We start from the raw sequence: 72089 nt of genomic DNA, 5'->3' as shown, positions 1-72089 counted from the left end.
CATTTGCGTTAAGTCTCATTTTGTATAGGATTTTGAGTTTCCAAAACGTCCCGCTTGGCGCGCTCTTTCTAAATCCAATACAAAATGAGACTAAACGCAAACGCGTACGTCACGTTTCGAAATCGAATTTATTTACACTAGGGGTACTGGTCACGTGTTCGTCTTACGAATTTTCAATCTGTCGAATCTGTCGGTCTCGTGACCTGTCGTGAGTTTAACATTTTTTCCCCATCACAAAAAGTGCACAGCGCCGCTAAAGAAGTTTTCACTTCAAAAAACTTCTTTATTAATGATTACACGGATAAATTTTATAGAAAATACTCGGCTGAAAATAAACTCGCCCATCGCAACTCGCTGATCTCCGCCGGTCTGACACGTGCTAAACTCTTCAATCCAATTGCCGCAAACGTCACGTAGGGTGAATATTTCCATCATCCGCATTCCGTGTGCGCAGGGTCATAATTAACTAGATCCACGCTAAGCCAATCAGCGCTGACTAACTAACTAGGTACCGCGCAGAATATCATCATTAAAATTAGCTATATGATTTCGGATTGCGATGCAGCGTCAGTGTGCGGCGGTGTGATTCCTAACGAATCAACGGCGGTAGCATTATCTGATTTTTATCGCCTCTCACTATACCTGTCACGTTCTAACAAGTACGAAAGTGCGAAAATGACAGGCATAGTGATAGGCGGTAAAAATGCAACCATGCTGCCACCGCGCGCTGGGCTATATCAAACCAAAGAGAATTTGAAATGGAGGTCAAAGAAAATTTGTAGCGACGTAAAGGACAATGGGTACTTTTGTATGGGGAGTGTCCCATGGATGTATACTGTTGAAACATATGTAGTTTTAAAGCTCTTAGTCGTAGTATTATTTCATTGTATGACACGAACCTTAGACAACTTGCAGGGACCGAGCTATACAAAAAAAGAAGTTGCGCATATAAGCAGTTATATTTCCTTATACGCGAGATATAAAAAGTTTTAGCGTATTTTATTCGAAAGAATATAAAAAATGCTGTATGTTTTTTGTATCAACACCAATGATAAAGTATTTAAAGGGACATAATGTGCAGTTTAAAAAAATTATATTATTCCCTTTATTTATTTTTGGTCTTAGGCTAGGTCATTTATAATATGAATATAAAAGTAAAATATAAAAACACTTACAAAACAATACAAAATATATATAAACACATTATAAAAAACCTAACCTAGGGTGCCGCCAGCAGCGGGGCAGGGCCCAAGCTGCCGGTGGTCAGGGCCGCAGAGAGAGGAACCGGCGGACTATCCGCGCCGTGTCCAAGATCACCGCCTTCTGCATATTAAGTTTATTATTAAGTTATTCTAAAAATTTAAACTGCACATAATTAAAACTTTTAGAACGCCATTTAAATTTGATCCTTATTCTTTCACTGATATGTGTTCAATTTGCTAAATATCAAAAAGTGGCGCCATCTTACTGGGCACTACCTAAAGGTTATGGCGCCATCGCTCGAAACGATGCTGCTTTACCTTTTATTTGGCCTTTGATATATTAGATGGTGCCAGTTTTTGATCAAAGTCAAATAGCGTTCTAAAAGTTTTAATTATGTGTCGAAATATGACAGTGAATTTATGTCGCTACAAAGTTTTCTTTGACAATACACCTCTATTTTTCATTCCATTCAGTCCGTCAAATTACTTTGTGTTTGTGTGTCTTTAAAAATGTCATGTTTTCATATAAATTGGATATTAATAATGACATTACCACATTTTATCATTGTACATTACCTTAGGTATATCACTCGATAGGCAAGAACGAGGCGATAGATAGATAGAGAGGCCGATAGGTACAAGATTTTTGTATTTAGATTTTTTTGGAAGTTCCCTAAGTAAGTGTTGACTTTCAAAGTTCTCTTAATACCACCGACTGGCAAGTAGGTACTTACTTATATTAGGTAGTAAGTACCTTTATAACGCATTGTCAAAAATAATTCGGAAAACTATAAATAATTATTTATTATTTAATCCGCTAAGTTATTTTTGTTTACAGTACATATGGTGCTACTTTTCCGCACTAGTGCTCAAGTTAGCACATTATGTAACTAGGTATGTCGAAAATTAAAAGGGTCATGTACGTTGTACGATACATGTGCGAATAGGTAATTCGCAACTCGTGTCGATTTAAAACACTCCCTTCGGTCGTGTTTTAATTCATTGTCACTCGTTGCGATTTTCCTATTTTTCGCACTCGTATCGTAAATCACTATTATTTTAAAACTTTTTGTTTTACCTAGCACATTATTCTCCAGTTTTATTAAACGCCTTTTTATCTGCACACATTCACATCCTACGTTCAACCTAGTTCTGTTCATTTACTCTAATTAAAAAAGAATAACGACCTAAGATACCAGGGATAAGTAAAAAAGAAGGACTGTCATCTCCGCACCATTCTAAGTACCGCTACCAGCACTTATGATATTGACATATTCGCACACTTCTACGTAATTTACTTTTTATGCTTCTCGCTCGTACGTACTCGCATAATATTAGTGCAAGCGAGACGTATAGAAGGTAATTTACGTAGACGTGAGTGAATATGTCAAAGTTGGTGATATCCGTAAAGTTCATTATTACTGTAAGTGGTAACACAATTTCGTATATTTTGTATACCGCCGCATGTTGGTTTGATCACATTAGTAACCATATATGGCAATTATAATATTCAACTCTATTGACAGCTATTAAGAGGCTGTCAACACCCAATGTCCTTGAAATTGATGTTACTTAAACAGTTTTTTAAGAAAGACTATTTGTTTTAGTCAAGTAAGAAAAATATATGTTCATATTAATTATATTTCAAAGACCGTGGTCGTACTCGATACACGATTGAACGAAATCGGCTCGATAGAAAATAATTGCAAAGATTGGTCTTAAAATCATAATTAAACGGTTTTATGTCTTTATTGTTTTGACTTATGGGTCTGCAATGAAAATCACAAATTCAAAACATTTATATCTAAACCTTGGTCGAGTTAAATATTACACTAATAATCCACTTTTTTTATTTAAATATTTTTCTTATTATTCCCTTGCCCAGGCCCAGTAGCATGCGACAGTGCTATCTCATTTACTCCGATACAAATAGGCAGTGTGCGCGCTTTAGGTATTGACAGCCTCTTAAAGTTCACTGAATGTTCACAGGGGTTAGAAGGTCACAGAATTTAGCCAATTATATTTTGTTTTTTAGTTAGGTTAGAGAACGTGCTTAGAAGAATTACTTCATATATCGATTTTTAGAAAAATGTACACGCTACACGCCGCTAATTGCTATCTATGTTAAATACTAATGACTAGGGCTTAAAAAACTTAAACAACCCACAAGACAAGCCACAGACAAAAACAATATTTCCCTAACAAACATTTTTTATTTTGTCAGAAAATATTTTATTGAAGTCATAGTTTTTAGGAAAAATAAAATGTTTTTAAAATGTTTGTGAGGGCTTATAAATTCTTCCACCTACTAAATAGGTATATAGATTTAGCGCGTTGTGAAGGATAAATTGGTAAGTATTTTATATGGATAATTATACCTATAATTATAGTTTTTATTATTAACAAGTCCCTGCCTCACACGTAACATGCAAGAGAACGTGACTAACGTATTTAGTGACATCACACTCTGGCTTCTCTCATTATTCCTACTCGCCCCGCTCTAACTCGATTACGTAGTCGGGTTCATGTAGATTACGTCCCGTAGATTCCACATTTTCAAAGAGTACACGATAGGCGGCGAACATAAAGTCTACAAGATATTTTAGTTTCTATTTACAATAACAGTATACGTTATGGATATATACAGTCGTGTTATTATAAGTAGCTTAAATCTAAAATAGACCCTTGAGGCACTGTACTAAGGATGCTGGCGGTATTTTCTCCTTGTATCGCAATGCTGATACGTTGTGCGAGGAAGCGGCCAGCTCTTGCAGCAGCAAAACAATTGTGCGAGCTGGGACAAAGTTCCATATTCTTGTGATTTGATTTATTTAGATGAGACTACACTACTCTACACATATCGCTAGAGACAGAAATGCGAGCGAGAGATTCAGTTTACTTAAGGACTCAACCTACAGTCTGCACGTTTATTTTGGCCCTACAAAATAATACCGTCTCACCATCGTCCATCAAATAATGTCCTCACAAAACCCAAAATTGTGAGATTGCGATCTCAGAAACCTCCAGCATCGGATACGCAAAAGGACCTACTCAATATTACTCCTTCTCCAAAATTGTCGGTAATTATCGAAGGAAACTCAACCCCACCATCACGTACAAGTGCATCGCACGCTGTATAGATATTATACATCATTTATATTTTTTATACCTATTTATTTTATTATAAGTATAATTCTTTTGTTCTTTAGTTGTCATATATCTTTACTGGAAGCCGGTTTGTCGTTGTTCTCCTCAGTTATCCCTAAATAATGTCCACAATTGCCGGACACATGCCTCGGTTGTATTGTCTACAATATACCAAATATATTGTAAACAGTGACAAATCTAATCTGAGTAAGTAGTTGCATTTATACTTTATTCGAAGGAGAACGCTTATGTATATTGTTCCATCTATAAGGGAAGTAATCTGTGGGCTTTAGTCTCATGTTAGCACAAAGTCTGAATAATGTACTAGAATACTAACGCTATTTTACTTCTTCATTAGACTAAATTAGATTCATTTCTCTTTCTTTGACAAGTTAAATTAAGTAACTAAATAGGTTTATAAAATGCGTCCCATAGTATAGTAAAAATAGTTGCACAATTTTATTTAAATAACAGTTGTGCACAGAAAAAGTAACGCAGCGGCTTACGTGGGCGATGAAGGTGACAGTCCATTTCCAACTGCAGCTGCACTACCGTTGAAACGTTTCGAACTATTCCACAGGTTGTACTATTTTTTTAGCTACTCCATGTTGATATTAACAATGTAGTTTTTTTTAATAAATAATTATTTATTGACAATAACAATATACATAATGGATATATACAGAGGATTACTATAACTAGCTTAAATCTAAAATAGGCCCTAGAGGCATTGTACCAAGGATGCTGGTGGCATTTCCTCGTTGTATCCCAATACTGATACGTTATGCGATGAAGCCGTTAGGTCTTTGGTCACTGGTTACGTCAACCAGACGCTTCGCGTTTTCTGCGAAAAACTAAATTAGAATGTTGTTACCATAATATCCTGGATCTACAAACCACGTGTCAACCCTAAGGACTCTTCAAAGATACTTTAATAACCCTCCGAATCTTAAAGAAGAGCGAATCCTGGAACGAATTAATTAGGGCTCTCACTCAACGCAATATGATTGTGAATTGATTTCCTGGATTGACAATTCCGGGGTGAAGTGCACAAGCTTGTTGATGTGAATTATAGATCGTGTCATTCACGAAGACGCGTGCCTTGACTCTTAATGTCATGTTATTAAAGGTTATATTTGACAAATCGGCGCGTCATCGTGGATGACACGGACTATACTTATTACTCTTATTAGTAATTAATATTATTCGTGTAACATTTAACAGTACCCCCTAGTGTAAATTTAATCGACATCATAACGTGACGAACGCGTTTGCGTTAAGTCTCATTTTGTATAGGATTTTGAGTTTCCAAAACGTCCCGCTTGGCGCGCTCTTTCTAAATCACATACAAATGAGACTAAACGCAAACGCGTACGTCACGTTTCGAAATCGAATTTATTTACACTAGGGGTACAGATCCAAAAATAGCGTCAGACCATAGATAAATAAGTAAGCATAGAGTGCTCACTCCATACATCAGTTTTTTGTACCAAAACACTTATTGTTTTCGTAGTCGACATCAAGACGTCAAATAGCGGGTTTATCAGTATATTTACTAAAATAAATTTCTTTTTTGTATTTTATTCCAGTCATAAATAATAATAAAAATCGACCAAGAGCATGTCGGGCCATGCTTAACGTAGGGTTCCGTAGTTACCATTCTGTCAGAATAGGGTAAACGGGGGCTATTAGTAAGTATCATTGTACATTACAAGCATAAGGGTATGGAAGGTGGAGATAAGGAACGAAATCTCCATGTATAAAAAGTGTCATCAAAAAACTTTAAATAGGTGGCGCTACAATACCTAGAGTACTTGAACAAAAAAATCAAATCATAGACATCGCAATTCACTCCGTCAATAACGCCTAGGTTCTTAGCTACTCTAGCGCTACTCTGGAGAGATTTGGAACTATTATTTATAGCTGACAGCTGGACACATTTGCAACAGTTCTACCATAAGAGATGCCACTCCTCTTAATTCCACACTCCATACATAAGGGAGTACCTTAGCAGCGCTTTGAACACATAGGTTACATTTTCAACGAAATGATGTCACCTGCATGCGTGTTACTACGCTGTAGTTTACGATTTATCGTACAATAAGGCCATTTTCACTTAAAAGTGTACCTTTCATTTACTTATTTCCAAAAACAATCAGTTAATCCCGAGGACTATCGATTTAAAAAAGACAGTTGTGTGACGCAATTGCACATATATTTTGTATGGGCCGTCACAAAACGGACACCCAAAATTTGTATGAAAAATTGGGGCACTTTTTTTTCAATCAATAGTCCTCGTTATTCTGAGTCGACAAAAGGGATTAATTATTCAAAAAAAGTTAATCGTACCTTTTTTTCTGAAAACTCTCGTAAACGTTTTTTTGAGTTTTAGGGTTCCATAGTTATATAGGTGACATTTGGATAACCTTAGACTGTTCTTCCGTCCGTCCGCGGGTTAGACCCGTTGGGGTTGAGATAGATATCAAGAACTGTGTTAGGTAGGTTGTTGAAATTCTCTGTGTTTTATCTACAATTTTAGAACATCATCAGTACAGTCAGCATCAAAAGTAGCGGATCAAATAACGCTTCATAAGTATCTACCATACTGTAACAGCTTAACAAAAAGTGATGTCTTTAATATAGAACAACAAAGACTGTAAAAGATATACTTTGGAACGCGAATTCTAGAAATTTATCTATATTTGGAAAAGTTATCCCGAATATCAGATACTTTTGGCGCGTTGTTTCATCCGCTACTTTTGATGCTGACTGTACATGTTGGTGTTGATGATAACATTGATAACCCGAGGCGCCACCAGTAGGAAAGCTTACGCGTCATTCCAGTAGATCATTTATAAACAACCGTGAAAGGGATGATAAGCCGCCAAATTGAAATAAAATTGGTAGGCCAAAATTTCAAGTTGGCGTATAGTGATCCCATTTAGACCTTTAAAACAAGTATGTTATCTTCCAAGTTAAACTACGTTATGTTTGGCATTTTTTTTTTTTCATCAAAAAATAACAAGTTTAACACAGACATATTTTAATTTTTTTAAATTCATGTTCATTAAAATATCACAAAAATGTGGATTGTTGTGACAAAACAAATGGTTATGCCCATTTTTTTCATTTCTTATGTTTGCAGCACTGTACAATATTATGAAGTTCATTCACGGAAAAATCCGAGAATATTGTTCTCGAGTGGACATCAGGGGCTTTATGCGTACGTGAGTGGCAAACAGAGGTAACGTTCAGGTACGGATTAGTGTATCTACGTGCTTTATTAAAAAATATAATTGGCAGTGACATGTTGACAACGTGCTCGACACGTGACATCCGTCTCGGGGCTACCTATAGTTCGTATTAAGGAGTGTGGAATTAAAAGGAGTAAAATCTCTTATGGTAGAACTGTTGCAAAAGTGTCCAGCTGTCAGCTATAAATAATAGTTCCAAATCTCTCCAGATTAGTGCTAGAGTAGCTAAGAATCGATGCGTTATTGACGGAGTGAAGTACGCTGTCTATGATTTAATTTTTTTTCAAGTATTCTAGGTATTGTAGCGCCACCTATTTAAAGGTTTTTTGATGATCTTTGGTACATGGAGATTTAATTCCTTACCTCCTTCCATAGTTCGTGTCATCCACGATGATGCGTCATTTGTCAAATATAACCTACAAATGACAATTCGCTATGTGCACGACTGTCACGCAACCTAGCAGCCACAAATCTAGGGGAAAACGTCAATTCACTACATCTCATAAAACGACTCCAAAACTAAAAACTACCAAACGGATTTTCATACGACTTTCATCAATCAATAGAGTGATTCTTGAGGAAGGTTTAAGTATATAAGTTGTTCAGGTTTTGTAATTGGTTGAAATATAACGATGTCGTCGGAAAAAATCACACTGGCTAGGAGCTTTAATCTAAAACGCTGCCTAATCCGTTTGAGCTATAACAACACAATGTATGGTGAGGTTGTCTCTCTTTCATGGGTCTACAAAAAAGTCCGTGTCGTTAAATGTCTATATTTTAAGTACCTATAACTTACTATAGTAAACACCTATATAATGGAACAGGCACCAGTAATGGGATGGTATGGACAAATCCTGTAAAATAAGTATTTACCATCAGTTTGTAAACGCTGACAACATATTACCATAAACAAGAGCCAAAGAGCTGCTTAAGTTTAATTTTTCATTTATATTTGTTAGTATGAAAATAAATGACACCATACATCCCATAACAGTCGTTTAAAAGAATTCATAGTTCCGACGCTTACAATAATAGGAAGCCGGATTATTTATAAAACCTATTCTTTTATTCCTAAACAAAAGAAAAAGACAGTCGCCACAAAGCTGGCCTGAATACTATCATTTATTCAATACAAGCTTTCAGCTTTTTCTCTCCATGAGCTTTCCTCGAGCTACGTCCACAAAAAGCTCAGTTATTTAAAAGCTCAAACCATAATCCGGATTCTAGCAAGATCTGTGCTGTACCTAGGAAAGTCGTGATATAATATTATAAAGAAAACAAGTTGGACTCACCTTTCGATTTAACAAAATGTCGTTTTGTTATCATTCGCCCGTGTGTCTGGCATGCGCCAATAGGTACAATATGTGCCAATGATAACAAACGATATAATTTTAATATGGACATGTAATTTCGAATTGGCCTCAAAGAAATAACTTTCTATAAAATTAAGTTGTTTATAAAGCGGTCCACGCTCTGATACAGTCGTATTCCGCGGTGAGCGAAGTAACGATAGATTTATCAATGTATGAAAGTATATAGTAAACATCCCTATGGAACAGGCACCAGTAATGGGATGGTATAGACAAATCCTGTAAAACAAGTATTTACCGTCAGTTTTTAATCGCTGGTAACATTTTACCATAAATAAGAGCCAAAGAGCTGCTTAAGTTGAATTTTTCATTGATATTTGTTAGTTCGAAAATGAATGGCGCCATACATCCCATGACTGGAAAAAAAAAACACAGTTTTAATTTGTTAATTATATTGAAACCAAATGCAGTAGCTTTCACTAAATATATAGAAAACATAAAGGACGATTGGACATTCAAGTTTTAATTTTAAAGCGTAAAGCGATAGAAATTTTACAGGTGTCGGTGAAATATCAAAAAAAAACCTCAAAATTTTCTCTTAAATGTTCCATGATTGGTGCCGTTAACATATCAGTCAGTTGATTGAAACACGTCCTACTACTGAGGTCGATTTGAATGTCGCGCGGAGCGTTTTGAATGTACCGCCCTCCGCAGCAGATCGTGTTGTTAGTGTGTGTATTCACACACTTACACGCCTTAGGAACCTTAACTTGAAAGATTTGATTTTTTTATATAAAAATTGTCATTCTTCAATAGCTACTTTTCAAAATAAACTCACTGACTGCATAGCATTGACATTAACATAACGCTCTCCGTAAGTTTAGTTTAAATACTAGGAAATAGGTGAAACTAAGTAGAGACCTATTTGTTAAAATAAACATTTGGGCCTCTATTGTATGCCATATAAAATTATTTGTTTAAATTTGAACTTTAATAGCTGTCAATAGAGTTGCATTTTATAACTGTCATTATGGCTTGCAACGAAAGTATTCAATTTGTATGGACATTTTAGCAAGTGCATGTATTTGCTGATCTTGTTATAAACCCAAAATTTAAAGTAATAAACATTTTAGAGCAAACTTGTCCATTTTATACAGAAATTAATCATGCTCGTATTAGCTATAAGTCGTCCCGTTACATTACAAGCCAATTTAATAACAGACGAAAAGACAACAGTCAGGAAAAATTAAATAAATGCTTTTGGAAATACAAACTAAATCTGAGCACACGTAGACAATAAATAATACCACAGCGGCGTAACTAAATGTATTGTATCCAAATTCAGAACACGACTGAGTGATTCTTTAGTAACATATCGCTGAAATGGCAGGGGCAAGCATGAAGAGTTAGAAAGGGTAACAACGTCATTTGTGTAACAGTCTGTCGACGTTGAGACGGCGGGAATATCAATCAGGCTTCCAACTAGGTGACCACAGGTAAGAAACTAAAACCAGTATATTAAGTTAGCACTAAGACAAGATTAAATATTATTATAAGTAGGGACATCCTTAGACAATTTACTAAGAATTGGCTAAGTCCCACAGTAAGCCAAGAAGGCTTGTGTTGTAGGTACTTATACTTAAATACATAGAAAACAACCATGACTGAGGAACAAATATCCGTGTTCATCACACAAATAAATGCCCTTACCGGGAGTCGAACCCAGGACCATCGGCTTCATAGGCAGGGTCACTACCCACTAGGCCAGACCGGTCGTCAAAGATTAATTATAGAAGACTGACGTCATCATTGTTGTAGTTGCAATTAAAAGTCACAAGATCCCGCCGCCAAAAAGCTAAATAGATAAAAGCTAAATTACGGCCATTAAACATGCTGATATTACATAAAGTTGGCATAAACATCAAAGTAACATATTTGTATCTGTGTTTCAATAGTTTTGTGTGTTAATAGAGTTTTGTATATAAAACTTCTTTTTTTTCTAAGCTTGAGTGTTCCACTGCCGGTAGTGGGCAAAGGCCTCTTCCCTGGTTCTCCATAATTCCCGATTTTGTGCTTCCTCTGGCCAACTGGCCAGACGAACGAGACGACTTTGACACCTTCCTTTACAACTGTAAAGGAAGGTGTCAAAGTCGTCTCGTTACTAGGACCTGGACCTGCCCCGTCCACGCCTCTACCGGCATTCACTTGGTGGCTATGTTAGTCCACCTATCCGGATGCATGCGATAGACGTGGCCGGCCCAGTCCCATTTGAGACTGGCGGTTTTTTTTTGCCAAAGTCCGCAATTCGGCTTGATAAAACTTCTACTCGATTTATTTTTTTTGTAATAAAAATATATTAGATAATGCATGCCCGGATTTTATCGTATTGTTATATTATTTTATCATAGGCTTATAGGCGAGTGCCATACAAAATAATTCATCATTTTCAAGATAACGAAATAGAGCAAGTGAACAAAGAGATATAATACTGTGTCTATATCATTAACATTGCCTTGGAACGCGTTCAGAAATCGATCTTGCAGATGGAAGTAATGCATCAGTCTTGCGTCGAAAACTGTAATGCAGTGGTAAATTGCTTCCAAGATTTAGTGCTGTTTGTGGTTAAACTGTGTGTTTTCATTTGCCAAGTAGTAAAGGCAGAAAAAAATCACCTAATTTGAAATGGTTTTATATTTGATACCTGTTTTTTCCATTGCCTTTTTTTAGAAAAAACCTAGCTTAAGTATATGTACAATTTGCGTAAAATGTCAAAATTTTCAAAGATTGGTTGGTATTAAAAATAATATAACAGCTATTATGGGTCAAAAACATAACTAGGTCTATGCTCCGCGTAGCCATGGATAAGATATTAAAGTCCCAGTAGCAGCATTGAAACCTTCCGAAATCATATTTGAATGCGTATGAATTTCATATTCAAATTAAGTGCATGCAATCAGATTGAAGTATAAAAGAGATTACGGTGCTTTTTATTATGACGATGGCAAAGTGACTAATTGTGCAGCGATAGGCTTCCACTGAATTTGTTCGACCATATTCTCTCGCTTGATGCAGAGATCGATATTCGTATCATTGGCAAAGCAGCGACCATGTTCGGGAGGCTACGTTCAAGGGTGGGCAAGGGTTCACTGTTAGAACCAAGATGATAGTACACCAGACTTGCGTTCTAAGTATACTCTTGTACGGAGCAGAAACCTGGACGACGTATGCAAAACAGGAGCGACGGCTCAACACTTTTCACATGCGCTGTCTACGCAACATTTTAGACATAACTTGGCAGGACAAAGTGACAAATCAAAGGGTTCTTGAAAAAGCGCAGCTGCCCAGTCTTGCCGCTCTTCTCAAACAGAGACGCTTGCGGTGGCTGGGGCATGTGCACTAGATGGAATCCGCTAGAATACCTCGACGTGTCTTGCTTGGTGCACTTGCGTATGCTAAAAGGAACGTTGGAAGACCGATGCTGCGCTTTAAAGACTGTGTTAAGCGAGACATGTCAGCATTTGAAATTGACCACCATGCCTGGGAAACTTTAGCTGAAGACCGTGATGGATGGCGCAAGCGTGTTGTGGAGGGGAGAAAGCTATGCGACCAAGCCTGGTTTACTACGTTAGATAGCAGAAGGTGTCGCAGAAAGCAAATCGGGACTGGAACCTCAGGTGGCATGAGCTTTCTCTGCCAAAAATGTGGGAGGTCGTGTCGCTCACGCATCGGCCTCCACAGTCACCAAACCCGTTGTCTAAACAGCAATGCTTAAATCGTCTGCAATAGACGCAAAGGCCTGCGATGATTCTGCAAGATGAATATAAGGATGACTTTCGCTAGATCGGCCCGGGACCGGCCCGAGTAAAACATTATGTTGTCGGACATAATATTTTTTTACAATACTTTTTTTCAATTTTAAATATCTTGTAGCTATCTGTTCAATAAATTACTTTTATGCAAGAACATTAACAGAAGAGTGCTAGTTTTAATGCGAATATTAAAGTAGCAGGTATGTTTACAGTTCTGCCCGCCTGGAGCGTAAAACGCAAACTATGTTCCGAGCAAAACAGTCTAGCAGAATATAATTATACAGTATACACTCTCCCTAGGGAACATATCCAGCTAGCTTTTACGTTTTACTAACAACATGGTGCATTGTATTTTTATATACTGCTTGTGATCTTGCTCGTTAAGTACTTAATCAGGTCATAAGTTCCGTCACAAAGGTTTTGAAGGTTAATAAAAATACGCTAGTCAGAAACTGCCCTTAAACTCGCGTTTGAAAATGTACTCCTTAAAAATGGATGATTAATTTAACTCAGTTTACGGTACTTAAGACTCTGAATTCAATCTATCTACTTTAAATCTTTTAATTGATCTGAAGAGTTTTACCTTATAAAATAGTCTCGTGAGTTCAATTTTAATCCAGTTTACAGTCAGAAATCTATTTTAACAACTAAGTTAATAACTACCAAGTGTTTAATTAGCTCAATCAGGTCATAAGTTCCGTCACAAAGGTTTTGAAGGTTAATAAAAATACGCTAGTCAGAAACTGCCCTTAAACTCGCGTTTGAAAATGTACTCCTTAAAAATGGATGATTAATGTTACTCAGTTTACGGTACTTAAGACTCTGAATTCAATCTATCTACTTAAAATCTTTTAATTGATCTGAAGAGTTTTACCTTATAAAATAGTCTCGTGAGTTCAATTTTAATCCAGTTTACAGTCAGAAATCTATTTTAACAACTAAGTTAATAACTACCAAGTGTTTAATTAGCTCATCGACCAGTGGTTCGCTTTAGGGACCAATTTTATTACAACTACGAAGAAGCATCTTGATTCTGGAATACCCGTTTCGTTCCGAGGAAATGCAATTTGCTAATTTAAAACTGAAATCTATAGATGGTGGAGGAGAACGACCATCATGGGCTCAGCTGCCAGAGATGCGCCGGTCGTTTCCCCAGGCACTATTCTCTAATAGAAATCGTTCGTCGAGCGATGCTCTTGGTAGGTGTTCCGTGCCTCCTGGACCCACCAGGGCTGTCTCGAACTGACGGCAAACGACCCGACGGGCTGACGCTGGTTCCCTGGCAGAGAGGGCGGTATCTTATATGGGATGCAACCTGTGTGAGTACATTTGCTGCATCTCATGTAAGACACACTGCTAAGTCGGCAGGCTCAGCGGCAGAGACTGCCGCCAAAAGCAAGCGCCTGAAATACTCTGCCTTGGAAGCCACCTACGACTTCGTGCCCGTCGCCGTCGAGACAGCTGGGCCCTGGGGGCGGTAGGCGCGTGAGCTCTTCCGAGAGCTTGGAAAGCGACTCAGGGTGAAAGAAAATGACCCCCGTTCTGAGTCATGGCTTGCACAACACATCTCCATCGCCGTACAGCGGGGTAACGCTGCTAGTGTGATGGGGACCTTTAGATACGGCATGGCTCAAAACGGGTTTTAATATTTTAAGGTAATTATTATTTATTTTTGTGAAACTAATTATTTATTGCACACAACTGTACATGTTGAAGGTTAGAAGTATAGGTTTGAAATGGCGTTAAAATAATACAAGATTTTAAATAAATTACATACCTAATCGTATAAGACCGGAGAAGAAGTTTAAGTAGGAAATGCGCTTAATGTAGAATTATAGAAAGATGCAAGTTACATACCATTTCACTTTGAACATGTCTGTTTAGTCTATCTAAAATTTAGGTCTAAAATTTGCAATTCCCGCAAGTGTCATTGAGCACGTTAAAATATAAATATCTTCAAACCTCTTAACATGCCGTAAAATGCCATTCCACTTAGAAAGCCTAATATAAAATAATACAAATATATCATTTAATACCTACTAGGTTAAAATGTTTTTAAACTAACTTTATTCTAAAGTTTTAGTAAAAGCTTTGGTTAAATGAGAAATAACTTGAGAGGTTTTATAAACACTTTAATCTACACACAATACACACATATCATAAATCCTCTATGATGCCTTCAAAATCCGTAAATAATGACCAACATAACGATTAACTGTTTTGTTACAATAAATTTCTTATCTGTGATAATGTTGTAATTGCTTCATAACTACTCGTACATCAAAATTGATTTGGTTATGACATCCAAATTTGGAACATCTCTGAAAAAAAGCAATTCGATTTGACCTCTATTCGAATATCAGTCGAGATGCCTTTTTGTTCGAAATGAAATGTCAATTTCAAACAATTTTGACTTATCTCGCATGTTAGTTTGTATCGAATGATACGGAAAAAGAAGTGTAAAATGAATATGTGTTGTTGTTTTTAAACGTTGTTGCGATAAAAATATTTCGGTGACGCCACCACATATCCACGGGTTCCGCCAAGAGAGCAACGATGTCCCAACGTTGGCTGTAATTTGGGTTAGTGAATATATCATAGAAAGTTTATAATATGTGTGTAGATAAAATAGTATATGTAACTGTACATAATAAAGCATTAAAACACTCTTCGACACTTGTTTTAAACAACTACCACCATCTCGATCACATAAAAGATGACATCTCATTACCACAAGTAGCAAACTCACGTCTCAAAAAATAGCATTTTATACGTATTACACTGAAAATTAAATTGAGCGGCACTACAAACAAACTAAATCTAGCGAGCTAACGAGCAGCTGCCGCTGAATAAAACTTCATTACGCTATTAGCTCAGTAAAGTGTACTTTATCGCTGGATTGTACTAAAAGCACACTGTTTTGTTTATCTATGTTAAAGGGACATTTGTTTTTTTTTTTTTCAACGAACGTAAATCCATTGGCTATGCATTTTTCTACTTAGCCATTTGTAGATGAAATCAAACAAAATGCCGTTGGCAAATAAATGATATAATTATAAGTAATTTTCTGCTCGACTAGCTGCTGCTCGTTAATACCTACTAAATGGTTGTAAAGGCGGAAGTGCACAATGAGCCAAATACGTTGGCCCAATGTGTAACCTACAGACGCCTTAAGTCGAATTGCCTGCATTAGTAAGACATTTTTACCTTGTGGCCACAAATGGATTTTTATAAAAAAAAATATATTTCATACAATATTGTATTGTGCATTAAATACCTAAAAATTGAGGTTGTCGCTCTCTTGTAAATAATAAAAAAAATTAAACAAAAAAAAATATTTTTTTTTGGCTTTTGTAAATAAGTTAGATTTTTTTGAAAGATAGAGTTTTTTTTGAAAATGTATTGCTTTTAGTGCCATGTATAATCCGAATTTCAAAGAAATCTAACCATTAGTTTAGCTTAGAAAAATTAAAAAAGATTATATATATATATTTTTTTTATCCAAACCAAGGGGATTCCAGGCTTGAAATATTGTAATATGATATCCAGGGGTCGGACAAAAAGTGCGGATGACGTCAAACCACTTATAGGATGATTTCAAATAGTATTTTTGATTTTCATAAACAATTATCACTTATCATTTATCAACCTCTTTATTAAACGATATCGCCACTTGAAATGAGTAAGTACGTTTTTGACTGACACATTGTCAATCAGATGAACAATAAATTGACTTCGTTATTGTTTAGCTATTGTATCTTCACGATTATATTTAGCTAAAATTTATATTTACTAATGTATAAGAAAACGCACCCACAGACTTGTTCTAACTAATTTCAAATAATTATACCTTATGGTAACAAGTTTCGTGAAATTTATTTTATTCACTACATCACCCTACCACCTGTATTATTAATTCCATGGATTTATTTACGATTATTTTGTTACTTCATTAATACTGCTTTGTTACTACATGTCACAAGGAAGTTTAAATACAAACTCAAACATCATCCTGTGTGCAAGATTACGTCATTTTTACGTCATCCGCACTTTTTGTCCGACCCCTGATGATATCTTATAATAAGACCAATTAACGCTTCTAAGAAAGGTATACATTTCAGCCAGGGGCAGTTTCACTATAGGATTTGCGGCTAGACCCTTTGAGCGACCAGTAAATTATGACCAATGAGTAAAAATTACTATTTCATAATAGAACAAAGGGAGCCATGCGGAGAAGAAATTGCAATTGAAGGGCTTAAATAAATAAATAAATAAACAAAAATTGTTTATTTCGGACCATTAAAAAAAATCCATAGCGATATTAGTAAAAATCTTAATAGCTATCTTATTATATATGTTAATCAACTACAAACTAATCCATGCCTTAAATTACCACCTCACCAAGAGGCTTTACCCTACTTATCCCTCCCAATCACCACACCGACCCAGTATTTAGTGAGCGGGCAGTCGAGTCTCTCGGCCAACGTCCTCAGCATGCTGTTGTTGCTACCGCGCACACGTTTCAGCAGAGAGGCAATTCGTTTGCGCCTAATTGCAAAGAAGTCATCTGCCCTTGCCTCTGCGAACATGCCAGAGGCACTGCAGTGCTTTGGTCGCTTCAGCAGCATTCTGAGGACGTTGTTGTACTGCACACGTATCGTGTTATATGCCTTTTGTGTAAACCTCACCCACAGATGAGGTAGAGGTAGATCTTCCGTGATCATATGTCCTAGGTACTTAACCTTAACAACTGTTTTAAGGGCTACTCCCCCCAGCATGATCCTAGGCCTGTTGTTGACATTATATTTACGTGCCTTAAAAATGAGTACCTCACTTTTGGACGCATTCTATATGAGACCATGCTGTTGCGCGTAGCCCTCACACAGCTTGACAAGATGTCTTAAAGAGTCAATTGACGGTCCCAGCAAGACCATGTCGACCGCGTAACTTATGTTATTGAAACACGTATCGCCTATGTGACATCCGACATGCTGCCTGCTGAGACTGCCAATCAACTCGTCCACATACAGGTTGAACAGGATAGGGGATGACAGCCCCCCCTGTCTCACACCGCACTGAAGTTTATACTCTTCAGAGTCAACCCCTGCCCATCTCACCATGTTGACCTGGTGAAAACTCCATGAGGGTAGGTTAGGTAAGGGCTCTAAATTTTTTCATGGAGGGACTCAGATCACCAGATGCTTTCGGGAGAGCTTTGGCCTCTTTCCCGCTTCTCCCTGCGAGATGGAGTTTTTACTAGACAATAATATAGACTAGAAGCTAGATGTGACGACGAAAAAAGCGAGGAAGAGCGTGTTAGCTACATAGATGCGAAATGAGAAGTATGAACTCCTTCAACTAACTATCCAAGGAAACATCCAAGGGAAAAGATTACCCGGACGAAGATGCCACTCATGGCTCAAAAATCTTCGAACATGGTTTAAACAGAGCACACGTTCATTATTCTGTGCGGCTATGTCTAAAGTCCGTATAGCCCTCATGATAGCCGACCTCCGTAGGAGATGGCACTGGAAGAAGAAGCTACATACTAAACTGACGTTAAGACGACGCTGGCTGCCATAACTCGCAACTATGTAATACTTCAATGAGGGCTCTGATCGAATCATTTGTGAAAGTTATAAAATTTGTTGATGCAGCGTTCAATCAGGCGAGGAATGAGTTTTTAAAGTGGGGAAAGTGGATATTTTACTCTTGCCTTAACTTAAAATATTTGTTTATTTTTTTTTCATTTAAATTTATTACAGGTTTTTTATACTACGTTGGTAGCAAACAAGCATACGGCCCGCCTAATGGTAAGCAGTCTCCGTAGCTTAATTATGTACGCCTGCCAATCCAGAGGAAAGTAAAATTTTAAGAAGCCAGTTGATACATTTACCTATAACAAGACTCGTGTCTTTGCCAGTCTTCTACGGCACACCTTGAAATTTCAAAAATGGAAAACTCAATAAATTGCAAAACGGGAAGTGTTTAAAATCATGCATCACATAAACTAGTCATAAACGATAAATCCGGGGCCAGTTCTATCTGGCATCTACCAGATGGCAGCACAATGGCTCACAGTGGCAGCCTGAGACAATGGAGCCAGATAATGTTTTTCACAATGTTGCAGCCGTTGGGCGCCAGTGTTAGCGGGGTACATAAAATCAATCAGGTTATAGTTTTGGGAGATCTAAAAGCGATAAACTTAGGATTCTGGGTCACCTGGTTTGCGAAAAGCACCGATTGGAATTTTTTGACAAGTGAAAGGCCTCGATTTAAGGATGGCTCACGCTAGAACTATCCGGGTCCGGGCTAAGGACACTAAGTTTTCTATGACGGGTTATCGATCGGGTTACCTGAGGGGCTACCGCGAAAATTTAAATTTGCAAATTGCGGGGATCTTTCTCTTTTACTCCAATGAAGGCGTAATTAGAGTGACAGAGAAAGATGACCCCAATTAGCGAACTTCGATTTTGACGGTTATAGCCCTGATGCTTACAGAAAACGAAGTGTCGAACGCCTCCTCCTGGACCCGGTCCATTCTAATGTGAGTGATCCTTTACTCTTATATGAAATTGTTATTTTCCTTACTGCTTAAAAAAGTAGACAGAAACTTTTTTCAAGAAATTCCAAGTAGGTACCACCAAACCAAGTTGGTAGTTACAGTAACTACTTACTGGGATTTTTTTCCCAGTAGTTACCACCAAAATTGTGTTAGGGTTCAATACTGATAAAAACAATAGAAATAGTAAGTACAGTACCTATAAATATTATAGAGTGCGTAGTTACCAGTGATAAAAGGTGGGAATAAAATTCCCAGTAGTTACCACTAGTAAGTTGTTGTGGTGGTAACTAGGGGAAATAACCCGCATATTATTGCAAGCGAGAGTAGAAAGTAAGTACGTAGACGTGAGCGAATATGTTAATGTCAAAATTGGTGGTAGCTGTACAGTCAGCATCAAAAGTAGCGGATCAAACAACGCTTCAAAAGTTTCTACCATTCGGTAACAGCTTAACAAAAAGTGATGGTTCTATATTTAGAACCATTTAGACTGTAAAATATATGTATACTTACGGATGTGAATTTTACAGATTTACCTACATGTAGAAAAGTTATTCGGAATATCAGATAATTTTGGCGCGTTGTTGAATCCGTTGCGGTCAATTTTGATGCTGATTGTATAGTTTGAAGCTGTAATAAAAATAGCGGATACTTTTAACGCCTAGTCTGAGCCGCTACTTTTCATGCCAGTACTTTAAATTTAAGTAGTTTAACGTTTAACACGCTATCACTCGACCGAACATTTGTTTCCAGTGACTCGCGGTTTATGCAGCGACTTAACGCTATTCATCCACACAATGGAGTGGAGTTTTAAGCGACCGCTGATCGCTTAAGCTGTGTATAGACCGGTGGGCACAACCGCAGCGGCTGCTACATCGCTTACGATGGGGAATGATTTTCTAATCGATTTCAGAGTGCAGGCGTCTTGAGCGCTAAGGAAAATCGGACGCCGATTCTGATTTAAAAAATTGTTACGGTTCTGACTCGAGTAGTGTCAATAAGCACGGGAAGTGTCAAGGTCGTACAATAACAAAATTAAAACTTTCAAGATTCAAGATACAAAAACTAAAATTTTCTCAAACTTGCAATGAAATGTTGACATGACTACTTCAAATTAGGTCCGGAAATACTACGTATCCGATGCGACTAGGGAACATGATATGTATAGGAATTTCATATGGCCTTACAAGTTTTGTTTTTAAACGTCAAACTGTAACACAACGTTTTGGCATTCAACCATCAAATAGTAGTAGATTCGTAATTTGTTTTTAGCGGTGTAAACCTACGAGTAAAACAAAGTAACTGTTTTTTTTTTATTTCATTGCATTGCGAGATTTCTATGTATCTCTATGTCCACTGGGCCTGCAACCCTTCGTTTCCCGGCCTCTATAGTAATGTACTATTAATATCATCTAGTCCCCCGTCTTCTTCTTATTCGTGTAAAGGGATCAAACTTTTTATATTAAATTCTTGTCTGCCAATGCTTTGCCACTTCTAGCCCTCTGGGTGTAGCCCTCAGGAGATCTTCCTCAGTGCACATCGTTGAGCACAGGACTCCACACTCGCAGAAAATATCACCTTGTCGGCCAATACCCCATCTCAGAAGATTATCTTTTGACCGACCAACTCCCGTTCGAAGTCGGTTTAGTCCCCCGTCAAAATTTGCCAATGTGCGCTTTTGATTTGTCAAATTAAAGACTCAAAATAGAATGGGATGGGAGACCTTTTTGTAGGCCTCGGCGGCTATATGATGCAAAATATATCAAAAAATTACTAAATAACTTAAAAATCTAATATTTTGTAGGATTGATGCAACCAATAGCGAGTGTGTACGTAGCTTTAGAGCTGTCTTTGCTCGCCTTTCGTTACCTACGCCATTAAGAGACATGACAGTCATCGCAGTGATAAATATTAACTACGATTCCCTTAATTTAAATACAGTGGAGTCCATTTACTTATTGGGTTTACAAAAAACAATTTCACGTTAGGGACCCGTTTCAAATCTTGTAACATTTCGTTAAAAAGAAAGTTCAGTACCCCTAGTGTAAATATTTTCGACAGCGAAACGTTACGTACGCGTTTGCGTTAAGTGTCATTTTGTATGAGATTTTTGACTTTCCAAAACGTCCCGCTTGGCGCGCTGTTTAAAAACCCATACAAAATGAGACTTAACGCAAACGCGTACGTCACGTTTCGCTATCGACTAAATTTACACTAGGGGCACTGATTGTATACAAGTTCCAAGTTTTCATGAAACGGGCCTCAGTTTTGATTTTAAAAAGTCATAAATTACAGGATTCTAGAAAACTAAAATAAATACACAATTTATTTTAACTTATTTTCAAATTAAAATGCGTGAAAGCATCACCATACCATTAAAATATTCAAGCTATAAAAGCCATTTTAAAATGTAAAAAAATGACTAGTGACTCGTATGTAAATCTCCACTTTGCATTTCGTCCGACATGAAATCCGTCACGTCAGAAATCATTCAATAAAAATCATCCCCGTGATTTTATGAACGCGAGGCGAGTTTCACATAAATTTACATGATCGTGGCTCCGATAAATATGCGTCAGAAAACAGTAGACTAAAATATGGAGATAGATAGGGCAAGTTATCCAAGTAGGACACACAGCGGCGGTATCATGGTTCCATTTTTATCACTTATCACTATGCCCGTCACTTTCGCACTTACATACTTGTTAGAATGTGATAGGCATGGTGACAAATGATAAAGAGCCGACCATTTTAACCCTAAAGGTTATGGATAGGAACGCTAAACTAAAAGGAAATGATGTCTTTAAAGATACAGTGTTTTTTGTTGAGGGTATTTTCAATAATTAACGACAGAAATATTACGTTAATCGCAAGTAAGTCAAAGTTAGTTGAAATATTTGAAATCCAGACATTTAAAATATTTAAAAAAGACGTTTTAAATAGAAAACAGTGAGACATAATATCTAAAGCAACCTGAGTGACTGATTTATTGAATTAATCAATTACAGGGGACAACTTTTTATAATTCATCACAAAACGAACAAAATAGCAGTTTATGTGACTGCTGCATAATGGAAACTCATTTCATTCGTTTCATAAACCCACACTCGTATTTTAATGCCTAATTATGTTTTATCTGTATCAATATCGTAGGCTTTAACAAAACAAAGTAATTTTATACTTACAAACTAATAAAAAGACGTCGAGGAGCAGTAGTTATATGTAGGTACCTACCTACATCGTGCCATTTTCGAACTATGCTTAGGTATTAGGTACTTCAAAACATTACACTACAAAACATTTAGTAACACATTACTAGCCCGAGTCTCAAACCATATACATAATCGTTATATCACATAACCGTAAATAACGGTTATCGCACAGCTTATGCGTCCCGACTCCCGATTTACGGAATATGACTTCGTTTACCAAACAAATTGGATGTGGTCATGTGACAAATGACGACGATGACTGGAACGTTGAGAAATTGCGGTTCAATAATGGATCTTAAAATTAAGGAATAAGAGCTGTTGTTCCTTGAGTCTGATTGCATATATATAAGAGGTATATTTGAAATTAAGAAGGAACTTTCTGACGTAAAACGAAGGAACTGACATCAGTACAGCTTCTACCAGTTTGGCACTGACATAACGCTCTAGCGTGAACATAACTTACTTTCTATGCATCTCGCTTGTAGTGGCATATTAGTGCATAAGTGTAGTATAGAAAGAAAATTACGTAGACGTTAGCGTACGAGTATATCTCAGTGCTGAGACTGCCAGTGACTCGTAGTATGGGTACAGCTATGTGTTCTTTCACCCGAGTAAAAATTCTTCATTTCGTCTGCTGTCCATATGAGAGACCACACAGTCCAGCTGAATGAGAATCCAGAACCGTCGTATGGAAGCATGTCATGGACAAAGCCAATCACTTAATAAAGTTTTATAAGTATCTGGTCCTCGTCTATGAGAAGTGATATATTCCCAGAATATCGCGTGAGGCCATAAGATTAAGAACCACAAACGCACTAAAAGGTTCAAAGCTTCGGGGATGTATTTTATATTGAATATACCGTATTCGTTAAAATAGTTTTATTTAATTTAGATAAGTTAAAATATTCTTTAAATCTTAGCTTTGTGCACTTGTGGAAGGTTGAAGGCATCTCGCAAAGATGTTTTTTTAGAAACAAATTAAATATATTTCCTTAGAAAGAACTTTAGACACAGTAAGTAATCTACCCTCATTTACATTAAAACGCAATAAGATACCACTGCAGAAACGAATATATTATCTAAAGCTAGAGTAACCATAAAGAAGGATCTCAGGGTGGCTGTCTGCAAGTTCTTGCATTTCATTTCCGAACTTTGCAAGTTATTCAACGATAATACTGATCTGAATAATGGCGGTTGTCGGAAAACAGACATTTATATTATGAGACAGTTTCCTATAAGAGTCTGGAGCATACCTTAGTATCTAGAAATTGGATAAAGTGAACACGACTAGGGAATAAATCAAATTATATATTCTAATAAATATTTTTTGTATTAGTATGACATAATATTGCAGTTTATAAAATGAATACAAGGTATAATGAAAAGAACATAGGTATCTATTTTTATGGTTCAGGAAAAAGTGGCAGAAACAAACAAATATGTTCTCGCCTCTATATAGACCGCGGGCCAGAAGCATATATATCGTCAGTCATATGATAGTTTAGAAAAAACCGTCAGGCAGTTGTATCACGGTGGAAAGACCGTCACAATCGCAAATTTTTTACATGTTCATGCGACCAGCATGACGTTCTTTCCATAGCAATACAACCGGCTGACGATTTTTTTAATTTACAATAGCATCTTAACAATCATCTGACAAAGTATCAAACGGGATCCGGTGACTATTTTTTTTTACGTTTTTCGGTGGCTGCCAATCCTCAACCCACCAATAGAGCAGCAGCTGACGTCCACAAGGGATCATCATACATAGCAGTTTACCACTATACAGGTTATCGCTCCGGAGGCGATTGATCATAGAAATTTATTCCTGGCTCGCGTTCTAATAGGGTACCTAGTCGATAGTACGCGTTCAACTTGACAGCAAACCCACAAACACCACAAGAGCCAAACAGACATTGCACGGCCATTTTCTATTAGAGTTCTAGTTCTAAAAAAATATCGTCTAAGGAAAATATTTCGACCCAATGTTCCACCAATCCACCAATTGTTTTAGTGACTTTCGCGTCATCATTTGTAATACAAATGTAGTTTTCATTAAATAAATAAGTTTTAGGCAAATTTCGCTGACTGTACTTTTCTTTTCACAGGCAAATAATACTCATCGGGATCGTGAAGAATTAATGACTGTGAAGAACAACGCATGTGATAAAATTCAGCTCTGTGGAAGTCATATTGTGCAGAATCGCGAATAGGAAGAAACAATAATGGCATAAACATCAAATAATCCGTTAATTCTATCAACCCTAAACACTGTTAGCGTTGTTTTATCACATAGTTCCCATGGCCGCCTCCTGTCTCAATCATCAGATTAGCTCTGCGTCATCTAGGGGCACGGTAGTGCCCCCGCCAAGACGAGCCAATCAATCAAAATATGTATGAAAAATTTCAGCTCAATCGGAAATCCGGAAGTGGGTCAAACTTAGCTTCAGAAATTTGACGCACACTAACTAAGGTACATACATACTAACAGGACAAATTAAATAAAAAGACTTCCATATAAAACACCCGAGGAAGCAGAGGTCAACAACGTTCGATGTCCGTTACTGCCTAAAATTTTCTTCAGTGTTCGTTCACGTTGTATCTAAATCAAAGTTATTTACTCCACAGAAACGGTTTATAATCTGTGATTCTGTGATTTGGAGTCTAATGTTATCTGGAATGAAGTATATACCTTCACATGTTATGTGCGCTATAGCAAAGTTTTATCCCCGTTACTTTTGCCGTATCGCGCCCTTTTCCCGCATTACACGTGATGGATTGGGCTTAGTGAATATTAAGGAAGGTGTAATTGCTTTCGGGGTTCTTTAACATTAAAAATATATGACCACACGCAACTCTAAGAGGGGTAATTATTATGGTGAACTTTTGTAATAAACAATAATTTAAGAAAGACAGTATAAATTATAAACTTGTCCTAATAAGGTTCATGCTCTAGATAAATAATTATAAACATAATAATAATATAAGGAGTGGTTCTGTAAAAAAGTGGCAGTGAATTATCGGGTATATTTTTAAATTTTTTACTAATTATGAAGCAGTTTTTTTTTCAGTATACCGTAGATAATATACTATATAATATAATAACAATAAAATCATTTTGAGAAATATCAGATTGTTTGAGTTTTCTCATTTTTATTGCAATGCACTTCGTAACTTTTTGTACAACACAATTTGACAATCTTCACCTGCCGTTTTCTACAATGCCACTCTTAAATTTAAATTTTCACAAAAATATACTTTAAATTTGCTCTTAGAAATATCATCTTACGATTAAATTATACCAATAAACTGGAGTTCATCTTCGATAGTCAGGAAGTCTCTCCAATCTAACCTCTGGCAGAGGTTTTTCTATGGGAGACAAATATCTGTAAAAATCGCAAATACGCAAAAATGGAGATTTTATGTACTAAACTACCTCAAAGTGAAGTCAAATCAAAAAAGTGTAATATCGAACATAAGACAATTTAATAATGTAGGTATTAAGTAACTTATCAAACTTAAAAAAAAAAAAAACTATGGTTATGAGAAACACCTCATAAATTCTCTCAGAAGACGCTGTTCAAAAAGTCTCCAAGGCATGTAATATAAAAGACGAACACTTTAATTCGCCCTTTTATTTTAAATACGATAGTATTTCATTGTTTAGAATAGGTAGTATGTACGGATTACTACAAAAATGCGCTACTTAAAAATTATCACTAAATAAAATGAAAAATCCACATAATGTGCTGCTACTTCTTTTCTGAACCACTCCTTAATATACGATGGTTATAAAATGAAAAAATAATTACTTGAATCTTGGATCCAATGTATTAAGAACTGATAAAACGTTGACGTTTAAACCAGGCATACGTGCTCTTAGCAACGTTGGTATTGAGATCGATTTAATTTGATATGATAACTAAATTTTGTATTAAATAGATAAAACAGCGTAAAATATAGGGTATAAAAACACTGTTATTTAGTAAATGCAACACAGATTGATAATACAAAACCACTGATGCGTGGCCCGTTTAATTATTGCACATTGATTAGACTGCACGCAAACAATACAATTTAATGTTCACCACAGACAAGAAAATAGATAGAGGTAGGTTTGCGGAGAGGACACTTTTTCTGCATGAACGAGTGCCTGACAAAACAAAACATCTTTATACCAGTTATCTGTAGGCGTCTTATAAAATAAATGTTTTTGGCAAAAAAATAATTTTTGGTACAAGCTTTTATCGCTAAAAAGACCTTAACGAACTCGGCGCCGTCGACTGAACGGAAACGGTTTTGTTCAGAGAAGCATGGCGGTCTTTGGTGTCGGAGGCCAAGATCCCATTGGGGTCGCTGCACCATAGCAGTAAGTAAGTAAGTTCAGTAAAACTCATTGGTATGAGCCGACCCGTGATCACCGGACTGAAAGTCGCACGCCCTCACCGCTAAACTACCAACGCTTACATACTCTGTCTATAACTTCTGTGGTTTTTGATAACGCGCGATTTGGCACGTACGCAATAATCTGCCAGCCAATACAATTAATTAATTTCCGAATGTGTTTCATAAGCAGGTTACGAATCGGACTAATAATAACTAATCAAGTGACCATGATGCTAAATAAGCTCGTAATTACGTGTAAGCTGGAATTTGGTTTGAATTAACAATATAATAAATGAAGTAGATAGACTAGCTTAAATCTAAAATAGGCCCTCGAGGCATTGTAACAAGGGTGCTGGCGGCATTTCCTCGTTTCACCGCAATACTGCTACGTTGTGCGAGGAAGCCGCAAGCTCTTCGCTCACCAGTGACGTCAACCAGACGCCTCGCGATTTCTTTGCGCGCTGGGACCTCATGGACCTAGAGTTTTAATTCCAAATGGTACAAAATGACGGGGTTCTTATATTCATAACGTTTTAGTCATTCTTTTTAATCTCGTATATATATATATTACATTAATTAATTCATTAAATGAGACATGTGATGTAACATTCAGATGTAAACTAAAAATCTTTTTTGAATACAAAAAAAATCCAAAAATAGGATAAAAAAAATTTAACTACTTATACAACGTGTCTCTACTCTATGGCCATTGATCGAGATCCCGAGTAGGGTTCCTTCTCAGGAATGTTCTTATATAAAAATATTTTAAATTAATTCAAATAAATCATCAATAAATATGATTATACCGTATTAGTCGTTCACAGTGACGATAAGATTAAAGTGACACTAGTGACATGGCTGTTCCGAAGTATTAAATCGTAAATCATTAATTTCTCCGTTAGTACTGTGTCGTTTAGAATGAGACTTTGTACATATGTTAGAAATACCCTAATCGACACGTCCTTTTCATCTATGTCCAGAGAATAGAGACACTTATAGTTATCAAATTTTCTCATCCTCGCCAAATTTCACAACAATCGGGTGAAAATGCGACCTGTAGTGCGATGAACATGCGAACAACCGGAGTATGCGGAGACACGAATATATGGGGATATTTAGAAACCAAGCTGAAAAAAAAACTATGTTAAGTCATTATCCAAGCAAACTCACAACAGTCTTAGGTGCCATAAACCTTAGACCTACTGGTGCTTAAGTCATTTAGCCAATTTCCGTCATTTAGCCAATTTCCGCCATTTTATGCTTGACATTTCAATAAAAAAAAAAGAAATGCTGCTTCAGTTTAATTGGTAACTAATTAATCTATTTATATTATATTGTAAGTATTTCAACGATTTACAAGGATAAATTTTGCACTGCCGGTGCAATTAAGTTTTAATTGCATTGTATGAATATCTTCTATAATTAGGCTGTCTCAGTATCAAGATACAGTACTTAATAATTGTTAACTGATTAACTCATAATCAATATTGATGTACTTTAACGCTAGGTTAATTACATACCTAGTGGCGGTGCATTTATGTAATTGCAATTATCTAGAATTAAAATATCCAGGGCCAAGTTGTATGCAATCCTTCCAGCCAGATCCTTTTCCATTTAATTACATTAATATCAAATTACAAATTGCACATAGTTCGAGAGATGTAGTATTTTTTATATGTTATAAATAAAATAAAAATGATTTATTTTAAACCATTTGAGATCCATAGATCCATAGTAGTGTTAGTTAAAAAATTCAGGCTTACAAAATGAATACAGGCAGGCTTACAATAGAATGAGTACATAAACTGTAGACTTGTTCAACATTTCATAATACAGGGAAGAGTAGGCTATATTGCATAGCCGGCTGAATTATTAGGTGTCACAAGTAATTGAAATGAAATTAAGTATAAGCGATTCTATTTAAGAGACATATATATTTTTAACATGAGCAGGATCAATCAAGCGGTAGTAATAGGAGCTTCAAAAGCTATCAGGGGTCTTGATATACTGGTATGAAGCAAGCCGCAAGTTACCAGGTGGTCTTCCTTTTTAATAAGTTACCTACTAAATTTAAAACAATTTCTAACAGTAAATTTTTTTAATGCAAGACTCAAGAGTTATCTTTTAAAAAAGTCGTACTATTGTGTAACCGACTTTATAGACGATACCAAAGTGAATATATTATTATTTATTGTTGACATATCTTAGTTATTAAATTTTAAATTTCTAACATTTTTTATATTTATTTTGATTGACATTTTATTTGCTTGATTGATATTTAAATCTTATTGACATGATTCAGTTAATATTATACATATATTCTTCAATACTTTTAATTAATATCATCATCTTGGGATCACTAATTAAGCTTTAATTAAATTAATATTTTTAATTTTAAGCTATGTTCAACACAATATTTTATTGTTATGAATGAATAAAGAATAAACTTAGTTTGTGAGAAAGCTTAGTATCAAATGAATAACTGTTGTATAATAAAGGAAAATTAATCTTGCTGAATATTTGTTATCTTAATATAAAGTTTGACAAGGCTAAATGAATCCAGATCGCGAAAAACCGTCAGATAGAAAGATAAAAAAATGTTTTTCTGATATTATTTGGACGTAGTTAAAGGAAAAGGATCCAATCCACAAAAATACCAAAACATGAGTTAAGTATACCAGGCAGGCCTTTAATGTGTATATTTTCATTCAGCAAAAAAGCACTGAGCTCACATAGCGTTTTCATATTTTAATCGACATCGGATACCATCCCCCATGTATGAAAGATTAAAAATGATATTCACCAATAAGTATTCAATACTCTTGGTACCTTGTTGTAAAATTATGTTAGTGACAGGACTGGTTTATATAAATTTCAACAAGAAAAATCCAAACTGCTTGGAATCTTTTTGAGAAAATGCAATGAATACTTTTCGTCCTAAATATACAGGGTGATTCATGAGACGTGAGCAGGACTAAGCCTACACAATCAGTAAATGTTAATGAACCGTTCATCATCATATTTAAGTAAAACAATCTCGCTTTATTTCTGTTATTTAACTTTTTGGGAAGGACAAATTTGATAATCTACAATCATGGACACCCTACAACACTTAATTAAGAAAGATAAAACCTCTTTAACCGCTATGACAGCAGTTTGATTATGAAGAAAACAAAATGTCACACTTGAGTGAGATACGATTTTTCAAAAGTAACCAGTCTCCGATGACATTCAATTTGTCACTTGTTATGGATAAAACAAAGAGGGTGACCATACATGGCGTAAATAAATTATAACAATTTTTTTTAACAGTAAAAAAATAAAAGAACGTTAATCTCACAAATACTGGTACGAAACAGTTGCTTATAACTTACTGAATGCTCAAGCTTGATCCTGCTCACGTCTCCTGAATCACCCTGTATATCAACAAAACTGATCCAACCCATTTGGATCGTTTTTGAGAAACTAATTTGACGATGTGTAAATACTTTAGCTAAACAACAAAAACGATTCAGCAAACTTGGATCACATTTGTGCAATTCTTGTTATTCCAGCATTGGTGTATCAGTAAACAACAAAAACGATTCATGTTAAATATATTAACTTTAGGCTGACTTTTTAAATTTAAACAACTTTATACTTAACCTAAAAGGCAGTTTTACTGCTATGATAGGCTAATTTTGAATTTTTTACTATATATGTCGACTTGGATCGTAATTCATAAACAAACTAAATAGATGAGGAAAAATAACAGAAATCATTCAAAGTGTTTGAATCATTTTTGCAGGTTTAAATTAACTTGTTCTTATATTCAGCGTCAAACATCAAAGTCGATTTAAGTTACTTGGATCTTTTTTGATAATTTACTCCAGGTATAGTTTCATAGTGGCAAATTAATCAACGGAAAAGATCCAGTTTACATAAATACGTTATAGGGATTTTTTTAAAATTTAAAATGGCAATATAATGCTAAATTTTAATAACGATCCATGTTAATTATATTGTTCATAAAAAAAATTGCTTTTAGTATTAATTTCGTTTATACGATGCTGGTATTAGTAATGTTAGTAATTATAATTTTGAAACTTTACCTATCATTTTTGAAACTAAAAAAACTGATTTTGCTATTGCGTCATGCTGTGCATTGTCACGAAAGACAGGCCTGTGGATTTGTAACGACAAAAATGGTGAGTAAAAGCTATTTTGGTTGAGTCCATCAAAACTTCTTCCGACTTATAAGATAAATTATTAAAGTTCTGTTCTAATATGTGTATGTTATTATTTAGCTGAGAATAGCGATCCTAAATTTTTTGCAAGGAAGGCATGCTATGAAAAGAATGAAAAAAATGACGGAAATAGGCATAAAAGTAAGTGGTATGGTTATAGTTATATATCTTTTAATCTACAATTACTTTGGTATTAACTATTAAATATTCATTTTCCATTAGTTTTACAAAAGATTGATATGTGATGAATTTGGTATGTCATGGGAAATATTGTTCAAAAATGGTATTTTGATTTATGTCCTAAAATTTTTTTTATGTAAACGATTAGTGATGCGTTTCAGCGGGACTGGCGGGACCTTGCTCAGCACAGGGAGGATTGGAAAGCTAGAGGGGAGGCCTTTGCCCAGCAGTGGGACACAAATAGGCTAATGAAAAAAAAAAAAAAAACGATTAGTGATTATAAGAGGCTTTTATTATCGTTAAACAAAAGTGATCTCAATTTTGTTAATACTCAATACTTTGATAAGCTATTACATTGTTTTTTTAATAAAGTTTTTTATCTTTTCTTGGTGATTTTCTCGTTTTTTTTCCAATTTATTGGGATGGATCCTTATTGCCTATTTAAAATGAAAAAGGTTACATGGAAAAAGTATTTTCTCAAAATGGATCCAACCCCACATTTAGTTAAATATCTCAAGAAATACGACATTAAACTAAATCGTTTATGTACAGAATCTTAAAACACGTCAAAACTCATGTTTCATCCAAATAAGTATTATGGGAAAAGTGAATCAGTAATGAGGAATACCATTTCTAACTTTAAACCTCCATAACTTTTGCTCATCTCGCTGTGGATTGAATCCTTTTCCTTTAACTACGTCCATTTAAACCAATTTATAAATATTGTTAAAACCAATTTATAGGCTACCTTATACGTCAGATAAGTTGGCAATTTATAATACATCGTAAGGTACTCACTTAGTTCAGTTAGCAAAGAACTACCATTTTTAAACTCATACTTATCATGATACTCGTAGACTGCTTTTTACTAACATTAAAATTTTTGCAGGTCGAGAGTTTACAATTCGAGGTGGAATATGTACTGGATATTTTTAGTATGGCTTTTCTTCTAACAGGACTTTCGAATCCTATTCTAATTGCGGTCGAATAAGGTGGGGTACTTCCCAGTTGGGATCCGAATTCTAGCCAGACGATATTTCCCCATGTCTGAAACTTAACTAAGACAAACACCCCGATCTCTTAACGTATTACCCCATAAGTCCATATTAAATACGCAAATAATAGTCAAAGATAATGATTAAATTGCTCTGTATAATCTGTATTAAACAACCCACAGTAACGTACGAATGTTGTAGTGTGGAGTCGAGTAATCGAGCATTTCCAGGCTGCAAGTTGGCGCGAGCGCATCAGGTGCGCGGGCGCAATGGACAGAGTCACGTTCAAAGTCAACGGCGAGCCATGCTCAGGTATGGATTATATTTTAACCGACTTCAAAATGTTGTAGCAAGAAGTTCTCAATTCATCGGGTCCTTTATTTTTTAGAGTTCCGTATCACAATAGAAAAACATGAAATCCTTTATGTCTTTACGTTGATGTTATAGAAGTTTATGGCAGAATAATTTGGACAACATTTACATCTGTAGGGCTAAGATGGTCGGTTTTTTATCATCTGTCATCATGCCTGTCACGTTCTAATAAGTATGCAAGTGTAAAAGTGACGCATGATATGACAAGTAATAAAAATGCGACCATGATACCACCGCTAGTTATAATATAAACATGGACCTCTCTATTAAAAAATGCCCGCATTTTTTTTATACCACGTCGGTAGCAAACAAGCATACGGCCCGCCTGATGGTAAGCAGTCACCGTAGCCTATGGACGCCTGCAACTCCAGAGGTGTTACATGCGCGTTGCCGACCCTTTAAAAACCTGTACACTCCTTTTTTGAAGAACCCTATACTGTATACCCTCGGGAAAACCTCGGCAGTGTCATTTCACAGCCCGAGCGTCCGCGGGAGGAAATTCCTCTTAAGCCGCACAGTGCGCGACCATTTAAGCTGAGGATGAACAGCCTGTTGACGACGAGCGGTGCGGTGATAGAGAGTGGCCGTTTGCATCATGTCAAACAATTCTTCAGAGCACAGCCCATTGTAAAAGTTGTACGACATACTTTTCTGTGTTATAGGGGGAGACTGCTATTAGAAGTCTCAACTGTTTCAGATGATGAAATACATCTTGTCCTTTGGTATTAAATAGTATGAATATAATCAAATATCTTTTCAGGATTCCTTTTCAGGGATAAGTACTGAGCCTTAACCGACATGCAAAAAGAGAAAGATTAGCAATTGGCATATTTGTTTAATGCTCCATACTCTCTCTAATTCGTACGTCAGTGGTTAAGAGTTAAAAATCTCATTTGTGCAGCGATTATTATAGTTGCAATTTTAAAGAAATATCTGCCATAATATTTAAAGCCCTTAATATTTTTTGCCCCAGTGGACACAAAATAGGCTATTAAAAAAAATTAAATCATACTTGATATACACTGAAATTGTTTCAATTAACCCAATCACACATTGAATCCCAGTACGACTAGGTACTTTGAGGCTTGTGAGTTTTTCTTAGTAATACAACTTTTTTAAATCCTTGTCCCTCGATTTAATGCGTTATTAAAATGATGTAGCCCACTTATTCAAGTTCGATATTTATTCCGGTAGGTTTAACTGGCATTTAGTACTGTAAGTTGTACAAACGACGTAAGTTTTCGTTGAAAATAATAACAATATTAATTTTTTTTAGTACATTATTTAAATTTCAAGATTAGTTTTATTTATTTTATTTCATCTTTATTACTCAGAACAAATACAAACGTACAAAGGGCGAACTTAATGCCATGAGGCATTCTCTAACAGTCAACTTTTGGACAAAGCAGGTAAGTTGTAGGCGGTGCAAAATCATGATGTACTTACAAAAAATATGATTAGGTACTTTTAAGGACACAATACATACAACCATAAATAAAACACAGGAATAAACACACACGTATACAAAATATTAATATGAATATATACGAGTATAATTACATATATACATAATACATGAAATCAGATGAAATGTACAACACAGAAACACTAAGAACTTTCAGTAATGCCAGCAAAATACTCATTTAGGGATTGTTTAAACGCAAGCCTGTTCGAACATCATCTAATTTAGACAGAGACTATTCCAAAGGCCAGCTGCCTGAATAAAAAAGGAATAGGACATGTAGCAAATCCGATGGGATGATATAGACAGAGAAAGATTGCCAGAAGAGAGAAGTTGAGTTTATCATAGCATGAAACAAAAAGAAGGTACATCTGGACGATACTTTATGTACCAGATTGTATATCACATACACGCATAAGTGCTCTGCCTGTTTGACAGGCGTTTACGATTCCGCACATACTTTAACAAGTGAAAATATATATAAATATTGAAAAAATTTGTAAGACCATCTTTAAACAAAAAAACATTTATCTCCTATTCAAGAATATCTTGAAGTTGTGGATGTCAGCGAGTCCAGGCGTGGCTCGGTTGCAGATTTTTCTCCCCACCCGGAGCCCTTTGTAAACACACATATGTATTTGCCAAACTACGGAGGAACATTAGTCTGCAATATGGTATTGACTTATGTGTACCTCAATATGTGGTCCATATAACTACAAGAAGGGCGTATTGCACCACTGTAACGAGCTTGATCAGGCAAGAAGATCCGGCTGGGGAGGATCACGCAGTTATAGCTTCTCTTCTTCTTACAATCTAATCTTCAAAATGGTTTAGGTCCTCACTCACTCAGTGGCTCCTCCAAGTTTAAAATCGTAGGCGCACCTTGGTACTACAATTAGTGATCATAATTTGATGATACACAGATGATTTTATTTTATTCAGTGAGTTCGGAGGTAGACTCGGACACCTCGGTGCTCGACTATGTGCGTGACACTCTGAACTTCCATGGCACCAAGTTCATGTGCAAAGAGGGTGGCTGTGGATCATGCATCGTCAACGTCACCATTCCGGACCCCTACACTGGAGGCCGACGAACTATGGCTATCAATTCTGTGAGAATACTAACACCATTATCACATGATTTTGCTGAGCAAAATTCTCTTTTCACAAGAGGATTTAGGCTTTAGTCTCCACGCTAACTTCATGCGGATTAAAAAACTTTAAACACACCTTTGAATTTCTCAGATGTGTTTCGAAATACATGTTCCATACGTACCTAAAATTCGAATTTTTTAAATCTCCGCGAGCTTATATTCGTTTGAATGATTTTACATACAAACCATATTTATGCATGATAAAACAATTTAACTTGAGATCAGAAGAAGAAACTATTTTATTTTATTTTTTCCTAATATAATTAGATTAATAATTTTCTTAACAGTGTTTAGTATCAATAACGTCATGCCAAGACTGGGAGATCAAAACTGTAGAGGGGATCGGCGACCGCCGAAAAGGGTACCACCCCGTCCAACGTGCGCTAGCAGAACATAATGGCACACAATGCGGGTTCTGCAGCCCTGGCTGGGTTATGAGTATGTTCAGGTAAAACCTAATAAACCTTTTTAGTATATCTTGCATAACGTTCTTTGTTTTCATTCTAACCCGTTAAAATTTACTATCCCGTCATCATCTTGTCTCAATATTGACTTACTAACTAATATGGCTAAGCAAAGAGCATCTTAGCCTATAAAACGAGAGCACGCCCCTTTTCCCAATCCTGCGCCATTTCCTGCCGGATTGAATCTGATGCAGATCCGCTTCCACACAGACTCCTCAGATATATCTGGGCCAACCCACCGGGCGGCCACCAGACGGTCTTCCCAATAAGTACGCCCTTTTGGCAGCCCGATCCTCTCCCATTAATAGGTGACCGAACCAACGAAGTCTCACAGGATTTCGTTTCGCCGATTGCTTAGGTTATTATTATTCCTTTATTTAGACATCAATTAAATTATTCACAACAATGTTATATTTCAGCTTGTTGGAGTCAAACCATTACGATCTCACCCAGTTACAGATAGAACAATCATTCGGTAGTAACATATGTCGTTGCACCGGCTATCGTCCCATCCTTGACGCGTTCAAGACCTTCGCAAAAGACGCACCAAAACCTGATCATCTCGCTGATATAGAAGACCTCAAAATATGTAACAAATCTTGTGACAAACCATGCGATGGCAAAGATTGGTGTTTAGTTGACAAAGATAGTGCTGCAACTAAGGAAATGAAGAAGATTATTTTAAAAGATAAACGGTTATTTTATATAGTCCATGATCTCAAGCAAATTTTTGAGATTTTAAATAATGAAGGCGATGATTATATGTTAATTGGAGGAAACACCGGGAAAGGTAAGGGATAAATAAAAGGAAATGACAAATTTATTAGCTTTCAAATGTTACCAGATTTATTTGATTCCGTTTAATCTCACACATTTTTTTTTCTTCACCATCTTACGTTTGTATTTCATCTTCTAGGGGCCTACCCAATATTCGCATATCCACGTGTCCTCATAGACATAAGCAGAGTTCTGGAACTAAAGACGCACGTCGTGGATCAGAACTTGGTACTGGGAGCTGCGACTACCCTGAATGACACGATATCGATATTCTACGAGATCTCACATCAACGCGAGGAATTCAGTTATCTTGCTTTGCTTGCCGACCATATAACATTAGTCGCTCACATTGCTGTTAGAAATGTAAGTACCTTAACCAGTCGTTTTTATTCAATAGCGGGTCTGAACCAATTTTCTTTCATAAGTAACTCTCTGTCACCCATCTAATCATACCCACTTCTCGTCTGTAAATTTCTTCAGTCCACTTCTTTTCGCCTCAAAGCTACTACTTTGTATGAGATTAATAGTGACGCTTTTTTTATTTCAAATAGGTAGCATGTGTCGGAATGAACCTACGATAACCTTTTAGATAATCTTATAGGCTAGGTACATTTGAATGTCGTTCGATTTTTTTTCTTTAATTGGCGGTTTTTGTTTAAATTTCATCCAACATTTTTTATCCATAAGCATCCAAAGGCTACGGAGACTGCTTACCATCAAGCGAACCGTATGCTTGTTTGCCACCAACGTAGTCTAAAAAAAATGAACTGACTTGAACTTTTATGTTTTCAGATAGCCACCATAGCTGGCAACCTCATGGTTAAACACAGAGTGCCCGTGTTCTCGTCTGACTTATTCTTACTGTTGGAGACTATTGGAGCTGTTCTTGTTATCGGTATGTCAATCTTCTTTTTTCACAGTATTTACTGGATTGATATGACAGTGTTCAACCAAAGCAAAGAACTATAACTTCAGACAACTATAAAATGGTCCCCGTAGCATTCTAATTTGAGTATTTATTTTGACAAATCAAAATTTGCCATTTTCTTAGCAAGTTAGAAAATCTGGGCAGCTAGAGGATAAAAGTCATTTTTTACATGACTACAGAAAAATAAATATTATATATATTCGTTGTAATGTTTTTTTTTTCACCAAGGTGTAAAAATTACTGACGTTTCGTGTGCAAAAAACGCAAAAGAAAAAGTTTTCGTCATCAAACATTTTTTTTGCGAATTTGGCCAAAACTTTTTGTTCGTTATTACCTCAGGAATGCGTGGTTAAAATCTGTTGGGTTTAATTGAACCACATATAGTACGAGTATGTAAATACTGAAATACGATACGATACTCCTTCCTTGCCGTATCCGGCAATGGCGACTCCATCAACAATTCTTGTCCGGATTATGAAATGCCCTTATGTGGCTCGCAAAACCAAACTTTGTTTTGAAGATGCGGTCACACGATGCGCAATGGAGTTGTCCAGTCGAGTTGCGGGTGTATGTGTAGGAGGGCTTAGGTCGCGTCTTGCGGATATGACGCTTAGCATCTAGGTCTTCCAGACGCTGCTGCTCAAATTGAGCTACTTTCTTTTGAACACTAGAACGCCATTCCGATCTTTGCAATGCAATGCCCTCCCAGCAGTCAGTCGATATCCCGCAAGCGACGAGGTGGCGTTTGAGAACGTCTTTATGTCGCAGGTATTGGCCCCCCTGCTTCCGTTTTCCACAAGAGAGCTCCGAGTAGAAAATTGCTTTGGGCAGTCTCTCATTCTCCATACGCACGACATGGCCACACCACCTTAGCTGATGCTTCATGATCAGTGCTTCAATACCAGGCATCCCGACGCGACGTAAAACTTCCGTGTTCGGTACCTTGTCTTGCCACTTTATACGTAGAATTGAGCGCAGACAACGTAGGTGGAAGGTGTCCAGTTTTTTCATATCTGATTTATAGCTGCACCACGTTTCTGAGGCATAAAGCAGAGTGGGTATGATAATAGCTTTGTAAACCATAATTTTTGTGGACAACTTCAAATCGTGCGACCTCCAAACACGGTTGCTGAGCTTGCCAAATGCAACAGCTGCATTGGCTATGCAGCTTTGGCTTGGTGAAATACTGAAATACATAGAAAACAACCATGACTCAGACCGGGATTCGAACCCACGACCATCGGCAGGGACCGGTCGTCAAAATAAAAAGTTAAAAAGACTGGAAATGATTTTCAATATTAAAATAATGAGAAAGGATCTCATCTTATCTTTTGATTTTCGAGGGCCCTTAGGAATGATCCGTCAACGGCTCAAGAGCTGCCATTGCCATATGGCGGATGATGGAGCTCCAGGTTTTTAGGTTTATTTGGTTCCAGATAGCCTGCTCCAAAGTCGTGGTATAAAGGATACTATAAGGGGGAACAAAAGGGTATGAAAAATAATGTATTTACAAGAATTTTATATTCAAGCTAACATACATATTTATTGACATATGTATAGATGATGCCATCCAATTGACCTGAATTAATGTATCGAATATGTGTTTTATATGGAATCTTTATTTCTTTTTTGGTAACTAAAATTTTTATATTATTTACAAATTGTGATATCCACTATATTAATTGGTGGATAAATTGGGTTAAATTATGTTCATCTTCAATAGATATAAATAGGTGTGAAGCGCATAATTCATAAATGTTACTTTTTAATACAAAGGATATTGCTTGTTTATTGATTATTGTGACAAAAATATTGTTCTATAAAAACCGTTTGTCCTTGTGTTTAATCCTGTCTGGACTTAAGTTTAAGAATACATATTAGTGTGTGTCAAGGGAAACCCACAAAATTTGACAGTTATTAGTGAATGGTATCTCACATTCGAAAACATTCATGATTCTAAGTGCTAACATGATTCTAAGTTGGCTGCGGTTCGCAAGCGGGAGAAATATGAGGTCCTTGCGAACTATTTATTTGTCCCGCTTGCTCTAGAAACCGCCGGGTGCTGGGGTGCCGAGGCCAAGGCCTTTTTCGAGGAAGTGGGGAGACGCATGCGAGAGAGAGGGTCGGATCCTCGCTCAGGGACCTTCCTGATGCAAAGATTATCCATAGCCGTTCAACGTGGCAACGCGGCGAGTGTCATGGGTACTTTTGCGTCGGGGGGGTCGTGGGGTGAATTTCTAGTGTAGGGCGTTATTTAGGTTAGGTTAGTAGTAAGGACCTAATGTCATGAACTCTTTAGTAGTTAAATTTCTAGTTTTACTTTAGTCTCAATTGTTAGCTTAAAAATGTTTCGTTGTTAGTCTTAATTAAATTTTTCTTTAATTGTGTAATTAGTAATTATTATAATATCGTCCTGTAATCTAGTATTAAGTTTCTTATGTTTTTTTTTTGTATATTAAAAAATATATCTTTATTTTCAGTGCTAGCTGATTTAAAACAAATTTAGGCGTTCGACAAATGGGCCAAAAAGCATTATTAATTATTCGGATGACGATGCACGATACTCCGTTAGGAACTTAAAAGTATTTTTCTTTTTTCTAGTTGACAAACACGGAATGGTACATTTGGTGACCCCAGCTGAGTTCCTTCACCTGGATATGGCGGGCAAACTTATTACAGAAATCAGGATACCACCATACTCACATAATTATCGTTTTGTTTCATTTAAGGTACATTAATCTTTCACTAAAACTTAAACTATTTTTTCATGTTTTACCTTAATTAATTTTATAAATGCTATATGCGAGATTTCACTTAATCTGTTAAACTTGGTTTTAAGCATATTCTGGCTATGCTTGTAGAATATTAGACTTAACTAATCATATCCTCGGAAGACCAAGGGCAAAGGACCATGGGCAACTTTGTATGGAGCCTGGACCCAACGCCAACAGAAATGAGAGTAAGGTCATTAGATGGGTATTTCTATGCACTTCATTTTGTTCTATGGGCACCAAGCGGAATTCCATTGCAGAACTGAGATATTGGTATTTTAGCCAAAATGTCGTCACCCTTATTACCTAGGCAATAGAGTCCAAGTAAGTAAATTAATTACTGCAGGGTAGATGTTCGCGCACCGCCGGGCGAGCACACTGAATGATTTGCCGCGCTGGCCCGGCGGTGGACTATATTGCCTAGGTAATAAGGGTGACGACATTTTGACTAAAATACCAATATCTCAGTTCTGCAATGGAATTTCGCTTGGTGCCCATAGAACGAAATGAAGTACATAGAAATACCTATCTAATGACCTTACTCTCAACTCTGTTGGTATTGGGGCCATTTTGACGCATAGTCCTTTGGACTTTTGAATTAGGAACTTTTTTATTTCTATAAGAGTTCAAAACTCGAATTGAATTTGTACGTGTACTTGTACACGTAAGTAAGTACATGATATTACGTGGACATTGATCATCGTATTTTAGATTTAAGTGATGAAAGATTTACGGTACCCGCGCCCGATTCAAGCTTAAAATATAAGTTCTATATAGGGTTTGCACGACGGTTTTGAAATGTATGAGAAGATCCGTGGATCCGAATCCAGATTCAAATAATTTCATACATCTCGGATCCAGATTGCAAACCCTAATTATATACTATATTTTAAGTCGTCTTTCTCTGTCTCAGATCATGCCGCGCGGTCAGAGCGCGCATGCGCAAGTTAACGCGGCGTTTCTCTACGAGTTCCATCATGATAGCGAGACCGTGCGCTCGGCCAGGATCGTCATCGGAGGAATCTCGGCTACCTTCGTGCACGCTTCGCGCACTGAGGAGTAAGCCAATGTTTTTAGTGTAGTTTCATGGTCAAGTATTCCGAGCATATCATCAACTGAATTTAATGAATTGGCAGAATATTAAAATGATGTACTCCAGCTGAAGGCCTAAAATTATTTAAAGGATAGTGCTAGGCAGAGCTTCTAATTGAATCACCTAGATAACCTCATAGGACCTTTTTTTAAAAAAAAGGCAACCGCTGTAGAAATCGACGGTTCTGCGAATCTCCAAAAGCCGAAAATCACGCTAAGCGTTAATCATTGGGTGACTTGAAAAGCCGCAACCATAGCTCGAAAGAGATGAATGCGGCTCGCTCACCCTTGTTTGTCTTAGAGATTAACTTGAGTTCCACACTCTTATTAAAATTGCTCTTATTAAGCTTCTTCCATGTGTCCAGGTACGTGGTCGGCAAGAAAATCTTCACAGATGAGGTACTGCAAGGAGCGCTGAAGGTGTTGGAACAAGAACTGAAGCCTGAGGAAATAGCCGGAGAATTCAAACCTGAGTATAGAAAAAAGTGTGCTTTAGGACTTTTCTATAAGGTGAGCAGAAGAAATTACCACTCATGCTACGTTTTATGTACAAGGTTACTACTAGACTAGTGAATATATTGTGAAATTGGCTCACGATAATATTACTAGTCGAATCTTTTTCCGTTTCCCTGGTTCTGCGCATGGAGCTATACGGCTTCGTTAGAAAGACCGAAAATCGTCACGGTGAATGATGATACATGCCTTTGTTAGTCACAACAAACATGAGGTTTCGAAGTAGAAGAAGAAGAAGAAGACATTTCTTGGCTATGTTGTGTTGTAGATCTCATCGGACTATCAGCGCTGAATGTCGCCAGTAATATACTAAGATGATGCCATTTCGTGGTACTTTATTCTTTCCATGTTTTTGTTATATGCACCTCATTTAAGTCTCGATTTTAATTATACATTGTGTTTATTTATTTACCGTCAGCGACTGAGTACCATCTGCTTTTGTCTACCGGAGCTTACAATGAAGTTAATAAAAGGGGACTGTTGTGAAAAAAAATACATACAAGGAATTTTCCTGGGCTGATTACTTTTAATAATACTTACGTCATATGAGGAGTGAGGACTATGTTTTTGTTTCTTAAATTAAGAAGATTTTAAAATACCCATTTCCCAGATTAAGTCAACTAATTTTATTCGTTTCCAGGGTCTTCTGATTCTGATTCCTGAGAACCGACTGAACCCTCGTTATCGCTCGGGGACGCGACGCTTTCGAAGGACGAGACCTTTGTCCAAAGGATCCCAAGAATATGATACCAATCCCCTCATCTGGCCTATTACGGAACCTTCACCTAAGGTAACAGCCACCTGAAAACAGAAAGTTATACGACTTCGTATATTTAAACTAAAAAACGTGTTATACACGTTCATCTAACTACTGTATCCCTATTGTAAATTTCTTCGATAGCGTGACGTGACGTACGCGTTTGCATTAAGTGTCATTATATGTATGGGATTTTGAGTTTCCAAAACGTCCCGTTTTTTCTGAATCCCATACGAAATGAGACTTAACGCAAACGCTCACGTCACGTCACGCTATCGAATAAATATACACTAGGGGTTCTGAGTGTCTTTGATGTTGGACGTCCACGAAATAGGCAACTAAACTTTTATGAAGTATGCATACAAACCATTCATTGTGGAGCCTCGGAATTAACCTTCTTGACGCCAATGATGGATATACCCGTACCGTAGGTCCACCGCCGAAGACGGATTAATACGTCACAGACCACTGAGCAGCATAGACCAACGTGTATATGCATAAAGTTCAATTTCAGTTTTGACCCATCGGTGACGTGGCGTTCGAGTGAGATTTTGTTTTTGACACGGCGTCAAAACAGGTTACAGATTATCCTGGAACCTGTGGGACATCCAATCTGGGGTAATTGAGACTTAAATGACTAGTTACTTGGGAATTGTGACACGTTATTCTTTCCAATACTCACAATAACAATTTTTTTTCAATATCATTCCAATAAAATATTTATCGATATTTTATAAAATTTATAACAAAATATATGAAAATAATTAGAATAAAAAATATACAATTTTTAGGTTTCTCGTGAATGAAAATAACTTAGCTAGGCAGGAAAAAAATATATCTATTTGAAAAACACGTATTAATCCTATATATAATTAGCTGGACATTGGCTTGGCTTTTGACTGACATAAAAAATAAGACGAGTGTGATTTACAGGTGGAGGCATTGATTCAATGTGCAGGAGAAGTAAAATACGTGAACGACCTACCAACACAGCCTCGCGAGGTTTTCTGCGCATTCGTCACCTCAGACATATGCACCGGAGAGATCCTGGAAATTGACCCTACACCCGCGTTGGTAAGCATTTTAAAGCTTTTGTTTAGTTATTTTAGAAAGCGGTGGTGGCCGAGTGGATATGACGTCCGACTTTCAATCCGGAGGTCGTGGGTTCAAATCCTGGCTCGTACCAATGAGTTTTTCGGAACTTATGTACGAAATGTCATTTGATATTTACCACTAGCTTTTCGGTGAAGGAAAACATCGTGAGGAAACCTGCACACATCTGCGAAGAAATTCAACAAAGGTGTATGCGAAGTCCCCAATCCGCATTGGGCTAGCGTGGGGACTATAGCCCGAGCCCTCTTGCACATGCGAGGAGGCCTGTGCCCAGCAGTGGAACGTATATAGGCTGAATTATTATATATTTAGAATATGCTCCAGTATCTCTATCTGTCAGAATCTTGTATTTATTTATTTACTTCCTGATTTTCGATTCAGTTGAAATGAAGAATAGCTACATAATAATTGGTGACGATTCAATGTTATGATTCCATCAAACTAGCCTGATGAAGAAGAATGAAAGGAACTCTGTAATAAAACAACACAGCCCCAATCAGTATTTAAATCATTTTGATAACTTTATTAGGAGAAAATATAGAGATATGTGACGCTATAGTGTCTTGCTAATCAACCAAGACAACGTTTTTTTCCTATCGATGCTTCGATATCAATTCCAGAAATAAGTTCAAGCCATTGATGAAAGTTAGGTATAGAAGAGACATAACATTTTTTTTTTGTCACGAATTAGTAAATATATAAATAACTGTAACTTAGCTTAAGAAAAGACACTTTCCACAACCCGCCTGTTTTCATCTCTATTGCACATGCATAATTATATTAACAACAGGCGGGTCAGTGTACAAAATCTTTGTAGAAAGAATCTTTTCGCTAAGGGTACAGTTAAGGTTCCTGAACACCATTTTTCAACCTTGTTTTTAAGCCTACACTTAGCGTAGGTATACATACATAATGTTGTACTTTAACTTTAAGGATTGACTATGTATTTTTTTATTTTAGAAACTACCCGGTGTCGTTGCTTTTTTCTCGGCGAAAGACATACCGGGACCGAACAATTTTCTTCCACCTCGGGTACCGACACTTATAATGAGAGAAGAAATTTTTTGCGATAGACAGATAAAGTATTACGACCAACCCATCGGAGTTATAGTCGCAGAAACTGACAAACTAGCTAACCGGGCTGCTTTGCTTGTCCACGTCAAATATAAGAAAGATGCCAGAAAACCAGTTTTAACTATAGCAGAAGCTATAAAAGATCCTAATAGGTAAAGAAGAAAGTATGCCTGATACATATTTGAACATACTCAAAATTGAAAGTGTCAGCCAGTCTTTCATCAAAGATTAAGTTATGATATTCGAATTTTACAGTTAATAAATTAATAGTTTAAAAAAACACTAGAAAAACACGCTTTTATAAATGCGCTTTTGATCGTGTTCAAAATCCATTACGTGACCTTCCTCACAAGTGCAAACACGACTATGCTACGATATTCCATCATGGAATGCCAGTGCCTATCTTCCGGCTTCATCATCAGACCATGAAACCTAATCGTGGTCAAAGTTCATTACAAGACTTTTCTAACAAATCCAAACATAGCTATGATACGATGTTTCATCATGAAGTTCCAGTTCATATCTTCTGGCTCCATCATCAGATCAGTTCGACAGTGCCATATTATTGTATTGTCATCAGAACTACATACAGCTGCCAATTTTCATGACGCTATGATCCTTGGAAGATGGTTAAATTAGTTACCTTAGATTCCATTACATAGTTACATACAGGCCGACCTAATAAATAAATAAAATAATAAAATAATAAAAGCGTGTTAAAAACAGAAACAGTTACATGAAGTGTCTAACTAAAATTTATCTTATTTTTTACTTTGAATGGCAGAATATGTAAACAAAATCATGAGTATACATTATGAATTTCAGGGTATCATTATACTATGCCCTACCAGCCCGTAACGCCGGCACAAATGTGCAACGAGTTATTAAGGACTATAACAGGATATTATATCAGTACCACTTCTCAATGGAGACGCTTCACAGCGTGACCAGACCTAGTGACGATGGTCTGGACGCATACATCAGCTCGCAGTGGGCTGACGCCGTACAAACTGGCATGGCGTCCGCTCTGGACATTCAATCAAATCGGTGAGTAGTAGAGGTTATAAATAAGTGACCATTAAAAAAAGGTAAATTACATTCGGGTATTAATATATTTCTTATCCTAATGAACGACCTTCCCTTTGACTCACCTATTGTGGACTTTAAAATGTACGCAGACGACATCTGTGCCATCGTGAATGCAGAGAGTAGGGACCAACTGCTAAGAAATGTTCAGACTGGCATTCTGCGCCTCTCGGATTGGTTCACTGTTAACGGAATGATTCTAAACCTTGAAAAAACAAGCCTTACAGAATTTAACTTGAAGCGAGGCACAAATGCAGCTGCCACTTCAAACTCGGTACTCGAAGAAAATACCGCCGTCAACTTTGTTACGCGTGCTAGGTTCTTGGGTTTTACTCTGGACTCCGGTCTGCAATGGCAGGAACATATCGACAGGATATGCAGCAAACTCAACTCAGCCTACTATATAATATCTCGGCTTATGCCTATCCTGTCTAAGGAAAACTTAATAATAGCCTACCACGCACTCACCTGTCACTCTGTTTTGTCGTATGGAGTAGATTTATGGGGCTTGGCTGCAGACAGGGACAGACCATTCATCATACAAAAGAAAATTATAAGGAAAATGGCACGGGTGGCACCTGACGCTCCAGCTCGTCAGTTATTTATGGACTTCCATATTCTAACGCTACATTCATTGTTAATTCTAGAGGTAGTTAAATATGTTAGGCTAAATTTAGAAAAGTTTCCAAGGAAAATATGGAGCAGCAACCGCTTCCAGGACCAGAGGCGACATGACCTAGAATTGCCGAAACATAGATTAAGAAAATCTGCTCTCTGCGTGTAAGCAGCTGCTTACACGTATTAGGACCTAAACTTTATTATAAGATTCCGATGAATATAAAAAACGCTCACACCAACTTAGGATTTATATTGAAACTGAAGTCGTTTCTAATCCGGAAGGCCTATTATTCCGTAGCTGAATTCTTGGGTGAATAGTCTATTAATCTATTATTTTTAATTATTCTTTATAATGACATGTTTTGTATTTTTATTGTTGTATCTTCCTTTGTACTAATGTAATTATGTTTGACATCCATCTTGCACCTAATGTACCTAATAAAAATGTAACACTGACAATGTATAATTAATACAAATAAACGAATATGAATATGAATATTTAAAGCACTCAGTTGATTTACTCGGGGAAACGACAGTATTTGGAGCAAACCGTATCTTCTAGTGAACGTGATGGAGCATGACAAAACCTAAGTACGTGAAGGTTATTTACGAGTACGGACCTAAGGTATTTTAAAAAAATCATCATAGTTGGCCCTAAACGCAACCATATAACGGATAGATCACGAGCCATCGGTGAGATAAGGGCTTTTTATATAGACACTGCTAGGTGAAAGTTTAAAATGTTCACTTGATGAAGTTCAATACGTTGTTATTCAGAATAAACCTAGTGATACCTCGGTGCGGTGGTGCATACGGGTTGAAGCTAACTCGACCTGGGTGGAACGCGGCAACTTGTGCATTGGTCACTTATCTGACGAATCGACCCTGTCGCTTTACCATGGGCATCCAGCCCATGATGAGAGTTATAGGGAAGAGGCCTCCGGCAACTCTAGAATTCGAGGTTAGACCATCAGCTTTATTATAATATGATTTTTAATTTCTTTCCATAGTACAAGCTTTGTTTAGGTTTGGGCTAGGTCGGTGTAAGATGATCCCAAAATATTTATTTATTATTATTAATACCATTCAGTATTCCTTTTTACAATTCCTAATTGGCTGATATCTCTTTTATTCCATTAAATATAGTACAAAGTGTATCTAATCTTCAGCAATCGTTTCAACTTACTCAGTCAGACCCGCACTTAATGCATAGTTATAATTTCAATAATGACGGTAACCCTGCCATTCAAATGTAATACAATATTTGGTTAACAGGTGGGAGTTGATGACAGAGGTGAGATCCAGTACCTGGAATACCATTTGTACGAGGACCTAGGCTACACGTTCAGTGACCAGTTCATCATTCTAATACCATCTGCTATTAAAAACTGCTACGAGAATTCACGCTGGTCAATGAAGATTTTTAATGTATTGACAGATAAAGCTACCTCCACGTGGATGAGGTCACCAGGTACTGAATGCGATTTAATTAATCTGAATAATAAAATCAAATTATATTGCTGTAAAATGTGAATACCTGATATAGTAGACGCCAAACTTTGTTCTTAATTCCAGGCAATTTTGAAGCAATTTCACATACCGAAATGATGATGGAAGAAATTTCTTACGTACTAGACAGGGACCCCGCGGAGGTTCGTCGTGCCAATCTTAACCCTCAATATCCGGAAGTCCCGGAAATGCTCGACGAATTGTTGCAAGAGAGAGAATATTATAGAAGAAAAAGAGAAGTTGACGAATTCAACTCCAGAAACCGTTGGAAAAAAAGAGGAATACGAATTTCCGCCATGAGTTGGAGTGCCAGCATTAATTCAGGATTTCAAGTTGATATAAATGTTTTACATAGTGATGGTACTGTAATTGTAAAGCATGGTGCCATTGAGATCGGTCAAGGTGTTAATACTAAAATGATCCAGGTAGTCGCATACACTTTAAATATTTCTACAGACATGGTGAAAGTGAAACCAAGCGATTCAGCAACTGCAAATAGTTACTTAGCTGGCACGAGTAGAGCTACATCCTCGGTGTGTTTTGGAGCTATTAAATGTTGTCAGGTACTGCTTGATAGGTTATCGGCTATCAGAGATACGCTGAACAACCCTACTTGGGCATTATTGGTGCAAACCGCATTTCTAGCGGGAATCAATCTTCAAACAAGTTATTACACGACATCAAACGACTTGGTAATCTATAGAGTGGGAGGAGTTGCTATGGCTGAGGTGGAGTTAGATATACTTACAGGAGAGCATGAGATAAGGAGAGTCGATATAATTGAAGACGCTGGAACACCGGTCAATCCGGAACTTGATATTGGACAGGTAATTTATTGAATAAAAAAATATTGTATCTACACACATATCATACCCTCAATGATGCATTCAAAAACCGTAAATTTAAAACAAACTTACTATCTTTGATAATGTTATTATTTCATAATTATTAAATTTATAGTCAAACAACTCCAAAACAGTTTGATTTTTATATCAGTATCAACAGTCGACACTTTCTTAGAAATTAAAAACTCGCATGTTACTTCATATCGGACGATGTGGCAGTTATTGGGCCGACTCTAGCTTGTTTCTGAGTTTAAAAAAAGCTATGGTTGCGTGATATTTTTATTACAACAAAAAGTTTTCATTTACCATTTAAAGCAGTTTGCATCTTTTAATTACTCTTAGTTTGCAGTAAAAGTAACTTTATTACCACTTTCATAAAAAATGAGCGATCAGGATATTTCGGAGACGCCACCTAATGCCATCAACATAAAGATGCTAACATGCGTATGTTACTGTACATAATTGGGCATTAAGTCACTCTCGTGACCCTATTGTGAAACTGACTCCGTTCGTTTAAACCCACACAGAGTCCGCAGCAAGCTCGGCCGAATATCACCTTCCCATACAAACGGAGTTAAGTTCTCATTTTAAAAATCTGCGTGTTGGATTGTAATGAAACTTCACATACAATGACATTAGGTATATCTATGCTTGTATTTCGTTTATATAGCTCCAGTTTTTAAAATGTTTATTATTAGAATAATATAGTAGTATAGTAATATAGTAGTAGAATAACTTAAATAGAGCAAAAACAAATTTTGTATGAAAACCTTAAATTAGCTGTATTTTTAACTATGGTATTTCTTAACTACATAGCATACAACATGCATAGTTTAAATAATCATTACAAATTCAAAACTTAATTGTTCTTTTATTTCTAATAGTCAAAATGATTTTCTCAATTTCACTTTTTGAAAATGCACTGTTTGCAATGATTTAAGTTGATCAAATGTCTAAGAACAAAATGCAGCACGCAACCTCTAAATTTGCAAATTCCCTTAGGCTAAAGAAAATTTGAAATAGAGGTGGATTGTCAAAGAAAACTTTGTAGCCACAGTAAATTTACTGCCATCTTTCAACACATGATTAAAACTTTTAGAACGCCATTTGACTTTGATCCTTATTCTTCCACTGATATTTGTTAAATTTGTTTATTATCAAAAAATGTGGCCATCTAATAGACCATAGGCCAACGGTATAGCGGCATCGCTTCGAGTGATTTAATCATGTGTCGAAAGATGAAAGTGAATTAATTTACTATGGCTAGAAAGTTTTCTTTGACAATCCACGTCTATTTAAAATTATCTTTGCTTGGACTTATTTTATAGAGAAACTGAAGATTTAGCGATTTAACCACCTCTTCATCTCTCTCCAAACATGCATGGGGGTTAAATTAGTAGCTCTTAAGGATTCTCTTCTTGGTGGATCTCAAAGAAGGTGGAAGGTGGATCTAGCATTATTGATCCATACTGAACGCAACAATCAATCGTTTTGTAGATCGAAGGTGCATTTATCATGGGCATGGGCTACTGGACCACAGAGCACATCATATACGACGAACACACCGGAGAGCTCCTCACGGACCGCACGTGGTTCTACCATGTGCCGAGTTGGGCCGATATACCTCTCGATTTCAGGACCAAGTTGAGGAAAAATTCTTACAACCCCAGAGAAGTTTTAGGAGCTAAAGGTGAGTTCAAATAGAAACTTAAACAATTCGGAATAAAAAACAATATGTAAATTATAATCAATGATTATATGGGTGAAACTATTTTTTTCGTAAATAAGTTGAGGTCTTACTTGAGTCTTTTAGTAAATATAAAAACAAAAAGGTACATGTAGTCTTATAATTTCCTTACAGCGGTTGGAGAACCTGCCACATGCTTGTCGATATGCGTGGCGTTTGCTCTGAGAGAAGCTATAGCAGCATCGAGGCAGGAGACTGGATATCCCCGCACGGAGTGGTTCCATGTCGGTATGTACTAAAAATTCCGGTTGTCCAGAATTCCAAGATTTCATGATATGTAGATTTTGGAATCCGCTCCGACAACACGGGACTCCAGAATTACGTGTTATGGTGACCCAAAATTCCGGATATTCGGGTTCTCTGCAATTCAGAATATTTTTATGTGCATATATATATTCAAATATTTATATAATATAAATCACACTCGAAGCAGAAACGGATTTTACTCTATTGCTGCATAAATATTGTCAATCGTTTCATTTCACATAAAATATGCCTATAGATAAGAGCTGGATTTTGACTATGATATCCGCCATCCCGGACCAGGCATGCACGGCTATCCCCTAAGAGTTAATATAAAATACTCAGTGCACCTTAATGATAAGACTTAATGTAAATAGCAAGTGTAACAAGTAATTATTTTTTTTATTTTCTTGCAGATGGCCCGTTCACATTGGAAGCAAACGTGCTGTCAGCAGACGTGCGACTCGATGAATTCAAATTCAAATAACAACTGTTTAACAGCATAATGATGTTTACAAGCCTAGCCTTTTTTATAATGTAATAATATAGCAAGTAATGATTGGATTAAATTAACATACCCTGAATTCTACCCTGATTATAAAATGTATTTAGCACATATTGTATGTTATAAATACAAATTATTCATTTATTGCGGAGCCAGAGTCAGGGACTTGCCTACACGCGTTGCCATTGCCCCACTTAGGAACGTTGCTAGACAATGACACTGTGGATAAGTGTTGGAAGTAAGGTATGTGAGCCCACAGATATCCTTGTGGGGCAATGGTGGAATTTAATGAGCACCACGGTCTCAGTTGTGTGCAGTGTGTGAGACGAATACCTAGGCACCAAGCTATTAACGAGCTGCGTCGATGTGCTTTGGTCTCATTAAACATACCTTGTATTTTGGAACACCCTGGTTTAAGCCGTACAGATAGAAAGAGGCCGGGCGGTTTCAGGGCCGGATTTAGGGGAGGGCTACCGGGGCTACAGCCCCGGGGCCTCCGCAAAAGGGGGGCCCCCAGACTTCGGAAAATTTACCATTTTATTTGGAAAATAATTTGGGGCCAGGAGGCCTCCACTACTTTATTGCCCGAGGCCTCCAGACCTTTAAATCCGGCATTGGGCGGTCTAACTCCGGTGGGCAAAAGGCCGGAGCCTGCTGTGGGATGCCACATGTGGGTATACTTTTGCTCCCACTCATGTCCGCAACACAAGCAAAAAGGCAGGTGCAGCAACTGAGGCTACTAAGTTCAATCACGGCAGATACGCCAACCCTTAGACCAGTGTATGATTTTATTCCGGTCGCTGTAGAAACGGCTGGGCCATGGTCTGCCGAGGCCAAGGCGCTGGTTAGGGAGATTGGAAGCCAGTGGAGGGACAGAGGCTGTGACCCCCGGGCTGGACCTTATCTGGTCCAACAAATATCCTTAGCCATTCAGCGTGGCAACGTCATATTTGGAACGGCTTAAAAGTTAATTTTTGACGGGGCTAGTTTGTGGGGTATTTTTCTCTTATTTCTGCATTAATATATAATATGCTAGTATTAACACTATTTTAGTTTTTAGTTGGTTTTATTTTAATCCACTGTTTCTGTATATATTATGTTGTAAATGATTATCAAGAATAAACATTTTGGACGTATCTCAATTATTTATCATCAAACAATAGTTACATGATCGGTTAAGCCGCTTTTAAGTTTTTGTGATCTGTTATTAACTAATTTAAAATATAACTAAATATGAAGAACAATAATTGTAAGTAGCGACGGAAAAAAAAAACTTATTCACAAATATTGAAGTCGCGGGGCAACACATTAACTTTATATCAACATGTATTTTCGACATTCCTTCAATTAAATTTCACAATAATATATATTACGTATCCACCAGTACCGATTAAGTTGGTACTAGGAACAGTATTTCCCGAGAGATCCGTCCCATTCCATGGTTACCAAAAGAAAGAGCTACTCATGTCATTCGATACCTCCCTGGAAGGGAGGTATGAGTGGCCGCTTCCGCCTTTCGGCTGTGGCGGCTGTAACGGCAATGAGCTACAGATACAGACAGGTACTCGCTTGTGTTTTTAAGGCCGGCTGTTCCCGCCAATCTACCGCGTCAGTTGCTCCCTTGCCCGACAGCCTTGCCTTGACAGACCACGTGACTTCTCAAAAGGGTCAATTGACTACCTATCTGTTAATGAATAAAATATTATTAATTCCTGAGCTCAATCTGTAAATTGTTACATAATATCGATATTAATTCTCATAATATACTATAATTACCTTGGGCACACAAATTATATGAAAAAAATGTTTTTTCAAATCTCTTTTTCCCTTTTACAGCGTCCTATTTAAATATGTAGATGTTATATTTTTATTAAAAGTTTAACTAAGACTTAATACGGGTGGACGAACTTCAGCCCTTTTCCTTTGGGCGTAGACAGGCCCGGTGACCGGTAGGTGCCACGGACTTAGAGAATAATCCATCTTTATACCTCCATGGTAGGTACACATTTCTTTTATATTAAATTAAATAAAAATGTACTATCGTAACCCACTACCACTACACGTCAACAGATGGCGCTACTAGTATCAGAATGCACACAACTCGCTGTGCAGCGCAGCCGCTACGCTACCGCTATTGTTGCAACTACGTTTCGATGCCAGTTACGCCCCCTATTAATAGATGGCGCAGTGATCGAGTTAGATGCCGCTAACGTTAGTTCAACCAAAAAGAATTGATTATAATAAAGAGCCTAGAGAGGCAAAGTCTAAGAAAAAAACGTGCTCTTTATTTTGACATCCAAAACAGATGGTGATGTACTGCGCCATATATTTTACTTTAAATGTCATTTCACTAAGAAAGAAATAATAGTTGCCATTAAAATATCGTAGATTAAAATATATATAAATAATAGTTTTAACTACCAAAATAAGTAAGGAAAAAAAATCCCGTGACATGTTGCAATTTCCGTGCTAGTATAATCTAATTCCCATGGACACAAAAAATTCCGTGCCCAGACCAAAATTTTAAATTGTTATAACTTTTATAGTTTTATGACTATTGTTACCATATAAGAAAATTAATGTTTATTATATTTTTATCATATTATCAGCATTATTTTTTTTGTGTAATGTTGGTATTTCAAAATTCCGTGGGAATTAGACAAAAGTGTTCGTTTGGTGAAATTGACCCTTAAGCGAAATAATTCTGAAATACGGTGACATTCCACATATTCGTCCGCCATATTGTCATTCTTTAACAGGTCAGGCATCGAAGGCACAGCACAGACCTAACCGACGTTCAGCCACAATTTAAAATATTATAAACGGCTATTAAATTAAATATTTTTAAACATTAACAAAAATACTGAATTAGAAACGTTAATATTTTAAAAGTAAAACTCATTTATACCTAGTTAATTCATATGAATTAGTAACAAAATAAAATTCTTCTTTCCATCCTGTTACCCCATGCTGGGGTGTTCCACTGACTCCGGTCCTGGGCAGCTTGGGTAACCTCCTCCCACCCCCCCATGGATGGCCCCAATACACCCAACTCTTGCTCCACGGAACGGCGCCAAGTAAATTTAGGGCGACCATGTTTTCGTTTTCCGGGCATCTTCTAGGTCAGGGCCACTTTGGATAGGTGGGTGTCAGGCTTCCTGAGGATATGCCCAATCCAATGCTATTTGCGCGTTTCGATCTCCTTGTGTACGGGTGCTTGTCCGGTAATTCTCCATAAGTGAGCGTTTGTGATCCAGTTAGGCCAAAAGATGCGTAGAATTTGCCTTAAGCATTTGTTCACAAACGCTTAGAGTTTCGTTGTTAGATCTTTGCGGACAAACTAGATTTCGCACCCGTACAGTAACACGGCTTTTACATTTGAATTGAAGATCCTCACTTTAGTTCTTTTAGTCAGGGTAGAGGAGTTCCACACTGGTTTAAGCTGGCTGAATGCGGCTCGGGCTTTGTTTATCCGAGTTTCAATGTCGGCTTCCGTTCCTCCGCTCTGGTCGACAATACTGCCCAGATAGCAAAAGCTAGCCACCTGATCAATCTGGTTTCCCTTGATCAGCATTGAAGTTGAATCGGTGGTGTTTTGGCGCATTTCTTTAGTTAATGCGCAATCCTTCCTTTTCAGCCTCTTCTGCTAGATCTTCTGCCCTATCTTGGAGTTGCTCACGGGTGGTTGCTATAAGGCAGAGGTCATATGCAAAGTCGCTATCCTCGAGATCTTTTTCAGATGTCCAAGGCAAACCTCTTCGATCTCTGCTGGTAACCCTGCACATCACGTCATCGAGCACCATCAGAAACAACAGTGGAGAAAGCAAACCACCCTGTTTGACGCCTGCTGTGACATCTATACTCTCCGTGAGTTTTCCCTTGTGAAGCACTCTACACGAAGATCCATGTGCTTAAGTACTCGTATAAGTTAATTTAAGTAGTATTTGTAAAATCATTTTTAAGCGTAGAACCAATTTTAAAAATTATTTTTTTGGTTAAATTGATATATATACAGATTGGTCCCGTTTTTGTTAAAACTCAGTTCTGATGATGGGATCCATGATAAATCGAGGGAACTCTTCAAATGTGAAAGGCATACATATAATGATTTTGGTAGTTTGATCAACAAGTCAAGCATTTACATTTAAATAAGTTACATTTGATAAAGTGGAACTGCTGATGATGATCAGAATGGAACTCTTCAACAACGCATAGTTCACGTTTGGCGATTTGTCCTCTTCGCTGTGTTTGTTAAGCAAATTAGATTTTCAAGACAATTTTTTAAATTTCATTGTATGAAATCCAAAATCAACAATAATCTTTCTTTCACCGATCTCCCGCATTGATGTCGGTTTTTTTTTCTTAAAAATTATTCATGTATATTTTTCACAATCCAGCCGCGTTTTTTTTGTTTTTGCGTCTAACGACATTCCCAAAGTACCTAAACGTACTGTCTTCGTGTAAAGTCTTCTCTTGTTTGCCACTAAGGTAGTAGGTATAAAAAAACGAGTATGAAATCGCGATCTAAATTTCACACTAATGATATGACGTTTTGATTAGTATAAAACAGGATTTCAAATCACGGCTAACTTTTTGTATTACATTTTATAACTTTTGGGACAGAAGACAGAACATGGCCTGACTAAGTATATATTAACGCATTTTAAATCACGAACAAAAAAAAGGTAGGTTATCCGATTTGTATGCAATGCCAGTAGATCCTTTTCAATTAGTAATTAAATTTACTTAATTTGCGTCGTTGATCTGTATTATTTAATTGCGATAAGAACAATTTACATTGTAGTTTCACAATATAGTTTAAGAGCTGTCACTGACTTTTTTTAATAGATTATTTCAGTATAATGTACACTTTTTTAAATTATACCTTTCATTCTCGATATTTTAGTAACTATGAGAGCTCTAAAAGAAGCTAAATTGATTTTCATATCATTCGCCCCGCGCTATTGAAAGTGGACACCGAAGCCTATAAGCGTTTGTAACTTACGCAGTGTCACAGGATATACCGAACATTTATAAATACAAAGATTCACTATCATGACATGTTAAAAGACAAATGCAAGCCCTTCGCTGGCTTCGTTTGGCTGATTTAAGTTCTATCAAGAACTTTAAATAAATAAATAAAATAGAAAAAGATACCTCTTAGCTTACTCATACATAATAACTTAATTCCTCGACAAATGATTATGCAAATAACAGACAAGTATAATGATGAAATTGCCCTCCATCCGACACAAACTAGGTACATCCATCTTGCATTGGCGTTCGGGTGCCTAATCGAGCATTTCAATGTTGCACGTTGGCGCAATGGACCGAATCACGTTCAAAGTTAACGGGGAACCATGTTCAGGTAAGGATTGTGTTTTTAACTAACTATTAATATTTGAAGACCATCCTTTGAACTCTTTAATTTGAATAATTTCATGAATTGACACAAACTACCTAGAAATTAGTTATCCAACTGTTATCCATAAAAATAAACACGCTAAACAGTCTGAACATGACACAAAGGAAACATAAATATGTGCGGTAAATCAAGGTGCTCGTACATACCACCAAAGTCCAAGCATATAATTTTCAAAATTCCAACTTAGAGAATATGGCATGACCTTTCGCCAAAATTATGCCAATTTGATATACATATTATGATTATGATAGGTAGTGACAACAACATTAGAAACAAAAAAGAAAATTTACTTTTAGAAAAACTAGTGGAGTAAACAGCTGGTGCGGTATTGCCACATTTTCAAATAGGATAAATAGTTTATTTTTATTTTAAACTAGTAATGTACGCACTGCTACGCCAGTGATACCGAGTTTAGCAACGTAGGTTTCCCTGATATAATCTGCGATCACATTTTGATATGATAAATAAATAAAAAATCTCTTACCAGTGAGTTCCGAGGTAGACTCGGACACGTCAGTGAACGACTACGTGCGCGACACTCTTAACCTCCATGGCACAAAGTTCATGTGCAAGGAGGGTGGCTGTGGATCATGCATCGTCAACGTCACCATCCCGGACCCCTATACAGGCGGCCGACGAACTATGGCCATCAATTCTGTGAGATTACTTCCATCACCATCACCAGCTACTACTGGCCACAGGTTTTCACAAGGGTTTAGGCTAAAGTCCCTACGCTAGCCCAATGCGGACACATTCATTTCAATTTATTTGCAAATTTGTTTCTTCGGAATATTTTGTTTAGTTGAAGAGCTCATTTACGTACGGTTCACATTTAACAATTTTCCCTGATAAACCCATGCAAGCCTTTATTTGTTTGGATGAGGATAAACAGATTTTAATAATGCGTGAAAAAACAGTCCAGTTTGCGACCGTGAACATCATACGAGTGGGTATGCATACGATTCAAGACTTGCTCTGTGCATTTCTTGAACTATTTCCATAATTGTCCATTAAGACGCTTTTTCCCGATTTTGTTGAGTGCCACGCCAAACCAAGTTTCGGACTCAAAACTTTTTTACTTATTTATTGTTTTTGTAGCAACACTAGAGTCATTTTATTTCTTAACAGTGTTTAGTATCAATAACATCATGTCAAGACTGGGAGATCAAGACTGTAGAGGGGATCGGCGACCGCCGAAAAGGGTACCACCCCGTCCAACGTGCGCTAGCAGAACACAATGGCACACAATGCGGGTTCTGTAGCCCCGGCTGGGTTATGAGTATGTACAGGTAAAACTAACATTCTTAATAAAACTTGAATAAGGTCCAAATTGCTTCTGCCTAAACTCCTAACAATCTCGCTCTCACTCTCACTCACTCACTCTTAGTTTCGCCATGTCCGTCTGTCGGTCCGTCCGCGGCATTGCTTCGTGATTGTTAGTGCTAGAAAACTGCAATTTGGCATAGATACATACATAAATCATGCATGACAATAGAACGGTAAAACAAAAGTACTATAAAGTTTTTTTAGGGTATACAAAATGATATATATTTTTTCTTTCTTCTTCTTTCTAACTTTTTAACCTTTGAGCCAGTCGGAAATCGTAAAACAAAAGCTTGATAAAATATTTTCAATGAAAACTATAGCGAACATGATCGGTCCAGCTGTTTTTGAATTATTGCAAAAAGTCTTCTCTTCTTAGTAAAAAGAAAGACGTACAAAAAGCGCTGCGTAAGTCCTCCCGTATGCTTGTAATGTACATGATACTTACTAATAGCCCCAGTTTAACCTATTCTGATAGAATGGTAACTACAGAACCATACACTGAGCATGGCCTGACATGCTCTTGGCTGATTTTTTGATTTCTGACCAGTTAAAACTTAATCCCTTCATCATCTTGTCTCTAACTCTCCACAATCGAACTTGTAGTGGCCGTTTCGGTCGATAATGACTGTTTTAGAATATTTATATCCTTTACGTGTCACTATTGGACATTCCTTAAATCCATTGCTCTAAACCATTAAGTACCTAAATATTTTTCAGCTTGCTGGAGTCAAACCATTACGATCTCACCCAGTTACAGATAGAACAATCACTCGGTAGTAACATATGTCGTTGCACCGGCTATCGTCCCATTCTTGACGCGTTTAAGACCTTCGCAAAAGATGCACCGAAACCTGATCACCTAACTGAAATAGAAGACATAGAAAACCTTAAAATATGTAACAAAACTTGTGGCAAACAATGCGTTGGCAAAGATTGGTGTTTAGTTGACAAAATTGAAAATGGAATTAATGAAGTGAAAAAAATTATTTTGAAAGACAAACGTACATTTTACATAGTCTATGATCTCAAACAAATTTTTGAGATTTTAAATAAGGAAGGCGATAATTATATGTTAATTGGAGGAAATACTGGAAAAGGTAAGGGATAAAGAATAGAAAATTACAAACAACTAATCTTCCAAATGTTACCAGAGTAGTTCCGTTTATACCACACAAATATTGTTATTTTGTCTTCTAGGGGCCTACCCAATATTCTCATATCCACGTGTCCTTATAGACATAAGCAGAGTTCTGGAACTAAAGACGCACGTAGTGGATCAGAACCTAGTGCTGGGAGCTGCGACCACCCTGAATGACACGATATCGATCTTCTACGAGATCTCACATCAGCGAGAGGAATTTAGTTATCTTGCTCTGCTTGCCGACCATATAACATTAGTGGCCCATATCCCTGTTAGAAATGTAAGTACCAACCTAATAAGGGACAACCTTATTTTGATAGGATTGGATGTTTTTTTCTTTCTTTGTCGTCCGTCTCATCAAGTGCACTTCCTGCCTGAGGACCCGAGGCTGGACTTTCACAGTCTGAATTCGCAGGAGAATTCATCATCTTGGTAAATTAAGGTTCTTAATTCCAATCAAGTATTTTGTGACCAGCGCTAAGCATTAAGAATAATTATGAAAATGAATATTATGGAATCCGACCATACATATTTCCATGCATTATCTGTGGAGGAGCAGACGCACGCTGGAATCGGATTATGAATTTGTCAGTTGACATTCTTGAGAGACAAAATGAGACGGACGCTCGTGAGAGAGCTGATCAATCGGATTTTTTATGACATATGTGAGGCAAAGCAGCGGAATCGGACTATTAATTCCGTTGCGAAAGACTGTGTAAGGCCAGCCTTATACGTGGAAAGCACCTCAAAAATTCTAATTTGGTCGGCTACTGCTCGCATCCATACTTGTTCGTAAATTACAGGATTTGTTCAATACAAGAACTCACTTGAACCTTCATGTTTCCAGATAGGTACCATAGCAGGCAACCTTATGGTTAAACACAGAGTTCCCGTGTTTTCGTCTGACTTATTCTTACTGTTGGAGACTATTGGAGCTGTTCTTGTTGTCGGTATGTCAATGTTCTATATACAATATAACAAAGTCAATACAGAATAATGCAAATATAACTGCATAACACTATTTCTACGAGAAAGTGGTGCAGCACACGGCCCAAATGTGTTCATAACTCCAGTAAAGTTAATATTTAATCATTTAAACAAACAGAGTTACGAAAGATAGTACAATAATGTTAAAAAGGCTCCGTTGTACATAATGATGATTTTATATAATAATAAAAATAGGGAGAACAGATATTATAATGGGCAACGAAACGGTATGAATAAAATTTTACCATAATATAAATATTCGGTACGTAATGATAAGAATGATCACTAAATACAAACCAACTGCCATGGAGAAGATGGATATACAAAGCAAATATATTATATTGGGTACTTTAAGACCTATGTCCAACCTCCTATTTCTCTATTGATATCAGACTAAAATTATTATTAACACGTTAAATGCGAAGCTGCATTTTTGTAAACTCTCCCCCAGTGCGTTAAAACCCATGAGAGTCCTGTATTGAACTTTCTCGCTGTGCGTAACAAGTCAATTAGACCTTGTAGGAAGGGTTTTATATTTTACCTAAAATATCTTTACTAAATATATGTATGAAATTTAATGATGACAATGTTTAGTCTAATAACTAATCTACCTTATACTGCCTTCGCCGAAGTTGATGACTGTTCATTGAGCTTTTATATACGAAGTAATCAACAGGTCAAAATTGACTTATAACGCACAGCCAAGACTAGCACAGGTAAAAGTGTCGATGATTCAGTAGTGATGGGAAAGATAAACAAATATATCGAAACAATTGATTACTTTATTACTATATATTTTTTAATTTTAACAAACAATTTATAATTTTTTTACTACACCTATAGCCTTGAAGGCAATTAATTACAAATTTGAATATATTTCATTGAAATAGTCCAAACACATATTTTTTTGACATTCCAGACACATCGTAAATTTATTTTTCACCTTTAGTTTTGTTTAATTCACGGCTAATCATCGTTTTTCGCAGTTTTTGGTAGCATCCTGTACATGCTTTTCTTTTTTGTCCTTTTTCTAGTGTATACATTTTTGCTTTTTGCTGTGTCTGCATTTCTTTAACATTGGTTTCGTCTTAGAAATAAACTTTGAAAGATAAGGCTCAGTAAAGTAGATTTCGTTTTTTTATTAAGGGCTGCAATGTATACAATCCATGCGTTTATAACATTGATAACAGGGTAACAACACTAATGCACTCTGCATACCTGCAATGCTATACAAGGCCGTACACAACAGGTCATATAGGCCCTGTTCCGCACTGGAATTAGCAAAAGTTTTAATCTGGTGCGCACATACATGACTATAAAAAAAATAAATTATCACACCATTATCGCCTTCGCACCAGGGAGATTTTACGTATTTCGGTCGCCGCACCAGGCGAATATCCAGTACAGGGTCAGAGTGACCTGTTTCGCAGTGAACGTGTTAATAGTGTAATTACGGAGAAGACAAAGAGCATATAATCACTAAGTTCTAGAAGACTCATACGATTTGACAGTTCAGGGATATTGATACTTCTATCATGACTATACAATTTTCAGCCGCCAGTATTCCTTTAGGAACTTATTTTTTATTTTTCTAGTTGATAAAAATGGAATGGTACATTTAGTGACACCAGCTGAGTTCCTTCACCTGGATATGGCGGGCAAACTTATTACAGAAATCAGGATACCACCGTACTCGCATAATTATCGCTTTGTGTCATTCAAGGTACTTACATAAGTATTATATTTGCTAAATTTATACATTCTAGCCTGCAATATAAACATGAAATAAATGAAAAAGAAAGCTATAGCCAAAAAGCGACAAATGATAAGAAACATACGTCTCTCCCTCGAAAATCTCTCTCTATATTTAATATAAATATATAACATCCCTCTGGACGTGTTTCGCTTAATGGACAATAAGACATTCTGAATCGTTTTTCTCTGTTCCAGATCATGCCGCGAGGTCAGAGTGCACATGCGCAAGTAAACGCGGCGTTTCTCTACGAGTTCCACCATGATGGCGAGACCGTACGCTCTGCCAGGATCGTCATCGGAGGTATCTCAGCTACCTTCGTGCATGCTTCACACACTGAGGAGTAAGCCAGTATTTGCAGTAATACTAAAATATGTACGAAGCATGTATATTATTTATAGCATACATAGATACATACTTCGTATATGATAAGTCATGAAGTATCTTACCTCGACGGAGAAAAGGGTGCGGCTTCGACTGTATGGTCATGTCATGGGTGTCTTGGCAGTGTCCGTGCATTTTTCACATAGAGAGAAGTAATAATATAATTTGAGTAAATTTTCCCAACGAATCCAGTAACAACGACGAGACGGCGCTTTTTTTATACTACGTCGGTGGCAAACAAGCATACGGCCCACTTGATGGTAAGCAGTCTCCGTACCCTATGGACACCTGCAACTCCAGAGGTGTTACATCAAAGATCAAAGATCGTAATCAGTGACATCTCGACAAAACATGTGGGGAGTAATTTTTATGATCACTTGTATTTATTTGTATAAATGTCAAAATTCAACAGGTTCTATCTGTCCTCTATATTTACCTAAAAGTTTGGCTTTCTATAGTATCTATTTAGCTTTTAATTGAAACATCTAGAGGACCTTGTGACGATCTAAATGGAAGCCGAGAGTTCAGCATTCTGATTATAATTCTGAAACTGTTAAGCTTCTTCCATGTGTCCAGATACGTGGTCGGCAAGAAAATCTTCACAGATGAGGTGCTGCAAGGAGCGCTGAAGGTGTTGGAACAAGAACTGAAGCCTGAGGAAATCGCCGGAGAATTCAAACCTGAGTATAGAAAGAAGTGTGCATTGGGACTTTTTTACAAGGTAAGCAGAAGGAACAAACAATCCCGCTACATTTTATATAAAAAGTTACTATTAGCATGAATATGTTGTGAAATTAACTCACGGCACAATTTCCCTTTTTTTATATACTACGTCGGTGGCAAACAAGCATACGGCCCACCTGATGGTAAGCAGCCTCCGTAGCCTATGTACGCCTGCAACTCCAGAGGAGTTACATGCGCGTTGCCGACCCTAAACCCACCCCCCCCTCGTTGAGCTCTGGCAACCTTACTCACCGGCAGGAACACAACACTATGAACCACTAACACACAACACAACACTATTCCCTGTTAACAAGATTTTAAAAACAGCACCCATATGCACAATTTAGCTAACTAATATAATTCATGTCCAGGGTCTTCTGATTCTGATTCCTGAGAACCGACTGAACCCTCGTTATCGCTCGGGGACGCGACGCCTGCGAAGGACGAGACCTTTGTCCAAAGGGTCCCAAGAATTTAATACTAATCCCCTCATCTGGCCTATTACGGAACCTTCACCTAAAGTAAGAGACACCTTATAAACATATATTATGATGGCAACTCTTTTCAGAAATAAAAATTTAATAACATGCAACACAATGAGTTCATCTACCTACTTAAGGTAGTCTATATCCTTATGAAAAGGAGAAGTCACCGCGAGCGCGACGGAGACATTTACCTAAAATTCTCAAATCTGAGAAGGAGCTCAGCTGGTATTTCCTCTTAAGAGGCTGTCAATACCTAAAGCGCGCACACTGTCTATTTCTATCGGAGTAAATGAGATAGCACTGTCGCATATTACTGGGCCTAGGCAAGGGAATAATAAGAAAAATATTTAAATAAAAAAAGTGGATTATTAGTGTAATATTTTACTCAACCACGGTTTAGATATAAATGTTTTGAAATTGTGATTTTAATTGCAGACCCATAAGTCAAAACAATAAAGACATAAAACCGTTTAATTGTGATTTTAAGACCAATCTTTGCAATTATTTTCTATCGAGCCGATTTCGTTCAATCATGTATCGAGTACAACCACGGTCTTTGAAATATAATTAATATGAACATATATTTTTCTTACTTGACTAAAACAAATAGTCTTTCTTAAAAAAACTGATTAAGTATCACCAATTTCAAGGACATTGGGTGTTGAGAGCCTTAAGATTAGGGTTTTTCTTTACCCGTGAATCTCGAGATTTAACTAACTAATCAACGACATACATAATGTTATTTTTTGGTACAATGTTGCAGGGTATATTTACACTTCGTCTAATATACCCTGCAATAATTATTATAAACAAAAAAACATAATTGTTCTAACTAGTGATATTACATAATTATATGTATAAGGTTAGGTTAGGTTAAAACTGTGACCCCATAACAAACGAATATTTACTAAAAAGTGGGTTAGGTTAGAACTGCAACCCCGCCAAAAAAAAAGAATGTTTATGATTGTATAAACTAGTACGTTATATTAAAAAATTATATATAACAGTAGCCAGTATACAATATGCCTAGATACTAGTAAACATTATATTAAAAGAGACATTATGTCAATCACGGTTTAGATTAAATCATAATAGGTATAACAAAATCACCGTATAATAATAGTTACATTATAAAAAATATTTACATTATATAAAATGGCGTTATGGCAAGTGTATGATAGTTTTTGTCATAATTAGGTACACAGGGTGTTTATTTAGTCACCTGCAATATTTTACGGGGTGAATATATAGGTCATACTGAGCAACTTTTACTACATGGGACCAACCCCGAAATCGTGAAAAAAAAAAATTGGCTGTTTCATATATTTTGGCTGTCTATGGGAAAGTTATATTTTTTTACAGGTAGATGCATTGATCCAATGTGCAGGTGAAGCAAAGTACGTGAACGACCTATCAACACAGCCCCGCGAGGTTTTCTGCGCTTTCGTCACCTCGGACATCTGCACCGGAGAGATCCTGGAAATTGATCCTTCACCCGCATTGGCAAGCATTTTCACAAACTTTTGTTTATAGTTTTACATGACCGGATCATGTGTTTATATGTTAATGAATTTTCATCACACTTGTTGGACAAAGGCATCTACATACCTATTGTTTCCGCGGGAGTTGTAGCTTGTGGTAAAAAAAAACTATAACTCCCTCGGGAGTTATGCCTTTTTCAATTATTTCACTAATTAGTACGAACCTAATTAATAATACTGACGTTTATATTTTTGTTTATTATGTTAAAAAATATTTAACTTTTCCAATTTAATAGCTGTTTAAAATATTTTTACAGAGTTTTCAATCGTGGCTTAGTTCCGGATATACCAGTATAGGTCTGTGCTTTCGATGCCTAACCTGTCAAAGAACGACAATATGGCGGACAAAAGTTGAAAATGTCAGCGTATTTAAGAATTATTTCGCTTAAAATTTAGTTTTTCCTCGCAAGTGTGATGAAAAACATTGTAAGCGGGGGTAAGAATATTGCAAACTCGAGTTTTTATTGCACTCCACTTACCCCCCCTCGTTGCACTATCTACTATTGTATACCTGCTTGTACCTCTTTAACCCACATCTTGATCGTGTCGCGATTACCCAATACCTACACCATATTTAGCCTAACGAAACTCTGCCATCGCTTCCTGAAATAGGCCTCAGACGCTAATGACAGTAAAGGCAAATTGAGAAAAATAAGGCTGCCTATCCACTGTTGCGGAGCGGAGAGGAGACGTGGGGAATCAACCAATAGTATTGTTTCTAATAGCGGAGCAACCAATGCTATTGGTTGATTTCCCACGTCTTAGCTCACATCTCCGCTCCGCTCGCTCTGCCTCAGTGGACAGACCGTCTAACAATTAGTAACTCTGTTATACATACATAACTAGTTGAAATATAATTTGAATGTTTCTTAACTTTACAACTTTTATATTAAAAATGAAGCTGTTGTCCAATTAAAATCCCTAACCTTCTTTCAACTTTCATTCTAATACTTATAATTAATGTTGTACTTAAGGGTTTTATCCTTTTCAGAAACTACCGGGTGTCGTTGCTTTTTTCTCAGCAAAAGATATACCGGGACCAAATAATTTTCTACCACCTCAAGTACCGACACTTATAACTAAAGAAGAAATTTTTAGCGATGGTCAGATAAAGTATTACGACCAACCCATCGGGGTTATAGTCGCAGAAACTGACAAACTAGCTAACCGGGCTGCTCTGCTGGTCCATGTCAAATATAAGAAAGATACGAGAAAACCAGTTTTAACTATAGCAGAAGCCATAAAAGAACCTAATAGGTAATAAATAGCAGATACCTAGCGTTTATAACCTCCTCTATTTATCAAAGACAGGGTGATTTCTAAATTGAAAGTGCCCGTCAGCCCTGTCGGCTGCTGGTAGAACCTTCTCATTTTCTTCCTCGTTTCCTCATGACTGAAGGGTCGCGACCACATGAGACCGTTATTTCGTGCACCAAAGCTCTCCATTCTACACAATTTTCCGCCTTCCTAATAATAGGCGCCTGTTTAGATCCCTGTGTAAATGCTGGTAGTAACAAAACGTCAAAATATATAGTACCAAGAACCTTCAATAAAATTGTTAAAATAAACATTTTGTTTACAATAACAATATACATGGATATATACAGAGGATTACTATAACTAGCTTAAATCTAAAATAGGCCCTTGAGAAATTGAATGCTGGCGGCATTTCCTCGTTGTATCGCAATACTGATACGTTGTGCGAGGAAGACAAGACATGCCTAAATTCACAACACAACACCATAGACATAGTCTTCGAGCAGTAAGTACCTTAGCATAAGTAAAATGTTGTAATAATTCATTTGATACCTATTTAGATTAAAATGCTTTTTCGGATAGCGTAAGCTATTAAAAAAAAATCACAAAGACTATCGCACCATACACCACACGAAAGTACAAACTAAGAGAATGTGACCCGTGGACCTGAATAAGTTGTATTTGTATTTTCTTTTGTCTTATATTTTTTACTGCGACCGACAGTATAAATAAATTCATGAGTATAAATTATGTATTCCAGGGTATCATTATACTATGCCCTACCAGCACGTAACACAGGTGCAAACGTGCAAAGAGTTATCAAGGACTATAACAGGATATTACATCAGTACCACTTCTCAATGGAGACGCTTCACAGCGTGACCAGGCCTAGTGACGATGGTCTGGACGCATACATCAGCTCGCAGTGGCCTGACGCCGTACAAACCGCCATGTCATCCGTTCTGGATATTCAATCTAATCGGTGAGTCGATTATTAAAAGAAAAAAAACCACCAGGTGTTTGGAATATTCGGCTAATTTCAACAGAGAAATGACAGCGTTTGGAGGAAACAGTTTCTTGTAGGGGCAGGTTGTTAACATGAACATGAAGCACGAAAAGACGTACAAGGTACAATAACGACCGTCGAAAACGGGTAGTGCACATCAATCGGTGAGATGAGGGCTCTTTATTCGAGACCACTATTCAGCAGAGATTGTTTTGCCTAAAATAATCTTACTGTCAGGTGAATGTTTTGACTCGTTGCTTAATTAAGTTCCGTTCCTTTCCGTCGTTTTCCAGCATAAGCCTAGTAATACCCCGGAACGGTGGTGGATATGGAATAAAGCTATCTCGAGCTGGCTGGAATGCCACAACGTGTGCATTAGTCACTTATCTGACGAATCGACCCTGTCGCTTTACCATGAGCATCCAGTCCATGATGAGAGTCCTAGGGAAGAGGCCTCCGGTAACTCTAGAATTTGAGGTTAGACAGTCAGCTTTATTAAGTACAACATCATTGTGACCATATTTTCCTTCAGTTTTCCTTGCTTTGACCTTGTTTTAATTCCTTATTGGATAATGTATATTTTATTCGCTTTATTGATGCCATTGGATCATTGTGTCAAGTTCAGAGTGTATCTGCAATCAGTACTTTCTTGGTGCAGAACTTAACACATAAGCATACGTATGATTTGAATAATGGCAATAATGGCGGCAATATTAAAATTCATCCTAGGTTTACTTTTTCATCAATTCTCATTACTATTTCTCATCATATATCAGATTCAAATCAGATGCTTATAACAAGGAAAAATGCAATGTTTTGCGATATTAACTTTTCCAGGTGGGCGTTGATGACAGAGGTGAAATTCAGTACCTGGAATACCACATGTACGAGGACCACGGCTACGTGTTCGGTGACCAATTTGTCATTCTAGCACCACCCGCTATTAAAAATTGCTACGAGAATTCACGCTGGTCAATGAAGATTTTTAATGTTCTGACAGATACGGCTGCCGCCACGTGGATGAGGTCACCAGGTACTCAACACGAATAAAATATTTTATTTTATGGAATTTGATAAATTAAATGAAACTCTTACTATAAATTGTGATTTCAATATATGAGACTTACTGAGGAGTTAAAATGGCAAATATTGTTTTTAATTTAAGGTACCTTTGAAGCAATTTCACATACCGAAATGATGATGGAGGAAATATCCTACGTACTAGACAGAGACCCCGTGGAGGTACGTCGTGCTAATCTTAACCCACAATATCAGGAAGTCTCTGAAATGCTCGATGAACTGTTGCAAGACAGAGAATATTATAAAAGGAAAAGAGAAGTTGACGAATTCAACTCCAGAAACCGTTGGAAAAAAAGAGGAATACGAATTTCCCTCATGAGTTGGTCGACTCCAATTGCTTGCGGATATCAAGTTGATTTAAACGTGTTACATAGTGACGGAACTGTTATTGTAAAACATGGAGCCATAGAGATCGGTCAAGGGGTGAATACTAAAGTGATTCAAGTAATCGCATACACTTTGAATATTTCTACGGACATGGTGAAAGTAAAAGCAAATGATTCAGCAAATGTAAATAGTTTCACAACTGGCGGGAGTAGAAGTTCAAGTTCGGTGTGTCTTGGTGCTATTAAGTGTTGTCAGTTGCTGCTTGATAGGTTATCAGCGATCAGAGAGACACTGAACAACCCTACTTGGGCATTGTTGGTGCAAACCGCATACTTAGCAGGAATCAATCTGCAAGCCAGTTATTACACGACATCAAATGATTTAGTGATTTATAGAACGGGAGCAGTAGCTATGGCTGAGGTTGAGTTAGATATACTTACAGGAGAGCATGAAATTAGGAGAGTCGATATAATTGAAGATGCTGGAACATCGGTCAATCCGGTACTTGATATTGGACAGGTATTTGAAACTTTTAAATAAAATATTCAACATAAGCAGGAGTTTACAGATGTAAAAAGTGTCAATTATTACAATAAAATGTTACATGTGATAAACGGTTTCGCAAGAAAAACTAGCATAATTTAATCATTATGAACAATTTGTACGTTGGCGGGCGTGTATTAAAAAAATGTATTTCAACGGGATAGCGGAAATATCGAAAAACAAACATGTAAATTGAAGGGTGTTTGTAATACAGGCCCGCCAACGTAGAAACTAATAATTATACAAATACGATATGTTTTTCTTGCGAAATCACTTATTTCATTTAAACCAGTAACAATTTTATTGTTACTTAATTGATTGTCAGATTTAGTTATGCAAGCTAGATCCTACAGTATGCAATAAAGGGTTAAGTGTACCATTAAAAAATATTTTATTTTGCAGATCGAAGGTGCCTTTATCGTGGGCATGGGCTACTGGACTACAGAGCACATCATATACGACGAACACACCGGAGAGCTCCTCACGGACCGCACGTGGTTCTACCATGTGCCAAGTTGGGCCGATATACCTCTCGATTTCAGGACCAAGTTGAGGAAAAGTTCTTACAACCCCAGAGACGTTTTTGGAAGTAAAGGCGAGTTCCATTATTTTAAAATATCATAATATTAAACTCATAATAAAAATATAATTCGCGCATTTGTCTATATTATTTCTTTAAAAAAAAATCATTCCTTTTTTTTGTAAAAAGTATTTTACATTAAGCGGGTGCCCCGTAGAAAAATATAACTCGACGAAATAAGCAACACCATTAAGCATAAGTTGGCCTACAATCCACATTTTCACTGATTTGTATTAGCACATAAATATATGAAGTAGACAAAAAAGAATGTAATTTTAGGGGCACTTTGAAAATTTGGACTCTCCATAGAAAATTCTGAATAAAATATATTGGGTTTTTTAGTGGTAGATTTTACATTAAGCGGGTGCCCCGTAGAAAATTAAACTTCAATGAAATAAGGACCACCCGAGTAAGGATAATGGATGAGACTGGCCCAGGATCGGGATAAGTGGCGTACACGAAGAGAGGTCTGTGCCCAGCAGTGGGTGTCTAAGGCTAAAATGATGATGATGGTAGTAATAAGTAAAAAATAAAGTAATATGTATATGTAGTTTTTATAAAATTGTTTGTTAACAGCGGTTGGAGAACCCGCCACATGCTTGTCGATATGCGTGGCGTTTGCTCTCAGAGAAGCTATAGCGGCATCTAGGCAGGAGACTGGATATCCCCGCACGGAGTGGTTCCACGTCGGTATGTACTAAAACAATCAGTTTTAGAGAATGATGTAACTGGATAAAAGTGCATACTTTATTTCGTTCGGAATAAATTGGAAGGTACGCGTGCGTATAGATTGGTACACGCACGTCCAGGTTTGTAGACGGGCCTGGAGCCCGATTTTTGATTTCGAGCGTTCGATTTTGTGTGGCTCCTTTCAATATTATCACCAATACTAGGCATTTAAATTCTACTAATAACATTGAAAACGAGTGGCCAATACCACTAGATTCCCAATGACTATCGCCCGTATTTCAAAAATTTGCATTTCGCCGTTTCCACAGATTTTTGAGTGACGAAATCAAGCGCTCGAAATTCAAAAATCACTCTCTAGTGTGGCTACCACCAGTTTGGCACTGACAAAGACGCTATCAAGAACGTAACTTACTTTCTATGCGTCTCGCTCGTACTCGCATATAATTTCGAGCGAGATGTATGTATAGAAAGCAAAATACGTTCTCGATAGCGTATATGTCAGTTTTGACACTGAACGGGTAGTGATCAGACCTGACCTCGTCTTAAGGCCCCTTAGATTCTTCTCTCACTCTTACTAAGCGGGACCGCAGATATTATGGTTTTGAATTTTAGTTTATTATAAGTTTTAACAAAAAATAAGTAATAAATGAGTTCCCTCAAAAAATAAATTGCGCTATTTTAGAAGCTCTCTTCATATTTTTAGCTTTTATGCATAAAATGTTAAACATTTTAAAAGTGCATTTACGACTTATGCCATTTTTTTATCAAACGAAAGTCAAAAAATCAGGACTCAAATCGATGAAATCACTAGAGAACATAACTAAATTGTTGCAACTAAAAACGTTATAGTTTGACGGGAATAAATATGTATTATATATAAGTTTTAATTTTAATAGATAAAAAAACCGGCACATTTTTTTGAACTCTGTTCTCTGAACCTCAAGCTTAAGGATAAGACTTAAAGTAGTGTTCATATACACTAGTAACTATATTATTTTCTTGCAGATGGCCCGTTCACATTGGAAGCAAACGTGCTATCAGCAGACGTGCGACTTGATGAATTCAAATTCAAATAAAAGTATAATACAATTAATCACCAAACAAATGTACTTTCTATGACCTAATTAACATGACTGCTCACTATAATAATAGATCAGTCACCAAAATTTAATCATCGAATAATTTCAAAACGGTTACTTATAAAAATGTCTAATCTATGGAAAATAATATCAATCACCAAATAATTGTATTAGTTCAAAAAATAACAGATATGTCAGCCTCTGCCGCTCGGCTTACGCTGCATACTGCACGCTATTTACGTACGAAAATTGAAATGAGCACTGGAAAAAAATACGATAATCTATTTTATATTTTTATAATAAATTATTTTCAAGCCACCTTTTTAGCTTTTATTTAGGCCACCTATAGCTACATTTCTGAATAGTGGAGTAATTCGAATCCGAAGAATTGTTAACTTGCCCTGCGGCAAAAATAAACGAAATAATATTAGTTTTCTCTGAAATCCGAC

General features: G+C 36.9%; 2 protein-coding genes across 2 annotated transcripts; both read left to right on the top strand.

Annotated features, from left to right (window-relative positions):
* The first annotated feature begins 31996 nt into the window (after positions 1-31996).
* On the top strand, positions 31997-52774 carry LOC133517567 (xanthine dehydrogenase/oxidase-like). The gene is made up of 19 exons (XM_061850881.1): positions 31997-32595; positions 35060-35229; positions 35559-35719; positions 36155-36525; positions 36652-36875; positions 37305-37407; positions 40042-40169; positions 41125-41270; positions 41669-41813; positions 42457-42606; positions 43507-43647; positions 44647-44912; positions 45586-45807; positions 47242-47425; positions 47740-47935; positions 48040-48800; positions 50316-50508; positions 50680-50793; positions 51225-52774. Exons 1-19 carry the CDS (start codon positions 32553-32555, stop codon positions 51293-51295), a joined length of 3789 nt encoding a protein of 1262 aa, XP_061706865.1. The 5' UTR covers positions 31997-32552; the 3' UTR covers positions 51296-52774.
* A 3864-nt stretch (positions 52775-56638) lies between these two features.
* LOC133518213 (uncharacterized) lies at positions 56639-72013 on the top strand. The gene is made up of 19 exons (XM_061851842.1): positions 56639-56681; positions 57220-57395; positions 57867-58027; positions 58782-59161; positions 59262-59485; positions 60053-60155; positions 61788-61915; positions 62143-62288; positions 62906-63050; positions 63424-63573; positions 64900-65040; positions 66070-66335; positions 67096-67317; positions 67635-67818; positions 68179-68374; positions 68507-69267; positions 69694-69886; positions 70448-70561; positions 71567-72013. Exons 1-19 carry the CDS (start codon positions 56639-56641, stop codon positions 71635-71637), a joined length of 3804 nt encoding a protein of 1267 aa, XP_061707826.1. The 3' UTR covers positions 71638-72013.
* The last annotated feature ends 76 nt before the right edge of the window (positions 72014-72089 follow it).

The sequence above is a fragment of the Cydia pomonella genome, chromosome 5, assembly GCF_033807575.1.
Source record: "Cydia pomonella isolate Wapato2018A chromosome 5, ilCydPomo1, whole genome shotgun sequence".
NCBI classification, from domain to species: domain Eukaryota; kingdom Metazoa; phylum Arthropoda; class Insecta; order Lepidoptera; family Tortricidae; genus Cydia; species Cydia pomonella.
Note: the sequence above shows the minus strand (reverse complement) of the source record. Positions and strands in the feature narration are given on the sequence as shown.

What these genes read in the sequence shown, in the direction of transcription:
- LOC133517567 (XM_061850881.1), top strand. Translation starts at nt 32,553, where the DNA reads ATGGACAGAGTCACGTTCAAAGTCAACGGCGAGCCATGCTCAG. An exon ending in TTGACCCTACACCCGCGTTG is followed by an intron (nt 43,648 to 44,646) that starts GTAAGCATTTTA and finishes TTTTTATTTTAG; the next exon opens with AAACTACCCGGTGTCGTTGC. An exon ending in CGGAACTTGATATTGGACAG is followed by an intron (nt 48,801 to 50,315) that starts GTAATTTATTGA and finishes ATCGTTTTGTAG; the next exon opens with ATCGAAGGTGCATTTATCAT.
- LOC133518213 (XM_061851842.1), top strand. Translation starts at nt 56,639, where the DNA reads ATGGACCGAATCACGTTCAAAGTTAACGGGGAACCATGTTCAG. An exon ending in TGGAGGAAATACTGGAAAAG is followed by an intron (nt 59,162 to 59,261) that starts GTAAGGGATAAA and finishes TTTGTCTTCTAG; the next exon opens with GGGCCTACCCAATATTCTCA. An exon ending in CATTGGGACTTTTTTACAAG is followed by an intron (nt 63,051 to 63,423) that starts GTAAGCAGAAGG and finishes ATTCATGTCCAG; the next exon opens with GGTCTTCTGATTCTGATTCC.